The 72,089-nt window shown below is 40.3% G+C and overlaps 1 protein-coding gene across 1 annotated transcript; it reads right to left on the bottom strand.

The window, feature by feature from the left end:
• Positions 1–30,466: 30,466 nt before the first annotated feature.
• Positions 30,467–54,070, bottom strand: LOC145996567 (uncharacterized protein C05D11.1-like). Its single transcript, XM_083133067.1, is given in 7 exon segments — positions 30,467–30,713; positions 51,861–52,722; positions 52,983–53,026; positions 53,028–53,246; positions 53,248–53,744; positions 53,746–53,893; positions 53,895–54,070. Coding segments are annotated over 7 exon segments (2,193 nt in total).
• Positions 54,071–72,089: the final 18,019 nt, after the last annotated feature.

Here is a 72,089-nt window from a genome sequence, read left to right as displayed (position 1 = left end):
CATTCAACCCACTGGATATGTAAACTTTATTATACAATCCTCACAAACAGTCTGGAATATTGGGTATGAATTTACAATACCGGAAGTATCTCCAATTGCTTTCAAATTTGGCATACTCACTAATTTTGGCGGTCATGTATAGAAATTTCAAAATAACAAGCAGATATTACCGCTATTATTGTCCATACACTAATATGGTAACCATGTTTGATGATGTGAACAAGTGAAGTTCGCTATGTGTTGCTATACATGTGAGAATATGGCGTCTTGCATAAAGGTGGAAAACATTCCTTGCCCCACGAACCATTCACATTAAGGTTAGGTTAGGCAAGCATAGTTAAAATTCAGGGTCATCATAAACATAGTTTTGGAACGCTAATCATTGCAAAATAAGTAAACATAAGTGGGTTTCTGCAATTTCTAGACTCAACCGCCAAATTTTACGAGGCCAAAATTAGTGAGTATGCCAATTTTCAAAGCAATTGAAGATACTTCCGGTATTGTAAATTTGCTCAGAATGTTGTTATATTAGGCATTATGTGATAGGCATAGCCTTGGAATGTAACAACTTGTGGTATCTCTCTGTTTGCCAAACGTCCTTATGTTTTCCCCGACGTATGCCACTCTGTATCAACTATTGCCTAATATAACAATATTCCAAACTTTTTGTTACCTGATTTGCAGTGGAGTGCTTATTGAAATCAGTAGAGACGAATTTGGTTCATAAATTACACTCCGGGAGGAGAAATTCTTTTGATGTTCAAGCATTTTGTAATCAAATTAATTAGAAATTGTTGGTGAACTGATTTAGTGATTTCGTTTGCTCTCCCGTTGAGTAAATACACACGTGATTGAGCGAATTGACGCAAGAGGACTATAGCTTACAAACACCACTGGTTTCACAAGTTTGTTGTTCCAGATTTACACAATAGATGTTATTCCTTTAGTGAACATAAATAATATAAGAAATTTTCATTAAATTGAAAGTTGAAATTATCATATTCATTTATTAATTCTCAATTCTTTCGTAGGGGACTTGAAAGTAGTATAACTTTAGTTTTCTAAACAGCATGGATAATCTTTTATATAATAAGATGTAGTAATGGATATTTCAACTGATCCCCAAAGGTGTGTTCGAAAATCCATGTGTGCAGTGCATGGAAAAAGCATCCGTTTATCTATGCTTTATTGGGTTTATCTCACAATAATGTAATAATAGTTATAAATAACGTGCAGATAATGAATTCTTGACCCACACACATTTAAGATTGTATATTTACTTTGGACATTGTTCCCGAGTTGCGATGAGAGAGAAGAGTTTTGCAAGTGGTGGACGTTTGAACAGACACAGGGACGGAACAGGAAGATGGATGAGAGAATGGAAGTTTTTGGCTGATGTAACACCTTATGAAGTTTAATATATGGATCAGAACGAACGTGATGGAATTGGGTATATGTCAATAGCAGAACGACTCAAAAGGAAGAAAACAGTAAGATTTTCTCGACTGACTTAACCTCGTTGTATGGTGTTGCTGCAACAATATAAGTACGAACTATTTTGTACATATAGTGACTTCCAGAGGTGATCAGAGGCCTGCACAAGACCTAGAGCAGACCCGTTCGCGAGACATCGCTCCTGAAATGCCATGCAACCTGCACAACACCCTCGCTTGAGCAGCTTGTCTGGCCACCTGCCCAGATCGTTCCTGGCAGGCATTGTAGACCCGCCGGGTACCCGCAGTCTTACGATACCTAGTAGGTCTCAGTTCGTTCTTTCCATCAACTGCAGACCCCTCCCTCTGCATGACGTAGTTGCTTCGAGTAGAAACTGCACCGGGCCCACACCGTTCTGCAGTGTTGCCAACTGCAATAGATTTACACTACTTAAAAAAGGGAACTCGAAGCTTCGTAAGCCACATCACCAATGAAATGAGATTTACGAATGTTGCTACCCCCCCCCCCCCCCACACACACATTGAAATAGGTTTTCCGTGGCACAGGATCCATAAGTATATGTCGTAAATAACCAATATACGTATATATAGTGATATAGGGCAGGACTGAAACATGTCACGTTCGACGCTGAAGTCGCGAGTCAAACAACACATTGTTCTACTGCGAACACCAGCGCCATAGCCAGCCAGGGGCATTGCCGTTACCCTCGTTTGGGGGGGGGGGCAAGTACTTGGATAAACGTAACAACAATCGCAATAATAGTAATAAAGTAGCATGAAAGGCATTATTATCCTCATAAATCACGCAAAAAGGGGGTAGAAATCGGTTCTCACGCATTTGTGTTGAAACAGAGGATTAGAAATATTTTTTTTTCAACATGTCAATTTCACGTTAGCTAATAATGGAAAACAAGCACACAAACTATTTTTGAAAGAAAGAAAGTGCATGATAAATGCATTCCGAATGTACATACATATGGCATGTAAAATTTCCATGTACAATATTTTCTTTTCACATGGAGCGACGTATTACATAATTAATTCATCCAACTCGTAACAAACCAACATTAATAGCAAATAATATCACGGGCCGCCATAGCATTCTCTGTTTTAAAACTTTTCTCACTTAGATCGTTCGGCGCTCAGGGCCGACTCCCGCTACCCCTTTGCTACGGCATTGAACCTGATGAGACTTGTACTTTAATGTTTGACCCCCACCCTGACCCCTCCGCTAGACAATTTCCATCCAAGGTTGTGAGCAATTCACCCTGCCCCCTCTGGTTGCGCCACTGCGTGCCTGGTTAAGGCACCATGCAATGAAAAACAATTAGTTTTCAGTGAGGAGATTTTTGTTTGCTCGATCATTCATTTAGATAAATGAAACTGTAATATTGCGTGCCTTTCCTGGCAATAAGATAAAAACTGCTTACGCTGAACTGAAATCGCTAAGTATATAAATTCTCCTTGGAGAAGAAGCTCCTCCTAGGACTTAGTAGGATTTAGTAGCTACGTAAGTAGGCAACACTGGCTGCAGCCGTCCACGTGGTGATGAAACACCTGGAGCGACACGTTGCCGGAGGGCTGTTTCCTTCCAGCAGGTTTTGCAGGCGCCCGGGTCTTGATGAATGCCCAGGTACCTTGTAAGCGCAGAGCGCCTTGAAGACCAAGAACCCGGGTAGAGACGCAAGTCGACTCGTTGCCGTGGGCAGGCGAGCAGGTAAACCTGTTATCGCGTGCAAGCGGGCAGTGGGTAGGTAAAAGGCACACTATGCTGGCCTCTAGAGGTGATTTCACCTACATTTTCAGTTATACGTGAAAACTGTACCAATAGCTAGCTAACCAGTGCGATGTTACACACTGAAAGTAGTGAAATTTCTGCTACGTAAAAACTTGTTCGATAACAAAATGGCTGCGCAGCCATGAAACCCAATAATTCAAGGTAGTTTGTAAAACAAGCATGTCCTAAACTAATAATGCTATAGCAATACTCTCCAAAGGATTTCTGAGTAGTAACATCATTTCTAGTTGATTTACAATCCACGATACGTTATGTGCGAGTTGGGTCACGTGACATGCGACTCGCTGTATGTACACTGGCGAACTTTTAAAAAAGGTCTCCCTCCTTTTAGTTAGATTGGAAGCTACAAACTAAAACCGATATTGAATTGGAAACACTCCAGCGTCAATGCCGAGGCTCTATGCAAGATAAGGAAGAGCTGCACAGCTGTCTGTCATAAACACCACACAGAAGAGGAATGTTAACCATGAGTCATGAAGGAATTAGCACAGCGTTTCTTTCTGTGGTCATTCGGCCTCGGAAGAAATATTTGTCCATTTTAAGCTCTCAAGAAATCGGGTTCTGAGCTGGCGATTCATTTCCTTCATGAATGAAAATAGGTTGTTCATTTACTAGTTTCTTTTCTCCCTTTTGTCATTAGCTCTTAAACAAATATAAAAAGAAAACGAGCAAAGACGGTTGTTTCTTTTGGCACGTGACAGGCATGTGTGGTAACTTTGCTATTTTTAGGACCATATTATATACCTTTTGTTTACTTTCAACGATGAGGACGAATGTTGGAATGACCAGAAAAAATGAACGAACACAATAAGCTCTTAAATATTACCCACGCTTCGAAAATAGTTTCCGACCCCAGTGGCAGATGGTTATCATATCACATCACACTACAACACCAGGGGTCCCGCATTCGAATCCTGGCCGGGGCATGGATTTGTGAGTGTCCATTCATCAATTTCATCATATCGTCACTCATCCCCATATTTGATTGAGTTTGATTGATAGAGTTTGTGTTTGAAGTCCACTTTATGCACGGTAAGGCTAATCGGGACTGGACCTACAGTTTAAAGTGGGATCCAAACCACTATGTGCCTCCACCGGGTATCAAACCTGGGAACACTTGATCACAAGGTGACGATGCTACAACTGCGCCATCGAGGAGGCCTCCCCCATATTTGCAACTTAGCCGAAAGTAGCACAAGAAGTGCAATAAAATAAAGCAAATCAATTAATTAATCAATCAATCTAACATATGGTCTCCCGTTTCATAGAGCAGTATGCAAAACACTCGGTCATGAAGACCCTCAAAATTGAAATAATAAGTGGAACAAGAAACCTGATATTAGAGTATTTTAAGAGTTTAGGCAGATTAACAATTCATGTCAACCTACAACAATTTCACCTGTATTGTGTGATATATGGTTCTGCCCTAATATAATTGAACTTGCTCTTGCGATAACAGTTACACATTTCAGTCTTGCAACACACAACCTCGACTCGGCACGATATGTGCATTTGCTTGCCTTTTTTCTGTATTATTTTCTATTTAGGATATATTACGTTGCTTTTTGCCTCTTGTTTAATCCGTGGTGATGAGAATGATTGGCCAATTGATAACATGGATGTGATGGGGCAAACATGCCTTAATCATGGTTCGAACTTAAGACCTCTGTCTTCAAAGCACGTTACAATCTTCCATGTGTGTGTTTTCATTTCCAGTCACCATGAATTTCAAGAGGTAGAAAATAACGTTACTCAAACTAATTGTATAAATAATTTCCATGACCATAAACATTTGTTGCACTTGTTGAGAGAAATCCATACCCTCGTAATGTTATAAGTAAACATCGACCTAGTTGATGTCCCAGGAACCCTTCCTTTTCACGAAAATCACACTGTCCCCACAGGATTTACGACTGAACGCTTACTAAAGTAATAGAAATGTGCATCCCCATTTCCATTAATCGTTCACTCTTCATATATTTTGAGGTCAGCTAATTTGAACATACGACCCTAAGACAGCTACACACCTCCAAAAAAAAACTGCAGTGTCAACAAAGTAATTACTGTATATTTATATATTTTATTTTTTGTAATGGAATATTTTTCCCTTTAGCTTTTCATTTATGTTTGATTTGGTTTATTTTACTTCACTTTTCTGCCACTTTTGGCTAAACACGACGATGAGGATGAGCGATGAAATTGATGAAGGGACACTCACAATGAACACCGAACGAACACAATGCCAAGGCGGTGTTTAAGCAAGCTGTGTTAACCACCCTACCACGGAGGCCGGAATCCTTTTTAGTTAGGAGAAATCGTTCCTTGACAGCGAACTAAGAACAGTTAATATGCGTCATGTCAGAGTGATAATATTTTAAATTTCTAACAATCAATTGGGATTTACTCTTAACCATTTTTTTGCCTACATAAAAGCTTCCACACAGTTAAGATTATTTACACTAAGGACAACAGCGTTAAAGTCTATGCTATAAGGAATGATTAAGGACACTATGATGACGGAAAATAATAATTTACATGACTATAGTGATGCATTAATTTTCGTTCAGGAAGAAATATTGAAAAACGCAGGGACACAATGATCAATTGATTTTATTTATTTTACTTCCCTTTTCTTCCACTTTTGAGTAATCAAATAGATAAGGATGAAAGGTGTGTTAAGACGAAATTTGTGAAAGGCAATCACAAACGTAAGACACAGCCCAAACTTCACAGACCATTATAATACTGGCCTTGTGTCTAGACGCCAGATCCTCGGTAGTCTGCAAAATATACTCCATTGTCACAATGACGTAAACATTTGTAGAATAAATTTGTATATCATTCTCCCACCCTCCCTCCAAGAAACGTGAGCTAAACTAGTGCGCATTCTGTGATATGTTCATTACTTATCAGGAACCACTCAGGGCCTTCAACTAGTTTATCCTGAAAAAAAACTGCTGGTTAGGATGTTAACAGATACTTCAGGGACAATATCCAAAGAATAATGTCACATACGCAGAATGAAAAAAACATTTCTATTTTCTCATTTCTACTACAACCCTGGCGAAAAAAGTTGGCTGGAGCGTGGTGTTGATCGTATCACCTCCAAAATGGCTGAGCTCGAGAATATGCGGTGCCCTACTACCACATCCCTTAAATGTGCCTTCATGGCACGTTGCTATACGCACGAGGAACTTTACCTAACCTTTACTACTACTAACTACTCATGCCAGGAATTTTGGTATTTTTTATACTTTTTTATTTGCCCATTGCTAACCTGGTTCATTCCCAGCCATAACAGCAATTAGTCGATGCAATAAAAATACGCCAAACTTAAAAAGAAACGGGTGTCGGCGTGCGCGCAAAAATCTTCCACAAACTGCCCCGATCATGCCTGACAAGACTCCAACAGAGAGCTTTCCGGAAACAAGTTTACGTACCCATAAGGTAGTGATGGCCTTGTCTGCAACTGCCTTCCCCCACTTTTTTTTATCCAATACAGGAGTAATGAAATGTTTCCAACTACCTTCCAATCTAACTAAGAGGAGGGAGACCTTTTTTTAAAGTTCGCCAGTGTACATATACCAATGGAATGCTAGTCATTCTCTGACTATTATGTCAGGTAAATACGTTGCTCCAGTGTAAATTTGAAAGAGTCGGAAATATTTGAATTACACAATTTTCTTCTTATTTTTCCTTTGATTCCCTCAGTGATACGGAAATTTTGTGTTAAATAAGCAATGCCGTTCAGTAGCATATGTTGCAGTGACATTTTGTAACTTTGTTTCTGCCAGGCAATGTATTGCCTTTTTTTTTTTAACAAAGGCATTATAATTTCATGCTGGCAAATATGTACTGAGTAAACCTGTAATGTGAAATATGTGTTGTTCTATGCCATTCATAGGTCCAGTCCAATTATCCTGTCTGTGCATAATGTGGACTTAAAACAACAATTCAATGAGTTACGTAAGCATATATGTGCAGTTTTATACTTTAAAGGTAATGGTTCTGATTGTTTTTTGGTTTTTTGAAATTCTCCTAGCAGAAAGACTAATTTTCGTAGAATTTTAGCAATCATTGTCTCAAGAAATGATTACGAAAAAGTTATTTATGTTGAAAAAAGAAACCTTAAAAAATTACCTTACGTAAGCATGTGTGTTCCCCATGGACAAGGCATTCTCTGTTGATGGAAGCAACAGTCATTGTCTTAGACTAATAGGAATGAATGTAAAGAACCCTTTTTTTTAGAAAGCATTCAGGGATATTATTTTAATGATAAAAGAAATAAACCTGACCTGCGTAACCTAACTACAGAAGCATGTATTGAACTGAATCTTCAAACATTTTGGCTCCAAGAAGAAGATGCACATCATACTGCACAGTAAACGAACAGATTCCGTGAATTGATATTGGTAACCCCTTTGTACCTCACACATGTGACCTACATAGGAGGGGCAGTTTTTTTTAACGAAGAAGATAGTAAACGAATGGCTGGTGGCAAGTACAGAATTTTATGGAAGTGAAAAAGCAGTGTCAAGGAAACACAGAGTAAATAATCACAAAGACTTCGCAGTATATGTTAACATACAAGAATGGGCCCCCCTGGTGGCATAAAGTGATGCTGTCATCTTGTAATCAATTAAAATGGATATGTTCAGTACCTATGTGTATATGCAATCTGTCAAGGAGACAATATTAACATAGCTCACCCATGTAACAAATAGCACTTATAATACATAATAGATTTGTACTGAAAACAACTACTGTTAATGTTCAATGTTTTTAAGTTCTTGTGACCATTGAACTGACCACTATACATCAATACATTTCAAAGTTATGAAATATTTGGTACAGTCAATAAATAACTGGAATCAATGTTATACGGACTTACTTTTAATACTGGTCGGCATACTTCCGTGTGTTGTTGAAGCAGGCATCCCACTGTTTCACCAGATTTTTAATGCCCCTGTCCCAGAAGTCCTGTGGCTGCTGTGAGCACCAATGGGCGACCACCTCCGGTAGTTGTGCATCCGAGGCAAAGGGGATTCCACGTAGGGCACCTTTCAGTGGGCTAAATTCATGAAGTCACATGGGGATAGGTCAGGGTTGTAGGCGGGATGATCTTACCATTTCCAACCCATTTGTGCGATCATGTCCATAGTGTGTCCAGCAACGTGGGGATGTGCATTGTCTTGCAGTAGGATGACACCTCGTGACAAGAAGCCATGCCTGATTGCAGGTCTCACCTAGTTTCGCAAGATGTCAAGAGTACAGAGCAGCGTTCATTTTCTCACCCTGCCGGAGGAAGCGGCCGAGAAATGGAGCACAATGATCAAAGAAAAACACGAAGATAACCTTGCGAACAAAGTTGACTTGTCTGCTTTTCTTGGGTTGCAGGAACGAGGGGTGATTCCACTCCTTGCTGTCGCGTTTACTCCTAGGTGTATACCGGCTGAGCAAGATCTCGTCCATTGCCACAATGCGCTTCAGGAAACCCTTGCCCTCTGTTGAGTACCGCAGGAAATGCATGCGACTCGTCCCCATCCGCGTAGCCTTTTGCTCCTCTGTGAGCATCTTTTGCACCCAGGCTGCATACAGCTTCCGGTATTCATGAACAATAGTGTATGCTGTACCATGACTAATGCCAAGTTCGGTTGCAATCTGGTTCAGACTAATCCCCTGGCATTAATCCAGTTATTTATTGACCTTACCAAATATTTATGTTTAATGGTGTACAAAATCACATGAATACACTGTCCTATCGGTGTGAATTCCATATGTTTAATGGAAACTTACATGCTGTTAAATAACTGTGACAGATGATTGACAATGTTATTACTGACACAGTTATTGTACACTATCATGTGCAGACTCTTATACATTCAATAGACATTTAACACTGCAAAGACCACTTTTATATTGGCCTAGTCATTGTTAATATAATACATGATAGTGATCAGTATGACAAATATAACTCTGTTATTCTTTAGTACACTCTGAAATATTTATGTACGGTAGTGTACATTTACATGAACTTACATGTGATATTACCACATTTTTTGAAAAGAAACTCGAATTTTTCTCTCACAATGGTCTATTATATTGCACTTTACGTATGCACATCTTAGTAATATCACAGTATTTTCTTGTTGATCCGAAAGTAACCAAATCTGTTTAGGTTGAAATCAATAATGAATGAAACACTATAAATCTTTCTAGTAGTTTCTTCAATATACATGTCAAAAATGGAAACTGAGTAAGTGTACTTCCGTGGGAGATGTCATGTTTACGTTAGTTATACACATAAAAATTATTATACTTTCCTTACAAAACGTATGAGAAACAATCTTGAGAAACTTTCCTTGCAATGTTTGTGTCACTAGTTTACTAAATGTTCGCAATAATGGTTCAAAAACCAGTGTGCCCCTCTTATTTTCTAATGTGGTCATTATTGTATGATCCCGTATGCTATCCACAGGTAAATGGGACAAGAGTCCAGTTGAAGTCCCATACAACGATGTAACCTTTATTTACCGTGCGTTCATTTCGATCTTCGGCCGAGAGATCGGGAGAAGCGTGGCGGGCGGAGCTGATGGAGATGCCGACATTTGCGGCCTGTAATGCCCGTTTATTTTTATGGACATATGCAGACATTTATATAAATATTGCAAAACGAGCACTAACCTTTGTTATAAGAGTACGGTTTTAATTTGTGTACTTTAGTGGCTGTATGTGCTGATGATTTTGACACGCCCATCTCCTGTGAAACACGGCGTAGAGGTTTGTTTGGAGAACGTTCTAACGCTGCACCAATTTCATCGAGTTTTGCTTCGGTTAGAATCACTCGTTTTTGCTTAGGTGTTTTAAAATTTAACGATCCAGTTTATCGTAATTTAAGGACAAGATGTCTAACCGTATCTCTATGTGGAGGTGAAACGCTTGGGAATTTATGTACAAATTGCCTACACACTTCCCGACACGAGTCTGTTTTCACGTAAGTGTCATACATAAAAATTCTTTGTTCTAAAGTGAAACTTGAGCTGGCATTCCAATCGTCTCACTGACACAACACACACACACACTGCAATAACACAAGTAACCAAGAATAACACTCTTGCGCACAGTACGAAATTAACACGCTCTTGGTATACATCTGTTCGCCACTATATTCACAGCTCTGTCTTAATCTAGTCGTGAAGGAACAAAAAACTTGAGCTAGGAGATTTCGGATTGCAAGGAAGCTCACGAACACCATTAGCTTTTAACGGTTCGTCTGCAGCGTAATCTTGATACAGTGTTGCACATTCGAAACCTCCAAACGATCCCCATCGATACAAAACTTTTTCAAGGATATAAACTTAAGCAGGACGTTACTGGTCAAAACTATGATTAAAATGTTTTATTATCTGTGGCTCTTAACATCGTTTCTAAAGCGTATTTATTTGTGTGATGAATTACAGAAGAACTTTTGCGTGTTATAACACAGGTTAGTGCTCGTTTTGCAATATTTATATAAATGTCTGCATTAGTCCATAAAAATAAGCGGGCATTACAGGCCGCAAATGTCGGCATCTCCGTGAGCGCCGCCCGCCACGCTTCTCCTGATCTCTCGGCTGCAGATCGAAATGAACGCACGGTATAATCTCACATGTAATCTTGAGGAGCTACCTCATTGTGGAATTCTTATTTTCTTGACCTTGTCAACTTTTGTAACACATACTAGGTCATATTGTGGTCCAGAACACTATTTCTGACACTCATTATATGCACTTAGTATGTCACACTACACACTGTTCCCCACCAACTGCGATATGGTGTAATTTTTTTTCTTTTAATATGTATAGATGTAGTTGCCACATTATATCTATTGTTGGATCTGATAATAAGGTGGTTATGGAAGTTGGGGGTTAGTTCTTCATTTAAAGGATTTGCTGCTGCATGGGGTACACCCAGTTTTCAACCTCACTTTCACATAGTACACCCTGGACTGCATTTTGCAGAGTAACGAGTCTCTGGAATCTGGACGTACGGCCATTATCATCTGCGTAGAATTGTGTGTGTTGTCCTGTGTTTTGTCCTTGTTTGTGCTTAGTGCCTCTTTACAGCCTCAGTTTTTATCCCAAGTAAGGTTATTTTAGTCCTCTGGCATTACAGTTATGTTATGTTAGTAATGTTTTAGTTGTGGTAAGAGGCTGGACTCCGAATGTCATGGGTGCAAAATAACCAAAGTCCTGACGCACTCAGCCATTCAATCAATCAATCGAAGGCATTCCTGGTTTGAGGATGGGAATGACAATATGGTATTTCCCATTTTGTTGGAATATCACCAGTACGTAAGATATTATTACATAAATACAGGGTTATTCTAATAGATTTTCCCGATTTCAAAGTTTAATATCTCACGTTTATTTAGTCACAATGACATGCAAATTATTTTAAATAAAAGAAAAACTCAAAAAGTTTTTTTTTACATACATACGTGTTATGTTCATACGTGTTATGTTCCACGTCAAAGTGCTCAATATGAGTGCCTTTTGTAATTCGGCACACATCGAGCTGATAGTCAAATTCTTGCCACACTCTTCCCAACATTTCAGAGTCAATGGACGTAACTGCTTCTTGGAAGTTCAGGTATAAGTCTTTAGGTAGGGGAGGCTCATACACTTGGTTTTTAACATAATCCCACAAAAAAAAATTCACAAGGGGTGATATCTGGCGAATAGAGGGGGGGGGGGGTCAAGGAAGCAGAACCTGATCCTCATGACTAGCTCGTCCTATCCATTGATTTTGTAACCTTCTGTTGAGTTCCCTCCTGACATCCCGGTGCCAACGTGGGGGCAATGTTCAATTCTCTGCTTGCATGAACCGTTGCTTTTTTGGGGCTTCTGACGAAAGTTGCACACACCCGATGTGATGCTTCCATTAGTTGTGTTCTGTTGCCATTAGTTGTAACGGCCCATGTTCGCTACTTTATGATGGTCAGTAGGAATACGTCACACCCTTCAATAATTCGTCAACGATTATTGGGGGAGAAAAGAAACTTGCATCGACTGGAAACATCCACCTAAAAATAAAGAACAAGTCCCCCTCGAAATTGACCCTGTCACAACCTAACTTCACACCTATAAAGGAAAAAGGATCAAGGATGGGCAAATGCTCCGTAAATCTGGGTGGACAAACCAGTAATACCCAGTTTTGACTAAACATTAACAAAGTGCTATTGATGCGGTCCTTACTGCGTACAACGTTAATTCGTAGGAAGTTGAATCGGGCTCGTCTAGTCCCACTCCTGACAAAATAACATATATCTGACCCTGGAAATTGAATTTACAAATGTTGGCAGAAATATTACCCACTCCAAAATGTGTACACAAGAAAAGCAGGAAGGAACTAATTCTAATCCCTTGTCATAACTCTCCTCCAACACCTTTCAAATAGAATAAGGTAGTTCATCACTTCATTTTGACTTTCTTTATTACTTAACAAACTCTCTCGGTTTTTTGAAAATACATTCATCAGATTTGATCTTGGATTTTCTTTTCATAACATATACGAATTAAACAAATGCAAATTTGCATCAACAATAAACTTGCAAAAATTAAGTAACTAATGATTATCCTCACAGCACAAAACATTTACTTTCAAACTAATCCCATATTAAATAGGATGAACAGCATATATCATCACCAGGCAAACATTAACAATCTGACGACGATCAATGTCAATTGATTTCTTTACACTCTATTAAAATCCAATAAATATCACAAATGCCTGGCATAATAATTACTACACACTATATTCAGACTCAAACGTCTCTCTCATGTTATAAGGAATCAAGAACCGTTCCATCATTATTGTTACGTATTCGTGATCAATATTTCTAACCCGAGCAATTCAAATTCTAGTCTAACTACTTATATTTACCATGCCCACCTTTGATTATATGTTACTGGAAAGCACTGAGTGTGTTCCTGACAAATCCCAGGTGATCGGGGAAGTTACTCAAGTATCGCCCCATTCCCTCGGGCATCTATCTCGTCAAGGAAAATGCAATTGCACACTGGCAATCGTATGAGGCCAGAGCAGGAAGTCGACTCGCAGTCTTGCGGAACGAGGAAAAGATCTGCCCCGAAAATCCCACTAGGTGGCAGCGTCAACAAACCTGAACGAGCTTCTGGGAGCAGACGCAATATTACACGAAGGCAAACGGACTTAATCCCTTCTACAAATGCAAGTGAAGCGAGAATGTGGTGAAACGGGATGAGTTTAGTTCCGATTCACCACACCGATCAACTGTTTCATCACTAACCCCTGCCTGGCCTGTTGCTTTCCTCTTGCAGATACACCCACTTCCTTTAAATTGTCTATACCACTTTCGAATTGAGTGACCGCTTGGTGGATCTAACCCAAAGTTTGTTCTAAAACTTCATTGGACACAAATAACTGACTGTTCTACATGAAATTCCAGGACACAAAATGTTCTCCTGTCTTCGTTTCCAGCCATCTTGATTTACTGTCGCCCTAGCAGCAGAATGCGTAACTAAACATCAGCTTTGCCAGACACTAAAACTTTTTGAGTTTGCTTTCATTTCAAATAATTTGCATGTCATTGTGGCTAAATAAACTTTGAAATTGGGAAGATCATTCAGAATAGCCCCGTATATTAACATAGGGTGGCTACTCACTGGGAATTCCTTGAATTATTGGCTCCGGGAATTATGTGTGAATTCTGATTGAATTTTTCTCCGTAGACGTGAAAAATTGTAACTTTTATTAATCCAAATCCTATTGAATTTATACATATTGATAAATGCCCAGAGGTGAGATTTTCACAGTTGAGTTTTTATTTTTATCGAGGAAGGAAAATAATGTGTGAAAAATAAAATCTGTTTACTTTGTTACTGTCCTTTGTAGAGCAATCTGACAGACGGAAGATTATTGGAAGATAAGATTTCTTGGCGATGATTAGGTTGATTTGACTTGGAAATTCTTATACAATTAACAATTTTTCACAGGTTACAATATATACCATAACATTCGTTTGACTTGTGTTTGTAGATGTATTTTGTGACTACCACTACTAATACTAATAATAATAAGTCATAATATTTTTATTATTGGTACGTTTATCCTGGTACTTGCCCCCCCCCCCAGACAAAAGTTCATGGTTGCGTCTCTGGTGCATGGGTGTGGCTGTTGAGAGACGGTAATACGCAAGGTTGAAGTAGAGAAAACATCTGCTTGTGGCCTTGAATTTTTTGAAAACCGGGAATTATACTTGAATTTTATTTATCATGGTCCTAGAGTAGCCACCCTGTAATACTACATATGCCTATTTCTGGTCAATGTTGGGATGCATTATAAGCAATTCCATCAATCCCAGGTGCAGCATCGGAAGCTGTATGTAATGACTAGGTTCATTCATTTAGGTTCCTAAAATAGGTTCTAAAAATTGTAAAATTGGTTCTAAAAATCTTTTACTAGGCTAAAAAATGCCTGAAGTAGGTTCCAAAAAATGTAAAATGGTTCAAAATTCATGAAAAATACTGATTAGGTACAACTGTTTAAAATCAAAATTTAAATTTTTGGATACACAGATCTTTTATATTTTTAATATACAGAGTGAGCACAAAAACAGTCCCTGGTTTTGAAAGGGTATAACTTTAAAACCAAAAGTAATATTCTGCAGAAATGTTCACACTAGTTGCATAAACTCGTAAAGTTTTTGGTGGTGTTCACTGGAATTACAAGCACTCAATGTGCATGCCACCTGTTACGCGGAAAACACAGAGACGATAATCCAGCTCCAACCACACCTTCTCAAGCGTATCCGGTGTGATGAAGTTGACAGCTGCACTGATGCGTTCGTGAAGATCATTCAGGGTTGTGGAGGTACATAGACCTGGTCCTTCACGAACCCCCAAAGGAAAAAGTAACAAGCTGGCATGTCCGGTGATCGTGGAGGCCACATACATAGATTTTGATCTTCACATGCTACTTTCATCAGACATTTATTTTCATTTTGACTAAAGTAAACTACAGGAAAATAATTCTACAATGCAAGCAATGCGTACATACAAGAAAAACTACCAGGAGATTGTTTGCAAGTTCTTGCATGCCCAAGAAGATGGGTTTGATTTTCCAGTTCTTTCATTTCTATGAGGGCAGGCCACAATTTTGGTATGGTATTCAGAAGTGATTCATATTGCAACGCCAAAGGTCACTTGGGGTTTTAGCTCAGGGTGGTCTTAAAGTTCGGATATACAGTATAAGTTCAGGAATACACATATAACATAATGTCCAACTCTAAAGATACTATGTTCTAAGTTACTAAGTCCTAAGTTCTAGGTCTAACCTATAGGTAACTGACTGGAGATAATGTAAGGCACCATACTATACAAGAATATAGTTAAGTCCTTTTTACCTAAGATTGACAGAAGCGACACTGTCAGCCTTGGGCAGCAATTCTCCCAGTACATGATGCTGTTTCCTAAAAGGGACGGTTTTTATACCATATCAGTTAGCGTGTCTCGATATTTGCCCTAACCTCAAGCAACCTCTCTCTTTTCCAGTGGTCATTTTCACTTAAGTCCATTTCCTACTGTCTTTCCCTTCAGAGGACAAGTTATCAGGATGATCACTTTGGGTATCTGAGGACACTAGCGATTGCTATCTGACCCAGTCACCCTTGATGACAGATGAACTCACACTTGCCACATCCTGTTATTGAACTGTGATGTTTACCAAGAATAGGGAGAGATGGTATCTTTCCTTTTCACTACTTTTCCTAGAGGATGTATTGGACTTGCTATCTTGTGGCTTGTTTGGCAGAAAGCCTGCACGGTGTCAACTATTGCCAATGCAATAAAGAATTTTGCCCGTTACGTAACTCCCCACATTGTCTTAGATGGTCTCCATCTAATGTCAGTTACGTCCTAAAATTCAACTGCCTGTATATTGCAAAAAATAAAAAATAAAATAGAAATTGAAATTAAAATAAAAATTGAAATAATAATGAAACTAAAATAACAAAACAAAAGAAAATGATAATGTAAAACATAGTTCAATAAGTAATACACAAAATACCTGAAATAACTAAATGAATATTAATTCTAGTGAATCATATAGAGGGCATATAATTTAAATGGCTACATAACCCTAAACATATTGTTTTTTCCTTAGTTTTTTCTTCTAAAGCCCTAACTAGTTGTGTAATAGAAATTGAAATTGAATATTCTTATTGATCTAACTAAAATCCTTAGTGATTGAAAATGAAATTTCATTTAATCTATCAGAATCCTAAGATCCCAGTTACTTAACGTAGATAGTTGTGATTAATACATTCAATGTCTGTGTAGAGTTACAGTACACTTCTTGAATACATAGTAAACATTGTACATAAGTGTTTCGTCTTTTGTTACAAATGTTGAGTAGGTCTACATGACAGTAATAAGTTTCACATCTAAGTGTGTGTACTCTTTCTTCATTGCACATAGGAGTTAATAAGTGTTCATTTGATTCATTTCATTGATTACAAAATATCTTAGTTTTACTCGTTTCTTGAAGAGGGATGTAAGGGGTGACCTTCCACGTAGGTGCCCAAAAGTCAATCTCACTTCCACGCTGTACACCCTGGACTGCATTTTGAAGATGAATGAGGCTCTGGCGACTGGCATTATGGCCAGTATAATTTTCTGTGTGTTGTCCAGTTTTTGGTCCTAGTGTGTGCTGAGTGCCTTTTAGAGCGTCAGCTTTTAACAGAAGTCAGAATATTTTACGTTTTTTTTATGCAACGTTAGAGTTGTTATTTGCAATTGTAAAGGGCCGGTCCCCATATTATGTGATTGGTGCAAAATAGCCTAAGTGCTAATGCACCCAAAATTTTATTTCAAATCCAAAATTCAAATTCATTTCTTGAAGAAGTCCGTTCTTCCTTATTCTTATTCTTAATTGTATTCTGTGTAGCGTTGCATGGAAAGTTCCACCTGGAGAGTGCATTCTGCGGAATTGAAATATGTCCACGTCACACAACAGGTTGTCACTGGGGATTGAAGTATGCCTGGGTCCATCTGAGGTTGTCTACACAACTGAGGACATTTTGGGGAAAATCTCACTTCACTGAAGATAGTACCGAAGTTGGTGTTACTGGTCGAGTAAGTTTTTCTGGCCGGGATCATTGGCTGTCCGACTCTGGAATATGGCATCATCATCCACTCAAGAACAATGGGATGGATATGGAAGCTGTAACTGAAAAGAATCTAAGCAAGTTGGTTTTCTTTGGTTATTCCAAAATACCTTCATAGATAGGTGGGCCTTTTGGGGCCTCATAGCAGTTGCTCTCATGGCAACTGGAACAATAACATTTCTTTGTTTCCTAACATTTATGCGATATACAATCCAAAGAATAAGACTTAACAAGACACAAGTTATGAAGGAAAGCCATATATATATGGACAATGTGGAATCTGATTTGTTACTCTCTGGAGGTTCTACGACAGTCAAGATTTTACAAATAGGGGTGTCTTGTATATCTAAGGTACATTCGTAGCTTGTTTGATTAGTCTTGGTTCAGTCTACCCAATGAATAAGTAATTTTTGAAATTTGTGCTTTCGTAGGATTTGGAAGTACACATGGAAATTGAGCTTGATAACATGAATTAAAGATGCAAATATTGTGCTGACATCCTAGTTGGATCACCAGTGTTCCAAAAGGAGATTCTCGTTGAAAACTAAAAAGAATACTCTCACATTTTACATTAATTTCAACATTAGAAGGGATTAATAAGAGACAAGTGGAAACATTAAACAGAATTGGGGAAATAATCCAGGGATTTTCAATGCATTTCAAAGGACAGTATTTTACTTGATTAGGCACGTCATTTTGAATATTTGAAAGTATGCATCGATTCTCTGGGGTGTACATATATCTAAAGGGAGTTATAAAACAGAGGGTGCCTTGAGAAAAATCACAAAGAAGTTTGTATAATGTTTTACCTTTGGTGTCATATATATAATGTTAGATAGAGGTGTAATGCAAGTCTTGTCGTAGTATTGGAAAGGTAGTGGTCTAAAGTTATATGCAATATAATTTGCAGACTTGTGTACAAGTGGTACCTTAGCATCTATCAAAGTAGTTGTGGAACTGATACAATTTGTCCAAAGAAATATCCTCACTTGCAATATTTGTTTATTCATATTTTTCAAATTAAATCTGTTTCAATGTCACAGGAACGCTAATATTATTTATTTGAGAAAAAAATATCAATTAACTGGTGACTGTAGGTAAGAATGCCTATTATGGACATCCTTTCACACGGATAAACAACGTGAATTACATCACACATACACAAGAATTGAATTGTATTTTATTACATATATGTTCGATGGCAATGTTGTAGATGGTTGTGATTCTTTTTATCCCCCTCCATGTAGGACTGCCTTGACGGGGCGAGGGGGCTTAGTAGGGAGGTCAATTTCATCTCATCATTTCACCCATTCTTCATATCCATATCTCACGTTTTTCACCATTCCATCACGTCATTCATCTCCATATCTTTGACCTCCCTCTAAGAAACTTATGTAGGGAGGTCATTTTCATCTCATCATTTCACTCATTCTTCACATCCATATCTCACGTTTTCACCATTCCATCACGTCATTCATCTCCATATCTTTGACCTCCCTATAACTAAGGGTCCTGCTAGAGGAGACAACCTCGATAAAAAAACCCTATCCCAAGGTGTGAGTTGCACGTGCCGATGGGACAGTGTTGGCTGCAGGGGTAGGTGCAGTTGCGAACGTGGCCTCAGGGATTTCGGTTTGGTCCTCGAGTAGCCTCCATTTTTGTGGGTAGGCCTTCCTCGGCATAGAGGGCATGTCGAGGCGACAATTTATGGACCCTCCACAATAAATCTTTTTGTATATGGGTACAAAAAACAACTCAAATGGGGGAAACCCCCAAAACGAGCGCGGCCTTCGAGCCCGCTTCAATTATTGGAAAAGACAAGTAACGTGCCACGTTATCTTGTGATTAGTATTGTGCAGAAGACCGAGAGTAACGATGAATCTGCAACAACAAAGAAACATGGAGCTGCTACATTAAAGGACTTGTCACCGTTTCTGATCAAGAAACAGCTAGACTACGCCGCTGGTTCAGACGTACCAGAAATAAAAAAGCTGCGAAACGGGAGTCTACTTATCCAGACCAGCACAGATCGCCAGACCAACAACCTTTTAAAGTTAAGATCTTTGGGCGACTTCCCTGTTAATGTTGAACCTCACCGTCAACTTAACAGTAGTAGAGGTGTGATTCGCCACTGGGATCTGTTAAATGCTGAGGAGGAAGAGATTCTTGAAGCACTCTCAGACCAACATGTGACCGCAGTACAGCGAATAAAGACTCGTAAGTCCGGAGAACTAGTACCAACTGCTTCACTCATAGTGACCTTTCAAACGACCACTCTCCCAGATATTGTACGGGCTGGATATTTGAGACTCAAAGTCCGTCCGTACATACCAAACCCGATGCGGTGTTTCAAATGCCAGCACTTTGGGCACACTCAGCCTTCCTGCAAGGCCACTACCGCCCTTTGTGGTAAGTGTAGTCTGCCTGATCATGGGACCGAACCTTGTTCTTCAGGTCCCAAATGCATTAACTGCCAAGGCGAGCACCCAGTCTGGCATCGTGACTGCCCCTCTTTCCAACAAGAGAAAAAAATCAGAGAGTTGGTCGTCACAGAGAAAATCTCTGCTGGTGAAGCCAAACAACGTCTCCGTGACAGTATACGCACCACTTTACCTGTGCCATTCGCTACAGTTGCTGCAGCTGCTCTTACCCGTCGCAGTATAGGGGTACAAACCAGCGACGTGTCCACGCAAACAACAACGCTTCCTGTAGTAGCTCGTCCTGCTTCGAGGAAACCAGCAACCACTCCTCGCTCCACAGAGAACAAGTTGAAGCAGGTTCACACAAAAGAATACTTCCTGAAGACCAGTAGCTCTCCAGTCAGGGTAGCAGCCACCACCCTGAAACTTAAGGCGCAGCTGAAAGCTGCCCGGCGGGCGCTCAAAGCACCCGCCCACACTCCTCCTCGCTCATCCCCTTCGCCCTCTGTGTCCTTACCCGAGGACATGATACAGGACGAAGCCGCGGATGAAGAATTTATCAAGGTGACAGGGCCTAGAAATAGAGTACGCCTTAAAAGGTAACAATCACACCTACAGCTATGGCTTATTGTCTCCAATGGAACCTTAACGGTTTCCGTACACATCTCGAGGAACTGCAAATTCTAATATCTGAATTTGACCCTGCCATTATATGTCTCCAAGAGACACATTTTCGTCCAAATGAGTCAGTGATTCTGAACGGATACACGCTTTACCGCACCGACAAGCTTCCTGAGGGTCGTCGTGCACACGGTGGTGTTGCAATCGGTGTTCGAGATAACATCCACTCAACGCCAATCTTTCTCACCACCCCCCTCCAAGCTGTCGCCGTGCGGGTCCATCTACCACAGCCAATATCTGTGTGCTGTGTCTACATCACAAGGGAGGAGCGATTCTCTCTTGAGGACCTCCTTGCTATATTCGAACAACTTCCGTCTCCTGTAGTTCTTTTGGGCGATTTTAATTCCTACCATTGTTTGTGGGGCTCCGTTCGTACAGAACCCCGGGGTCAAATTGTAGATCAATTCCGTGAGGCATCAGATTTAACGTTGCTGAATGATGGGACTCCCACATATTTCAGCCCTTCCTCTGGCACATATTCTGCGTTGGACTTGTCCTTTTGCAGTCCCAGCCTTGCTCCTACCACATCTTGGAGCGTTCATCCTGATCTCTGTGGGAGTGATCACTTCCCTCTCATTCTTACCTTCGAACATCTTCAGCAATCACGTGAACAACACCCTCACTGGAATCTCAGTCGGGCCGACTGGGAAGCCTTCGAGCGTGCAGTGGACCTTGAAGTCGATCTAGCGTGGACTTTACCACCAATCGACGCCTTAGATGTCTTTGTGTCAGGAGTGCATGATGCTGCACGCACCTCCATTCCACATCCCAGTGGACCTGCGAGGCGACGCCCAGTCCCCTGGTGGACTGCGGAGATCGGTGCAGCCATCAAGGACCGCAATCATGCTCTCGATCGATTTAATAGGAACCACACTGCCGCAAACCTCGAGCAGTTCCGCATTAAACGTGCCCGTGCCCGTCAGCTCATTCGAGCCAGTAAGAAGGCGTGCTGGGTCCAATACGTGTCTTCTCTGACGAAGCAGGCTTCGTCGAAAGCCGTTTGGACCAAAGTACGTCGCATCCAGGGGGTGCATCTACTCCACTGAGCGCTCTGGAGCACGATGGGACGTTGTACACAGATTCCGGAGACATAGCTAATATCTTGGCCACGCAGTTTTCTGGTGCGTCTAGCTCTGTAAATTATGAACCACGTTTCCGCCGTGAGAAGCAACGTCAGGAACGACGCCCTCTAGTTTTTCGAAGTCATAACACCGAGCCCTACAACTCTCCATTCACTGAAGGGGAGTTCGATCAGGCACTTCGAGATTCTAAGAACACAGCTCCTGGAGTGGACAAGATCCACTATGAGATGCTTCGTCATCTGCCCATTGGAGCAAGAAATTTCCTTCTGGCGGTATTCAACAGGCTTTGGTTGGAGGACTCTTTCCCCACTTCCTGGAAAGAAGCTATTATTGTTCCCATCCTGAAACCAGGTAAACAACGCACCGCAGCCTCGAGTTACAGGCCTATTGCCTTAACTAGCTGTGTGTGCAAGTTGATGGAACGCATGATCAACAAGCGTCTCACCTGGTTTTTGGAGGAAAACTGCTTGATAAGTAATTTTCAATGTGGTTTTCGCTCCAACCGTTCCACACTGGACCATCTGGTTCAGCTGGAAACACACATTCAGGATGCATTCCTCAACAAGGAACATTTAGTTGCAGTTTTCTTTGACCTCCAAAAAGCATATGACACAACGTGGCGTTTTGGCATCCTAAAGCAGCTCCATTCTTGGGGCGTCCGTGGCCATATGGCGTACTTTATTAAAAACTTTTTATCTGATAGTTTTTTCCGCGTACGTGTTGGGAACTCCTTTTCGGATCTTCAAGAACAAGAGAACGGTGTCCCGCAGGGCAGCGTATTAAGTGTGACTCTGTTTGCCATAGCAGTGAACAGTGTTATGGCGAGCATTGTTGCCCCTGTACATGGTCTTCTGTATGTAGACGACCTCACGATCTTTTGTCGCTCACGGAATCTCGCGTCAGCTTCTCGTCAACTCCAACTGACGATAAACCGTTTGGTTGAGTGGTCCTCCCAAACAGGTTTCACCTTCTCATCCGAGAAATCCGTGTGTGTTCACTTTTGTCGTCAACGTACATGTCATTTCGATCCTGACCTGTACTTGGGGAAATCTCCCCTGTGCTTCGTGAATGAGGTCCGCTTCCTGGGCCTCATTTTCGATAAGAAATTAACATGGCTACCTCACCTTCGCCAGTTAAAGTTCTCTTGTCTTCGAGTTCTCAACTTTTACGTGTTTTATCCCATACTTCCTGGGGTGCTGATAGGACGGTACTGCTTCGATTGTATCGTGCACTCATCAGGTCGAAGCTTGATTATGGATGTGTTGTGTATTCTTCTGCCCGCCCATCTAGACTTCGCATCCTAGACACCGTCCACCATGCTGGTATACGTGTGTGCTCTGGTGCTTTTCGGACCAGCCCTATCACCAGTTTGTACGTAGAGGCATCTGAGCCGTCGCTGTCTCTGCGAAGACAGCGGCTCGTAGTGAACTACTTCCTCCATCTTCGCTCGATGCCTTCACATCCCTCATTTCACACCATCTCAGACATGAATAGGCTGGAAAGGTATCGGCTCCATCCTAGTGCCACTAGACCATTTGGTGTTCGTGCAGACGAGATCCTGTCAGCACTTGGTGTTGACAGTGATCTTCCTGGCGTCTCTCCACTCATTCCGCCTCTCCCTACCTGGGAGTTTCCTGCACCTTCCATCGATTTTTCTCTAACTGCTCTTCCAAAAGCAGAAACACCAATGGTTGTATACCAGCAACGGTTTTTAGAACTTCGTGCGCAGCATCCCAATTTTAATGTGTTTTACACGGATGGGTCCAAGACAGTGGAATCAGTTGGTTGCGCCTTCGTCCTAGACTCTCAAAGTTCCAGTTACTCGCTTCATCCTGCGTGTTCCATCTTTACGGCAGAGTTATACGCCATTCTAAAGGCACTGGACTTTGCAGACATCAATGGTCTGAAGAAAGTCCTTGTGTGCAGTGATTCGACCAGCGTGTTGCAGACCCTGGATTCGCCGTATTCCCGGCATCCGGTAGCGCAACGCATATTCAGACGGCTTGTGTCCTTATCAGCCAGTGCGGATGTACACTTCTGTTGGGTCCCTAGCCACGTGGGCATTCAGGGGAACGAAGCAGCTGATGCTGCCGCCAAGTCTGCTGATGCAGATGGCGATGTTCTCGTCCACCTTTTGCCTGCTAGCGACCTGCAGAACGTGTTCCGTTGTCGCCTTCTTGACACTTGGCAGGCCGAGTGGGATACGGAAACGGGGAACAAGCTTCACGCTATTAAGCCCACCATAGGTGCTTGGCGTTCCTCATCCCGTCCCTCTCGGCGAGAAGAAGTTATTCTTACCCGCATGCGTATAGGACACAGCCGTCTAACGCATGGTCACCTGCTCCAAGGGCTGGACCCTCCGTTGTGTCGTGCTCGTAATGTTATTTTAAGCATCCGACACATTCTCGTTGAATGTGTCGATCTTGCTTACCTCCGGCAGACTTTTAACCTTTCCGGCTGTTTGTCATCCCTCTTGGGTGATGACAGCAGTATTTTATCCCATGTTTTTAGGTTTTTGCGAAGAGCTGGACTCTTCCACCGTCTGTAAGGAGGTTTTTAGTTCGTTTTTTCTGACTTTTTAATGTGTCGTGTTTGTCTCGTGCAGGTCTCTTTACAACCTTGCACTTTTAGTTTTTCCAAGGGGCTATCTACACCCCTTTTTTAAATTTTAAGTCAGAATTTTAGATAAGGGGACATTTCCCCGTATACATAGAAGGGTGCGAAATGGCCTTAAGTGCCGACGCACCCACAAATTTTAATTCAATTTCAATTTCAATGATTCTTTTTATTTCTGCAAAACAATTTTATTTCACACCCCAGAGTAATTTTCTTGCATGTGTACATGCATCTGGACAAGTACTGACTTAACCAATTAACGCATGAGAGTGGAAGCAAGGGCATGGAGGGGAAAATGTGGCTGCAGCTACCATCCGTTTGCATCAGCGCACACTGCTTTGCTCTGCCCACTTGCTTTCTCCCCTTCACTACCAAATAGTCTTGCTCCACGGATTCCCAAGACAAAATATAGGTAGTTCTCTACTAGTAAACTTCACAAAATTATTGGTTAAATTAGTTTAGTTTTCATTCTCATGTGCTTTCAATAAAACCTTTGGGTGGGGATATTTTTTTGGACCAAACTGTAGTACACTCTACAATGGGAATTTTATAATATTGTCCTAATTTACTCACAGGAAAAGCTAGAGCATAGTTATAGTTACTTGTTCTTTGGATTACAACCTTTAAGTGATCTTGCAATAATTGAAAACAGATTAATGAAGAATGTGAAATGTACTTTGACAAGAGGTGGTGAGAACATGAAATAACTCGAGTACGTCGTTCAGGGGTAAATTCTCATTAGTGACCCAATTTTGAGCTGGGAAGTATTGAATGAATTGTATATCTCATTAATATCTGTGTCTTTTAAGAATAAAGTCCTTATATGTGTTTTAGTGGCTCTAAAACTCCAATCTTTGTACTGCTGGGTCGGTTATAATGGAAGTATTTCCTAGTGAAGCAGGTAAATTTTCCCAATCTAGATAGATTGAAGTGACAGGAGTATACTGCAATCGATATATCAAGGGTAGAAGATATAAAAGTTCTCATGGTCAGTGCATTAGTAGTTGTGGCGAGAGACATCTTAATAAGGAGGAAACGTATGGTCAGTCATGCTGTCATGGTTAAATGTGCTGGAGCATGTCCAGGATTGTGTCTACGCGGAGTAGGTTTACGTATTGGTCTATTCCTAGTTGGAATATGGAGTATAGAAATTCCGTCGTTCATGAAAAAGATATGATTAGGATGAGAGTGATTAATTCGTCTAAAAATTGGAGTTGCCTTGCATCAACATTTCATGTACTATTTCCCTATCCAATAAAGGATTATCCCAAAAAATAAAGAATTAGTGAGATTATTATATAGATAAGAATATCATCTAATGTGTCTATACCAAAACTTAAGGCTTCAACATAGTTAATTTGATTAAGAGCAACCATTTGAGTGGTTAACAGTCGAAATTTATATATAGTCGATGCAATCAAAATAGTGAGACCTATATTCCATATTACTAAAAGTGAAGTTTTAATATGACTGCTTCCTGAGTAAGGAAGATTTGGCAAGTCTTCTGAGTTGTCTAAATTATTTAATGTCATTTGTCATGGGTTCAGTTTGAGTTGTAATCTTTAGGAAAGGAATCTTTTCTGGCCACGCTGTATCTAAACAATTGTTAAAGTGATTAAATTCAGCAACTTTAGTTCCAGCAAATAATACATCGATCTTCAAGGTTGGAACTTTTGCCCATGAGGCAGGTAATATGTGATAGAATTTAATATCGTCGCTGGTCTTACTTGAACAAGGAAAAGTTTGGGGGATGAATGTTTCTTTAGTTATAGTGAGAGAGCAGTGGCAAGGCAATGTTATTTCTAGTGCTCCGGGTTCGTTAGCATATGTATGGAGATTAAACGTCTCGTTATGACACTCGCCTGTTATCACTAAAGGCGGATTTGTTATGACATAATGGTCTGGAGCTATTTCCGTCATAGCACTGAAACATGCAGTGTCTTCCTAGATCTTTTATTGTGGCACCTTGTCGTATCTTTGTGCACAAGAGTTTCCTAAAGTTGCATCGTGACCGTAACGTGGGATATAACACATAGGTGAATTGTGGGAATCACATGTGGATAGAAAGGTTCCTGATAGAAGTTGAATAGATTGAGAACTTGTTGCTGAAAATAGAGGTGGGTGTATTATATTGCAAGTATTATTTTCCCATGAAAAGGGGACTGCTAGGAATTCTTCTAATATTACATTTTCACCAATTCTCGTAATATGGATTTTTTTCAGAATAATTGACACTTGTTTTTCTTGTATGTACGCATTGCTTGCATTATAGAATTATTTTCCTGTAGTTTCCGGTTATTACAAGCATAAGAAAACAGTTTTTTCTCCTGACGTTTCAGGAGAACACAATTACAATTACTTTATATTTGATGGCAAAATCTATCAGCAAAGTAATGGTCTATCAATGGGAAACCCAGTATCCGGAATCATCTCCAGCATTTTCCTTCATTACATAGAATCTCCAATTGTTAATACGATAGGTGCGGATATCAAACTCTACATCAGATATGTAGATGATGTGCTAATTATTGCTAAAAATGAGAACACCATCATGGACGTATTTAAATTGTTAAATGAATCACATCGTTGCATAAAATTCACTTGCGAACCCATGAATAACAATGTAATTTCTTTCCTTGATCTGCAAATTAAGACAACTGACTCAACAATTCAAACATCAGTCCATAGGAAAAAATTAGCAGGGGAAAAATACATCCATGCCATTCACGTATAACAATGGATAACATATTTTTAATTTTTTTCCTGAGAGCACAAAGATTTGATTTGATTTGATTTTAAAATTTTGGGTGCGTCAGCACTTAGGCTATTTTGCACCCGTCACATTATACGGGGTCCAGCCCCTTAGCTTTACAAAGAACAACTCTAACGTTGCATAAGTAAAATCTTAAAAGCTTAAAATGTTCTGACTTTCCTTAAAAGCTGAGGCTGTAAAGGGGCACTCAGCACACACAAGGACAAAAAACAGGACAACACACAAAAATTATACTGGCCAGAGTGCCAGTCGCCAGAGCCTCGTTTGTCTGCAAAACGCAGTCCAGGGTGTTCTAATGTGGAAGTGATGTTGACATTTGGGTGTACTACGTGGAAAATTACCCCTTACACCCCCGAGAGCACAAAGACTATGTTCTAATAATGAGGATATCAAAAATGAAGAAGAAAGGCTTTTTAATATAGCAAAAGAAAATGGCTTTCACACTAACAGAATAAACCAAATCAAAAAACAAGTCGCAAGAAAACTAAAGGAAAAGAGAAATACAGACAAAGATGAAAAATCTGTTGAAAAGAAATTTGTGTGCATTCCATTCCACAAGGGATTCTCACATAAAATTGCAAAAATTTTTAGAAGTTTTAATTTCAAAATTGTTTTTAAATCACCAAGAAGTTTGGAATGTACATTTAATGAATTCAAAATGAGAAACTCTCTACCAGATGTGGAAACCACAGGAATGAATATATAATATAAGTTGTTCATGTTCAAAGGATTATGTGGGACAAACAGCAAAGTAAATGGCAATAAGATGGCATGAACACGATTTGGACATTATAAACCTAAACCCAAGAACAGGTTTGTCAACTCATATAATCGAAGAGAAGCAATTGATTAAAAAGAGAAGGGTTTTAAAAAGATTAACGGGAAACACAGAGTTGAATGTCTGGGAAGCTTCATTCATTGCAGAAGAACACTGGAATAAATTAAATAATGAAAATGGTAACATAGATTCAGTATGGAGTTTTCTTTTTCACAAATGGAGTAAGCCACCATCTTTAAAATTTAATGTAACAGAAAACATCAAGAGACTTTGTGAAAACAATGATGAATTTGAATTACCTGATTATATTTGGGATTCATAATTTAAAAATAAAACAGACTGCTTTTTTCACAGTTAAGTTGCTATATTACAACAATGTAACATTGACAACATCCATTATATAACGGATTCTTTTTGTTTAAAAAATTACTAACCATTGTTATAACTGTATCTTTAGTCAAAATGAAAATAAATGTCTGATGAAAGGAGTGTGTGTTCTCCTTAGACGTCACAAAGAAGAACTGTTTTCTTATGCTTGTAATAACCGTAAACTACAGGAAAATAATTGCCACTTATGTTGTGAATAAACAGTGGGCCAAGGGCATAGTGTAATACTTAATTAACTGAGAAATTGGAACTGGGGTGTAAGGAGTGACCTTCCACGTAGTACACCCAAATGTCAACCTCGCTTCCACATTAGTACACCCTGGACCGAAGACTAACGAGGCTCTGGCGACTGGCCCCATGGACAGTATCATTTTGTTTGTATTGTTCTGTTGTCCTTATGTGTGCTGAGTGCCCCTTTACAGCCTCAGCTTTTAACAGAAGTCAGAACATTTTAAGATTTTTAATTATGCAACGTTAGATTTGATTTGATTTTGAATTTAAAATTTTGGGAGCGTCAGCACTTAGGCTATTTTGCTCCCGTCACATTATACGGGGGCCAGCCCCTTATCATTACAAATAACAACTCTAGCGTTGCATGACTAAAAATGTTAAAATGTTCTGACTTCTGTTAAAAGCTGAGGCCGTAAACGGTCACTCAGCACACACAAGGACAACAAACAGGACAACACACACAAAATTATACTGGCCATAGTGCCAGTCGCCAGAGCCTCGTTAGTATTTTGTCCAGGGTGCACTACGTGGAAGTGAGGTTGACTTTTGGGCGCCTACGTGGAAGGTCACCCCTTACACCCCATGCAACGTTAGAGTTGTTCTTTGTAATGATAAGGGGCTGGCCCCCGTATAATGTGACGGGAGCAAAATAGCCTAAGTGCTGACGCTCCCACAATTTTAAAAGAAAGAAAGAAAGAAAGAGGAATTGGAACTGCTAACTGGTAATCCTTTTCCCCTAAGGTAAAATGTAAACGTTCTAAATCTCTTCTCGAAACTTGAGGTGTGATTAAAATTAAGGGAATTTTATTAGCAAAACATGATGTTCTTATTTCTCTTAATTCTGAATTTCTGGAGTTACTTATAATGAGTTGGTGTAAAATAACACTGTAAGGCAATTTTACTTACGTATTTGTGAGTCTACTCCTTGAGTTAGCTACGTTTCGTGGAAGCGACTGCCCGCTTCTTTAGGCATTCTTTAAGTATGCAATACTGCCATGCTGCGTCTTTATATCATACAAGAAAAGGTTGGACGGGTAGGATTGGGGAAAAATTAGTAGGAAAACTATGTCCCTTTTACCCTGCATTTCCTTAAAACTTGTCATGTTCCCTATAAATTCCCTTAAAATTCATTAAAAGCAGTAAAAACAAGTTAAAAATCCAACAACTGTGCTCACTCCCATCTGCATGTTAATCAGCTAATGTTCCATGTGGAATGCAGGAAGCGCAGGCTATATTCCTGCAGCATGTCTCCACCTCGGTTATAACTAGGTTATTTCCGGGTCAAATTCACGCACTTCCTGTATGGCACAAATCACTTCCGGGGTAACCTGAAATCCAATTTCTTCCTCCTTTTGGCCTTTTTCCCATTTTTTAAATAGGTTTATCCAGATTTCCTCAAGATTTCCGGTTTCCCGATTGAGTTTATTGTCCCTATCATTACATATGAAGGGTACAGGGGAAAAAATATGAATGTCACAAGAAACTGGAATGGAGTTACAAATGAATTTTAATGTTTATAATGCTCTTACATCTAAAATATGGCTTAGTACTGTATGAAACTTTTACATAATCTGAAGCATTATATTGTTTGAGTAATGATATAACAGTGTGTCTAATAATGTAAAGACAAATAACACATTTTTGGCAAAATTCGTTCTTAATGCACATTTTGCAGGTGAAAAATGATGAATGTCCATTATTCGCACAGAAAAAAAAGCAAAGAAAGATTAATGTCCATTTGAATACCTTAATAAAGAATATGAATGCTTTGTGAAATACACGAACAAAATGCAAATGCATAAAGTCACTCATTTGTCACTATGAGGAAGTTCTTCGTAGAACCTTCTTGCATACTGTCCACAAAATTTCTTCAAGTCTTTATATTTTTCTAGAGAAATTGGAAGTGTCATATTATATTTTCTTGATGGATACACAAATTCACCTTCTTCTAATTAAGGCTGGATGTTTCCCTTGCATTTTTTAAGTGGTATCACACTTGAAGACCAAGCGCCGTTATATGTGTTCCTGTGTAATACAAGTTGAGTATGTACAATATGAAGCTCACAGATTGGTCTTGTAAGGAACGGGCACTTTGGTTTGAAGGTACCACGAACTTCTAAATAAACTTTGGTCACAATCTTCCACAATGAAAGGACTTGGTTTCTGTCTTGCAGCTCTAATGTTGTCACTCCAATATGCAGGAACTTCAGCTCTAATTCTCTGATTTATTAGAGCCATGTTTCGATCACACTCCATGTAGGAATGGCCCCTGATTGGGTAGGTCACTGTAACAGTTTTTAAATGCTTTCTGATATGGATAAGATAATACAAGAACCTGATTACTGTATAGTTTTTATTTTGCCCACAGCACGAGTCACAGAACAATGTTAAATGTTGAACATCATCTCCAAGGATATTAAATACAAAATCAGAAAGCATAGATGCGATATCGTCTGCATCTTTCTTCCTAATAGTCTCATCGTAAGTGTAAAACACTGAACTGTCAGTGGAAAGAACATGAACATTAAATACAGGGTCCGGCAGAGGAGTTGGACGGTTTTGAAATGTGAATAACACACTTAATTTTCAAAGGTACAGAAACGTATTACTACAGAATTACAGGTTATTGTATGCCATTTTTATTTACCACGACAGTTCGTGGGAAAAAAAATGATGCCTTAAATTTATTTATATACACATTCCAAGGCCTTTTTCTTTTCCTTTTAAATGACCTGGAGCCCTGGAATGTGCAACATCGAGCGTTTGTTGAGGAGGGATTCTTCAAGACTGGAGAATCTGTATTGAAAACGCAGCATCTTTTTCAACGTCATTTTCATGTGGCACGTCATGGGTTCGAACCCGGCCAGGTGGTGACCTATTCATAGCTGATGCTGTCAATCTGAAATTCTGCACACACGAGAGGATAGTGTTGCGGCTTGGTACACGCCCATGGTGTGCCACATGAAAATGACGTTGAAAAAGACACTGCGTTTTCAATACAGATTCTTCAGTCTTCAAGAATCCCTCGACAACAAACGCTCGATGTTGCACATTCCAGGGCTTCATGCTTACTGGGCTGACAAACAGTTAAGCAGGCCACCAACTTCTCACCGGATTGCCGATTGTTGATTTGAATTTCTTTCAATTGTTCAAATGGACAAAGCGCTGACTCAAGATCGTACGTAGGCCATTTAAAAGGAAAGGAAAAAGGCCTTCGAATGTGTATAGAAGTAAATTGAAGGCATCGTTTTTTTTTCTTTTACACGAACTGTCGTACTAAACAAAAATGGCATACAATAACCTGTATTTCTGTAGTAATACATTTCTGTAACTTTGAAAATTAAGTGTGTTATTCACATTTCAAAACCATCTAACTCCTCTGCCAGACCCTGTATAAAAAATGACAACTGTCTCTTGTAATATACATCATTGGTACTAATATTGGGCAACTTCAAATTATTTTGAAAGTCAAAACATGCTGCCTCATGTGAAGTCATCTTCTGACTTGAGAGACATGCTTGACGTTTCCTTGTAAAGAAAGAATCTGCCCTTCGCAAATGGAGCTCTTGTTGAGTGTTGAGGTCATTCAACTGTGCGTGTAATTGAAGATTCTCTTCATGAACTGATGAGTTACACAGTTTGTTCTCAAGAGTTAGCTTATTGACTTTGAATTCATCGCATGTGCTACACGTATCTGTCCGAGGATAACCAAATGCAATGTTGAATTTTGTGTTGAAGAGATGATGATACGTTTCATTTGATACAGGGTTCGTGTTTTTTTTTCCCCTTATGTTTATGCCATCGAACAATGGAATGATGCTGTGCAGGTTCCTGTCCATATTGTTGTCTGAATTTTCTCTGTACAATAACAGGAGGCTTGAATTCAGCAAACCAAAAACAATACTCACCTTTCTGACGCACTGTAAATGAAGCAAGCCATTTACTCACTTGTAAACAAACACTAAGCGAATGCACTGTAACAATGTTGCCACCTTCCATCTCTTGGTGTTAAAACTTGTTGAGATTCTCTTTCAGACAAACTAAACCGGACGATCCTAACACTATTGGTTGCCAACATAATTTAATTTCTTATTGGTAGATATTTATCTGGACACACTGTACATTAATCACCTGACATCCTTGCGCTCCAGTCTAATTCCTGGTTTTTGAAACCACCCTATATCTTTATCATGGTCAACAAAAATTCATCCCCGAGTGTATGGGGATGCACCCAATTATCAACCTCACTACCACGCAGTGCACCCTGGACTGCATTTTGCAGACTGACGAAGCTCTGGCTTCTGGACCTATAGCAAGTATAAATCTATAGGACTGTGTGCTGAGTGTCCCTATACAGTCTCAGCTTTTAACCAAAGTCAGAATACTTTAATATTGTAGTTATATGACATTCCAATTATGTTAGTTTGGTTATGGTAAGGGGTTGACAGGTGGCAAATAGCCTAACTACTGATGCATCGAATATTTTAAATTCAAATTCAAAAATACATCCCCAGGAGATAAAGTACAACAAATGTTTGAAACTTCACTATATGTTGTCACCATAAGATTCCGAAGAGTTAAAAATGTCTTACTATTAGGCAACCCTTTATAAAATTTATCTTTTTCATAGTCATTTTTATAATCATATACAGCGTCAGCACAAAAAAACTCCCTGGTTTTGAAAGGGTATAACTTTAATACCAAAAGTAGTATTCTACAGAAATGTTCACAGTAGTTGTAAAAACTCATAAAGTTTTTGTGGTGTTCATTGGAATTACAAATGCTCAATGTGCGCACCACCTGTTACGCGGGAAACATCGAGATGATAATCCAGCTCCAACCACACCTTCTCAAGCATATCCAGTGTGATGAAGTTGACAGCTGTACTGATGCGTTCCTGAAGATGATTCAAGGTTGTGGGTAGTGGAGGTACATAGACCTGGTCCTTCACGAACTCCCAAAGGAAAAAGTCACAAACTGTCATGTCTGGTGATCGTGGGGGCCACTTGAATAGATTTTGATCATTGGGTCCAGCTCGTCCTATCCAACGGTGTGGGAGGTTGTCATTCAGAAAGCTGCATACAGATTGATGCCAGTGTGGGGGCGCTCCATCCTGTTGCAGAATGTAGTCACCTCTCTCTGCAGAGAGAGGTGACTACATTCTGCAACAAGTTGAGGAAGTAACCAGTCACGTAGCATTGTTAAGTAGCTTTCACCTGTGCTTGTTGGCCCCTCAAAGAAGAACGGACTGTACACTCGACGCTCTGACACTGCACAAAAAACATTCAGTTTGGGTGAGTCACGTTCCACATCAAGACTGGCATGCGGATGCTCGCTTCCCCAGATCCTAACATTATGATGATGAGTTAAAATTTCTGGGTGCGTCGGCACTTAAGGCCATTTCGCACCCTTCTATGTATACGGGAAAATATCCCTTATCTAAAATTCTGAGAACGTAAAAAAGGGGTGTAAAGAGCCCCTTGGGAAAAACTAAAAGTGCAAGGTTGTAAAAAGACCTGCACGAGACAAACACAACACATTAAAAAGTCAGAATAAACTAAAAACCTCCTTACAGACGGTGGAAGAGACCAGCTCTTCGCAAAAAACTAAAAACATGTAATAAAATACTGCTGTCATCACCCAAGAGGGATGACAAACAGCCGGAAAGGTTAAAAGTCTGCCGGAGGTAAGCAAGATCGACACATTCAACGAGAATGTGTCGGATGCTTAAAATAACATTACAAGCACGACACAACGGAGGGTCCAGCCCTTGCAGTATGTGACCATGCGTGAGACGGCTGTGTCCTATACGCATGCGGGTAAAAATAACGTCTTCTCGCCGAGAGGGACGACACGAGGAACGCCAAACACCTATGGTGGGCTTAACAGCGTGAAGCTTGTTCCCCGTTTCCACATCCCACTCGGTCTGCCAAGTGTCAAGAAGGCGACAACGGAACACATTCTGCAGGTCGCTAGCTGGCAAAAGGTGGACGAGAACGTCGCCATCTGCATCAGCAGACTTGGCGGCAGCATCAGCTGCTTCGTTTCCCTGGATGCCCACGTGGCTAGGGACCCAACAGAAGTGTACATCCGTGCTGGCAGATAAGGACACAAGCCGTCTGAATATGCGTTGCGTTACCGGATGCCGGGAATACGGCGAATCCAGAGACTGCAACACGCTGGTCGAATCACAGCACACAAGGACTTTCTTCAGACCGTTGACATCTGCAAAATCCAGTGCCTTTAGAATGGCGTACAACTCTGCCGTAAAGATGGAACAGGTAGGATGTAGCGAGAAACTGGAACTTTGAGAGTCTAGGACGAAGGCGCAACCAACTGATTCCACTGTCTTGGACCCATCCGTGTAAAACACATTAAAATTGGGGTGCTTCGCACGAAGTTCTAAAAACCGTTGCTGGTATACAACCATTGGTGTCTCTGCCTTTGGAAGGGCAGTCAGAGAAAAATCGATAGAAGGTGCAGGAAACTCCCAGGTAGGGAGGGGCGGAATGAGTGGAGAGACGCCAGGAAGATCACTGTCAACACCAAGTGCTGACAGGATCTCGTCTCCACGAACACCAAATGGTCTAGTGGCACTAGGGCGGAGCCGATACCTTGCCAGTCTACTCTCGTCGGAGATGGTGTCAAATGAAGGATGTGAAGGCATCGAGCGTAGATGGAGGAAGTAGTTCACTACCAGCCGCTGTCTTCGCAGAGACAGCGACGGCTCAGATGCCTCTACGTACAAACTGGCGACTGGACTCGTACGAAACGCACCAGAGCACAAACGTATACCAGCATGGTGGACGGTGTCAAGGATGCGAAGTCTAGATGGGCGGGCAGAAGAATACACAATACATCCATAATCAAACTTCGACCTGATGAGTGCACGGTACAGGCGAAGCAGTACCGTCCTGCCAGCACCCCAGGAAGTATGAATTGAATTGAGTTAAAATTTCTGGGTGCGTCGGCACTTAAGGCCATTTCGCACCCTTCTATGTATACGGGGAAATGTCCCCTTATCTAAAATTCTGACTTAATTTTAAAAAAGGGGTGTAGATAGCCCCTTGGGAAAAACTAAAAGTGCAAGGTTGTAAAAAGACCTGCACGAGACAAACACAACACATTAAAAAGTCAGAATAAACTAAAAACCTCCTTACAGACGGTGGAAGAGTCCAGCTCTTCGCAAAAAACTAAAAACACGTGATAAAATACTGCTGTCATCACCAAAGAGGGATGACAAACAGCCGGAAAGGTTAAAAGTCTGCCGGAGGTAGGCAAGATCGACACATTCAACGAGAATGTGTCGGATGCTTAAAATAACATTACAAGTACGACACAACGGAGGGTCCAGCCCTTGCAGTAGGTGACCATGCGTGAGACGGCTGTGTCCTATACGCAGGCGGGTAAGAATAACGTCTTCTCGTTGAGAGGGACGAGACGAGGAACGCCAAACACCTATGGTGGGCTCAACAGCGTGAAGCTTGTTCCCCGTTTCCACATCCCACTCGGTCTGCCAAGTGTCAAGAAGGCGAGAACGGAACACATTCTGCAGTTCGCTAGCTGGCAAAAGGTGGACGAGAACGTCGCCATCTGCATCAGCAGACTTGGCGGCAGCATCAGCTGCTTCGTTCCCCTGGATGCCCACGTGGCTAGGGACCCAACAGAAGTGTACATCTGTGCTGGCAGATAAGGACACAAGCCGTCTGAATATGCGTTGCGCTACTGGATGCCGGGAATACGGCGAATCCAAAGACTGCAACACGCTGGTCGAATCACAGCACACAAGGACTTTCTTCAGACCATTGACGTCTGCAAAGTCCAGTGCCTTTAGAATGGCGTACAACTCTGCCGTATAGATGGAACAGGCAGGATGTAGCAAGTAACTGGAACTTTGAGTGTCTAGGACGAAAGCACAACGAACTGATTCGAATGTCTTGGACCCATCCGTGTAAAACATTAAAATTGGGGTGCTTCGCACGAAGTTCTAAAAACCGTTGCTGGTATACAACCATTGGTGTGTCTGACTTTGGAAGGGCAGTCAGGCAAGAATCGATAGAAGGTGCAGGAAACTCCCAGGTAGGGAGAGGCGAAATGAGTGAAGAGACGCCAGGAAGATCACTGTCAACACCAAGTGCTGACAGGATCTCGTCTGCACGAACACCAAATGGTCTAGTGACACTAGGGTGGAGCCGATACCTTGCCAGCCTACCCTCGTCTGAGATGGTGTGGAATGAAGGATGTGAAGGTATCGAGCGAAGATGGAGGAAGTAGTTAACTACCAGCCGCTGTCTTCGCAGAGACAGCGACGGCTCAGATGCCTCTACATACAAACTGGCGACTGGACTGGTCCGAAAGGCACCAGTGGACACACGTATACCAGCATGGTGGACAGTGTCTAGGATGCGAAGTCTAGATGGGCGAGCAGAAGAATACACAACACATCCATAATCTAGCTTCGACCTGATGAGTGCACAGTATAGGCGAAGCAATGCCGTCCTATCAGCACCCCAAGAAGTATGAGATAAGACGTTTATATAGGAACAATGGTGGAAAATATCAGAATCAGATTATCTGGATTCTCTGAGTATGACCTGTTTGCAGTTTGCAATGAAACAGAGATGCAGTGGGTGCTTAACAGTGAATTGCCTTTTCACTACTTATGCCTTAAATATATAAGCAAGTTTGAAAAAATTGTGTACAATAATTATGGCAGAATTGCTGGATATTTTGTGAATTTTTACACAGATGATTACGGGTATTATTTCATGCTCAAAATGTTTAGGAATCACTGGTGGGGAAATTGCTACAATTTGTTTTCAGAGCATAGGATGAAGATTGATTCATACCCAAGCTTGAATTGGATGCATTACAAATTTAGAATATCTACAATTTATAATGATATTGAATTTGTCACAACAGATGCTGGCCATTTGTATAGTGGGGATGATTTTGATCCTGATTGTGTGTGGTACTCTAAACATATATACCTGAATGAGATTATAATGTATTTTATAAGACAAAAATTCAAACATTGTGATTCTGATTGTATTGCAAAAATTCTAGGTGGGAATAATCTTAGCAGAAGATGCAATTGTGGGAAACAATTATTTAAATTAAAAATATTTTCAGACACAGCAGAAACAACAGACACAGGAGGGACAGCAGGGAGTGCAGAAATAGAGGAGAAACAGGATTGAAGGTATAGAATGAATTTTTTGTTCCCAACATATTGACTGTACAGAATAGTGAAAGCCTAGATATAAATATAACCCATAGATATCCTGTTGCACCCACTTGCAAGATGTCTGAAGATTATATTGTAAAATATATAAACAATCAGTATCTTGTCTACAGTATATATGAAACAAATGCAAGAGATTTTTCAGATAATTTTAATCACAGAACTGTTTGTTTGGAAGAGAACCCATATGTCCCCACACAAATTATGCAAGTGAGCATCATAGATGCATTGAATACAAATCAACAACTTGTCAGCATCCTGGGGAATTATGTCACAGAGATAAGCCTTGTAGATTTCAAAATTGTTGTTAAAATTTCAAATAAAGGCACAAAATGTTATGTCAACAAGATTTTCAGACCTGAGCTAAGCACATCCCTGAGCAGTGATGGGATCCTCAGGTTCTGTGACAACATTGTGAGCCCCCCTGAAAATAAGATCAATCTGTTCAAGCTCAATACCCACAAATACAATCAGTTGCTCAGGTATGTATACTCTGAGGTTGGGTACTATGATGATTTTTATGATATGACCCTTGTAGGAACAACAAAAATATATTTTGTAGAATTTCAGGACAAAGCACCTGATAATATCATCACATATGAATACATAGAGAATATAGGATATGCATTCATCAAAAATTCCAAGACCTCAGCAGAAAAATATAATTATATGAGCTCTATCAACTATGTTGATTGTTTCTCTACAAAAATTATATACAATTCAGAATCTGTAAATGCCATTGTTTCATGCTACCTTCTTTTCAGAACAGCAAAAAATAACACCGAGAGGGTTCTTGCAGTTGAGTGCTTCATGCAACTTGACAGATTGGAATATATTAAATTGAAAAAATTACCCCATCTCATATACAATATTGTTTTGGATGAAACAAGTGACACTGTAATTGTTCACTGTGTAATATCTTTGATGGGCCTTGAATCACATAAAAACAGTTTCATCTCAAAATTTGCAACAATCATAAACAATGAGGCTGTATCGGAATGCATTGAGTAATGGGTTTTCATGATTCTGTTCCTTGCATATTCATGCCAGTGTGTAATTATTAAATATGCAGAATTTTTTTGACAGAAGAGCAATTTCAAAATACATCAAATCACAATCACTTATTGGGGATTTCAGGCTTAGGTTCTTGAATCTGTCCGAGCATGACCTGTTCTCTGTTGGGAATGAAACTGAAATGCAATAGGTGCTTTCAAGTGATTTTGCCTTTCACTACCTATCCCTGAAATCCCTAATGAGATTTGAAATATCCATGTTCAATACATGCAAAATAATTGTTGGATTTTTTGTGCATTATTCTGTAGAGTATTATTATTGGCATTTTGGATTTGCAATGTTTGATGATTACTGGTACAACAATTGCAATGAGAATTGTTTTGTGTACAGAATGGACATAATTATGCCACAGACTCTAAACTGGATCCACTATAATATCACCAACAGAATTTCTGTACCTCTACCCCTGAATCATATTGAATATGTCACCACAGATGAGGGCAATTTGTATCGACTTGAAGATTTTAAGATTTTTTGAACAGAATAATTTCCAATCCCAATCTGTTTAATAGGAATATTGAATTTGTGACCACAGATGATGGGCACTTGTTCAGTGCAGATGATTTCCACCCGGATCTTGTTGGGTATATAAAGCACAAATGCCTGAATAAGCTTGTTCTGTATTTTCTGAGGCAAAAATTCAGAAATTGCAGCAGTAAGTGCCTTGCACTGTGCCTAGACAAAACCTCTTGGAATGAAACATGCAGGTGTGGGGAACAATTATCTAAGCTCCCAATAATACATACATAGTTGCTACAGTTCCAATTTTGCAATATTGTTCAGCAAACATGTATCCCGGGCAGTGTGATTTGGAAATAAATCGTGATTATCAGCAACAAAGGAACAATATTATTAAGCATAGTGTTGGGCATGCTCTTAAAAAATTACAGCATTGCATTTTTGAATGTGTCATTGTTTTAGAAGGATAACACACAGCACTTGTTGCAATGTTTTTTGAGAGAAGGAATTTGTCACAATATATACAATCGGAATCACTGTTGGAAAGGTTCAAGCTTGCATTTTCCGATTTATGTGAATATGATGTGTTTGCAGTTAGAAATGAGACAGAATTTAGGTGGGTGCTTGACAGTGACCATGAATTTGGATGCATACATCTGGGATTGTTGGGCAAGAAGGAAAAATACATATATCTGTTGCACAGGAGAATTGTTGGGCTGTTTGTAGGTTTTTATGATTGTTACAGAAAAAAATATTGGTTCACAACAAAATATTTTGAATCAATGTATTGTTTTCATATCCCATTTGACATATCTGAGAACTGGAAACATTTAAATTATGATACTTATTTGAAATCCTATGATGATTTTGAATTTGTAACCACAGATACAGGCTTGGTGTTTTCTGGTGCGGATTTTGTTAGAAGGGAAAAATATATCTCAGGGGTCATAAATGCAAATGAGATTATTCTGTATTTGCTGAGTTTGAAGATAAAATTTCATGATTTGAGATATTTTGAACCTTTAAACTGCAATTTTTTGCAATCTTCAAATCTCAACCTCAAATTCTGATCGGGAGGTACACAGAGCCATGTACAATTTCTGTTTATATCTACATGATTGCTCTCCACAATTGTGTAGGTGCACAATAGGATCAATGCTCATGTCATTTTTTGACAGAAGAGATGTTGCAAAAAAATATATTAGATCTGAATCTCTTCTTCCTGATTTCAAAATTAGATTCTCAACACTCTCAGAGTATGATTTATTTTCAATCAATAATGAAACAGAGTTCCGCTGGGCCCTGAACAGCACACAAAAATTCAATTATCTAAACTTGAAATACATCACTGATTTTGAGTGCCACAAGTATAATTCTTGCAGGAGAATTGTGGGACAGTTTGTTGTTTTTTATTATTATATTGATTTTTCCTATTATGGCGGATGGTTTTCAAATCATGCAAGTGTGGGGAGATTCTATGATTTTGAGATCCTTCCCAATCAGAGCTCAAACTGGAAACATTTCAGATTTTTGCTGATGCATCTGGACAGGTTCCAGGGGGCAGAATTTGTCACAACAGATAGTGGAATGTTGTACAGTGGTGCAGATTTCAATCATCACCTGCAATATTTTGATGCATACAATTCTCAGATGTTGAACATGACTGAGATAATCATGTATCTTCTTCAGCAAAAATTTAAAAATTGCAGCATTGGGTGCTTTAATAGGATAATAAAATCGGGGTGTAAGGGGTGACCTTCCACGTAGTACACCCAAATGTCAACCTCACTTCCACGTTAGTACACCCTGGACTGAAGGCTAACGAGACTCTGGCGACTGGCACTATGGCCAGTATAATTTTGTGTGTGTTGTCCTGTTTCTTGTCCTTGTGTGTGCTGAGTGCCCATTTCCAACCTCAGCTTTTAACAGAAGTCAGAACATTTTAAGATTTTATGATTTTAGTTATGCAACGCTAGAGTTGTTAATTGTAATGATATGGGGCTGGCCCCCGTATAATGTGACGGGTGCAAATTAGCCTTAAGTGCTTACGCACCCAAAATTTTAAATTCAAATTCAAATTCAAGATAATAAAATCATGGAATGTATTTACAGAGTGTGAGTGCGGGAAACCACTAAGCTGCATGCCTCTGCTGTTGAGATAGCCCAGCCTAACATGTAATATTGTTTGCAGGTTGATTCAAGATGCAAACATTTTTTGAAAAAAGGGATATTTCCAGATACATCAAATCCAAATCTCTTGTTCCTGAATTTAAATTGAGATTCTCAAAATTGTAAAATGTGTGCTCCATGATGCTCACATAATTTGTGGAGACGCATTTTATGACCTGTTTCTGGTGCACAGGGTCTAGCTCCTGGTCTAGAAAATTACAAAATATGGCCTTGCAATCTAAGTTATACAGGGCAATCACACAAATATTTCCAATCAATTTTGTTTGGAAATGTTGATGACTGTGCAGAACAAGCATAAGAGAAATATTTCATGTTATATTTTCTATGGCATTTTGGGCATATATTTGTGAGAATTCTGCTTTTATCTGGATTACAATTCTTTTGGTGCTTAACCCAATTGGGCTGGATATATTCTCATTGCATTGATTACAACATTTTTGATTCGGCATTTTTGTTGTTGGTTTATTATATAAAATTTCCTGGGATTCAATTCAAAATTCTATGCTTAATAAAAAATATCAGTTGGGTTCAGCAGTGTGTTTTGTATATTTAGTGTGTGTGTGTGTGTGTGTGTATGTGTGTGAATATTTTTGGCTTTGGTATTTATATAAAATTTCTTGGGGTTCAAATCAAAACTCTATACTTAATAAAAAATATCAGTTGGGTTCAGCAATGTGCTTTGTGTGTGTGTGTGTGTGTGTGTGTGTGTGTGGGCGCGTGTGGGTGTGTAGGTGTGTGTGTGTGTGTGTATCTTGGCTTAGTTTTAAGTGTAGCCAAAAAAAAATATCAAGAGGGCATATTTTTGACAAGTTTATGGACAACAAACTGAGAGATGTAGCTTTTACACATATGGGTAAATCTGTCTGAAGGGGATTCTTCTTTTCTACACTAGAATTCAAAATTCTTTAGATTTAAATATGAACACACATGGCCGATTGGGCTATATGCCCCCTCTTGACATAGTTTTAAGTGTAGGCAAATCGGGGCATATGAACTCTTCTTTTCTACACTGGGATTCAAAATTCTTGGGGGTTAAGAGCATATCACACTTGAAGAATTGAGGAATAAGAGCATCTTGCCATAATTTTAAGTGTAGGCAAATCGGGATGTTTAATCATATGAGCTCTTCTTTTCTACACCTATAAGTGGTCCCAAAAATACCACAAATGATACTACTTGCAACTAAATGTTCCTTGTTGAGGAATGCGGAATATGTGTTTCCAGCTGAACCAGATGGTCCAGTGTGGAACGGTTGGAGCGAAAACCACATTGAAAATTTGTTACCAATGAGTTTTCCTCCAAAAACCAAGTGAGACGCTTGTTGATCATGCGTTCCATCAACTTACACACACAGCTAGTTAAGGCAATAGGCCTATAACTCGAGGTTGCGGTGCGTTGGTTACCTGCTTTCAGGATGGGAACAATAATAGCTTCTTTCCAGGAAGTGGGGAAAGAGTCCTCCAACCAAAGCCTGTTGAATACCGCAGATGACGAAGCATCTCATAGTGGTTCTTGTCCACTCCAGGAACTGTATTCTTAGAATCTCGAAGCGCCTGATCGAACTCCCGTTCGGTTGATTGATTAATTGATTGATTTAGTTTATTTTACTTCGCGTTTTGTGCCTCTTAGCTAATTTGCGAAGATGGGGATGAGTGACGAAATGATGAAATTGATGAATGGACATTCACAAACAACCAAGCCCGACCGGGATTCGAACCCGGGACCCTTGGCGTCGCAGCGCGATGTGCTAACCACTCGGCCACAGGGTCGGGCTCCCGTTCGGTGAATGGAGATTTGTATGGCTCGATGTTATGACTTCGAACAACTAGACGGCGTCGTTCCTGACGGGCCTTCTCACGGCGCAAACGTCGTTCATAATTTTCCGAGCGAGACGCATCAGAAAACTCCGTGGTCAAGATATTAGCTATGTCTCCGGAATCTGTGTATAACGCACCATCGTGCTCAGAGGAGTAGATGCACCCCCCCCTGGATGCGACTTACTTTGGTCCAAACGGCTTTCGACGAAGCCTGCTTCGTCAGAGAAGACACGTATTGAACCCAGGACGCCTTCTTACTGGCTCGAATAAGCCGACGGGCACGGGCACGTATAATGCGGAACTGTTCGAGATTTGCGGCAGTGGGGTTCCTATTGAATTGATCTAGGGCATGATTGCAGTCCTTGATGGCTGCACTAATCTCCGCAGTCCACCAGGGGACTGGGCGTCGCCTCGCAAATCCACTGGGATGTGGAATGGAGGTGCGTGCACCATCATGCACTCGTGACACAAATATATCTAAGCCGTCGATGGCTGGCAAAGTCGACGCTAGATCGACTTCAAGGTCCACTGCACGCTCGAAGGCAAACCAGTCGGCCCGACTGAGATGCCAGTGAGGTTCTTGTTCACGTGAGTGCTGAAGAGGTTCGAAAGTAAGAGAGAGTGGGTAGTGATCAATCCCACAGAGATCAGGGTGAAGACTCCAAGATGTGGTAGGAGCAAGGCTGGGACTGCAGAAGGAAAAGTCCAATGCAGAGTGTGTGCCTGAGGAAGGACTGAAATATGTGGGAGTCCCATCATTCAGCAACGTTAAACCTGATGCCTCACGGAATTGATCTACAATTTGACCCCTGGGCTCTGTACGAACGGAGCCCCACAAACGATGGTAGGAATTAAAATCGCCCAAAAGAACTAAAGGATTGATTGATTGATTGAATTAAAATTTCTGGGTGCGTCGGCACTTAAGGCCATTTCGCACCCTTCTATGTATACGGGGAAATGTCCCCTTATCTAAAATTCTGACTTAATTTTAAAAAAGGGGTGTAGATAGCCCCTTGGGAAAAACTAAAAGTGCAAGGTTGTAAAGAGACCTGCACGAGACAAACACGACACATTAAAAAGTCAGAACAAACAAACTAAAAACCTCCTTACAGACGGTGGAAGAGTCCAGCTCTTCGCAAAAAACTAAAAACATTTCTTAAAATACTGCTGTCATCACCCAAGAGGGAAGACAAACAGCCAGAAAGATTAAAAGTCTGCCGGAGGTAAGCAAGATCGACACATTCAACGAGAATGTGTCGAATGCTTAATAAAACATTGCAAACACGACACAACGGTGGGTCCAGCCCTTGGAGCAGGTGACCGTGCGTTAGACAGCTGTGTCCTAGACGCATGCGGGTAAGAATAATTTCTTCTCGCCGAGAGGGACGGGACGAGGAACGCCAAGCACCTATGGTGGGCTTAACAGCGTGAAGCTTGTTCCCCGTTTCCGCATCCCATTCGGCCTGCCAAGTGTTAAGAAGTGTACAACGGAACACATTCTGCAGTTCGCTAGCTGGCAAAAGGTGGACGAGAACGTCGCCATCTGCATCAGCAGACTTGGCGGCAGCATCAGCTGCTTCGTTCCCCTGAATGCCCACGTGGCTAGGGACCCAACAGAAGTGTACATCCGTGCTGGCAGATAAGGACACAAGCCGTCTAAATATGCTTTGCACTACCGGATGCCGGGAATACGGCGAATCCAGAGACTGCAACACGCTGGTCGAATCACAGCACACAAGGACTTTCTTCAGCCCATGCACGTCTGCAAAGTCCAGTGCCTTTAGAATGGCGTATAACTCTGCCGTAAAAATGGAACAGGCAGGATGTAGTGAGAAACTGGAACTTTGAGAGTCTAGGACGAAGGCGCAACCGACTGATTCGATTGTCTTGGACCCATCCGTGTAAAACACATTAAAATTGGGGTGCTTCGCACGAAGTTCTAAAAACCGTTGCTGTTAAACAACCATTGGTGTTTCTGCCTTTGGAAGGGCAGTCAGAGAGAAATCGATGGAAGGTGCAGGAAACTCCCAGGTTGGGAGAGGCGGAATGAGTGGAGAGACGCCAGGAAGATCACTGTCAAGACCAAGTTCTGACAGGATCTCGTCTGCACGAACACCAAATGGTCTAGTGACACTAGGGTGGAGCCGATACCTTGCCAGCCTACTCCGCTCTGAGATGGTGTGAAATGAAGGATGTGAAGGCATCGAGCGTAGATGGAGGTAGTAATTCACTACCAACCGCTGTCTTCGCAGATACAGCGACGGCTCAGATGTCTGAACGTACAAACTGGTGATAGGGCCTGTCCGAAAAGCACCAGAGCACACACGTATACCAGCATGGTGGACAGTGTCTAGGATGCGTAGTCTAGATGGGCGGGCAGAAGAATACACAACACATCCATAATCAAGCTTCGCCCTGATGAGTGCACGGTATAGGCGAAGCAGTACCGTCCTATCAGCACCCCAGGAAGTATGGGATAAAACGCGTAAAATGTTGAGAACTCGAAGACAAGAGAACTTTAACTGGAGAAGGTGAGGCAGCCATGTTAATTTCTTATCGAAAATGAGGCCCAGGAAGCGGACCTCATTCACGAAGCACAGGGGAGATTTCCCCATGTACAGGTCAGGATCTAAATGACATGTACGTTGACGACAAAAGTGCACACACACGGATTTCTCGGATGAGAAGGTGAAACCTGTTTGGGAGGACCACTCGACCAAACGTTTTATCGTCAGTTGGAGTTGACGAGAAGCTGACGCGAGATTCCGTGAGCGGCAAAAGATCGTGAGGTCGTCTACATAGAGGAGGCCATGTACTGGGGAAAGAATGTTTGCCATAACACTGTTCACTGCTATCTTTTGAATTTGACTAGAATTTGAATTTAAAAGTTTGGGAGCGTCAGCACTTAGGCTATTTTGCTCCCGTCACTGTATACGGGGGCCAGCCCCTTACCATTACAAATAACAACTCTATCGTTGCATAACTAAAAAATTTAAAATGTTCTGACTTCTGTTAAAAGCTGAGGCTGTAAAGGGGCACTCAGCACACATAAGGACAAAAGAACAGGACAATACAAACAAAATTATACTGGCCATGGGGCCAGTCGCCAGAGCCTCGTTAGTCTTAAGTCCAGGGTGCACTAACGTGGAAGTGAGGTTGACATTTGGGTGTACTACGTGGAAGGTCACCCCTTACACCCCTGTTCACTGCTATCGCAAACAGAGTCACACTTAATACGCTGCCCTGCGGAACGCCGTTTTCTAGTTCGTGACGATCTGAAAAGGAGTTCCCAACACGTACGCGGAAAAAGCGATCTGATAAAAAGTTTTGAATAAAATACGCCATATGGCCACGGACGCCCCAAGAATGGAGCTGCTTTAGGATGCCAAAGCGCCACGTTGTGTCATATGCCTTTTGGAGATCCAAGAAAACTGCAACTAAATGTTCCTTGTTGAAGAATGCATCCTGAATATGTGCTTCCAGCTGAACCAGATGGTCCAGTGTGGAACGGTTGGAGCGAAAACCACATTGAAAATTACTTATCAATGAGTTTTCCTCCAAAAACCAGGTGAGACGCTTGTTGATCATACGTTCCATCAACTTGCACACACAGCTAGTTAAGGCAATAGGCCTATAACTCGAGGCTGTGGTGCGTTGTTTACCTGGTTTCAGGATGGGAAAAATAATAGCTTCTTTCCAGGAAGTGGGGAAAGAGTCCTCCAACCAAAGCCTGTTGAATACCGCCAGAAGGAAATGTCTTGCTCCAATGGGCAGATGACGAAGCATCTCATAGTGGATCTTGTCCACTCCAGGAGCTGTATTCTTAGAATCTCGAAGTGCCTGATCGAACTCACGTTCAGTGAATGGAGAGTTGTATGGCTCGGTGTTATGACTTCGAAAAACTAGAGGGCGTCGTTCCTGACTGTCCCTCTCACGGCGGAAACGTGGTTCATAATTTTCAGAGCGAGACGCATCAGAAAACTGAGTGGCCAAGATATTAGCTATGTCTCCAGAATCGGTTTGCAACGTCCCGTCGTGCTCCAGAGCGCTCAGAGGAGTAGATGCACCCCCCTGGATGCGACGAACTTTGGTCCAAACGGCTTTCGACGAAGCCTGCTTCATCAGGGAAGACACGTATTGGACCCAGCACGCCTTCTTACTGGCTCGAATGAGCCGACGGGCACGGGCACGCTTAATGCGGATCTGCTCGAGGTTTGCGTCAGTGTGGTTGCTATTAAATCGATCGAGAGCATGATTGCGGTCCTTGATGGCTGCACTGATCTCCGCAGTCCACCAGGGGACTTGTCGTCGCCTCGCAGGTCCACTGGGATGTGGAATGGAGGCGCGTGCAGCATCATGCACTCGTGAAACAAAGACATCTAAGGCGTCGATTGGTGGTAGAGTCGACGCAAGCTCGACTTCAAGGTCCACTGCACGCTCGAAGGCATCCCAGTCGGCCCGACTGAGATGCCAGTGAGGGTGTTGTTCACGTGATTGCTGAAGATGTTGGAAGGTAAGAATGAGTGGGAAGTGATCACTCCCACAGAGATCAGGGTGAACGCTCCAAGATGTGGTAGGAGCAAGGCTGAGACTGCAGAAGGACAAGTCCAACGCAGAGTGTGTGCCTGAGGAAGGACTGAAATATGTGAGAGTCCCATCATTCAGCAACGTTAAACCTGATGCCTCACGGAATTGATCTACAATTTGACCCCTGGGTCTGTACGAACGGAGCCCCACAAACGATGGTAGGAATTAAAATCGCCCAAAACAACTACAGGAGACGGAAGTTGTTCGAAAATAGAAAGGAGGTCATCAAGGGAGAATTGCTCCTCCCTTGTGATGTAGATACAGCACACAGATATTGGCTGTGGTAGATGGACCCGCACAGCGACAGCTTGGAGGGGGGTGGTGAGAAAGATTGGCGTTGAGTGGATGGTATCTCAAACACCGATTGCAACACCACCGTGTGCACGACGACCCTCAGGAAGCTTGTCGGTGCGGTAAAGCGTGTATCCGTTCAAAATCGCTGATTCTTTTGGACGAAAATGTGTCTCTTGGAGACATATGATGGCAGGGTCAAATTCAGATATAAGAATTTGCAGTTCCTCGAGATGCGTTCGGAAACCGTTAAGGTTCCATTGGAGACAAGCCATATCTGTAGGTATGATTGTTATCTTTTAAGGCGTACTTTATTTCTAGGCCCTGTCACCTTTATAAATTCTTCATCCGCGGCTTCGTCCTGTATCATGTCCTCGGGTAAGGACACAGAGGGCGAAGGGGATGAAGAAGGGGGAGTGGTGGCGGGTGCTTTGAGCGCCCGCCGGGCAGCTTTGAGCAGCGCCTTAAGTTTCAGGGTGGTGGCTGCCACCCTGACTGGAGAGCTACTGGTCTTGAGGAAGTATTCTTTACTATGTACCTGCTTGAACTTTTTCTCCGTGGAGCGAGGAGTGGTTGCTGATTTCCTCGAAGCAGGACAAGCTACTACAGGAAGCGTTGTTGTTTGAGTGGACACGTCGCTGGTTTGTACACCTACACTGCGACGGGTAAGAGCAGCTGCAGCAAATGTAGCGAATGTTACAGGTAAACTAGTGCGTATGCTGTCACGGAGACGTTGTTTTGCTTCACCAGCAGAGATTTTCTCTGTGACGACAAACTCTCTGATTTTCTTCTCTTGTTGGAAAGAGGGGCAGTCACGATGCCAGACTGGGTGCTCGCCTTGGCAGTTAGTGCATTTGGGACCTGAAGAACAAGCTTCGGTCCCATGATCAGGCTTACTACACTTACCACAAAGGGCGTTAGTGGCCTTGCAGGAAGGCAGAGTGTGCCCAAAGTGCTGGCATTTGAAACACCGCATCGGGTTAGGGATGTACGGACGGACTTTGAGTCTCAAATAACCTGCCCGTACAATATCTTGGAGAGTGGTCGTTTGAAACGTCACTATGAGTGAAGCAGTTGGTACTAGTTCTCCGGACTTGCGCGTCTTTATTCGCTGCACTGCGGTCACATGTTGGTCTGAGAGTGCTTCAAGAATCTCTTCCTCCTCAGCATTTAGCAGATCCCAGTGGCGAATCACACCTCTACTACTGTTAAGTTGACGGTGAGGTTCAACATTTACAGGGAAGTCGCCCAAAGATCTTAGCTTTAAAAGGTTGTTTGTCTGGCGATCTGTGCTGGTCTGGATCAGTAGACTCCCGTTTCGCAACTTTTTTATTTCTGGTACATCTGAACCAGCGGCGTAGTCTAGCTGTTTCTTGATCAGAAATGGTGACAGGTCCTTTAATGTAGCAGCTCTATGTTTCTTGGTTGTTGCAGATTCATCGTTACTCTCGGTCTTCTGCACTATACTAATCACAAGATAACGTGGCACGTTGCTTGTCTTTTCCATTACCTGAAGCGGGCTCGAAGGCCGCGCTCGTTTTGGGGGTTTCCCCCCGTTTGAGTTGTTTTTTGTACCCATATACAAAAAATATTTTAAGTGGAGGGTCCATAAATTGTCGCCTCGACATGCCCTCTATGCCGAGGAAGGCCTACCCCCAAAAATGGAGGCTACTCGAGGACCAAACCGAAATCCCCGAGGCCACGTTCGCGACTGCACCTACCCCTGCAGCCAACACTGTCCCATCGGCACGTGCAACTCACACCTTGGGATAGGGTTTTTTTTATCGAGGTTGTCTCCTCTAGCAGGACCCTTAGTTATAGGAAGGTCAACGTAATGGAGATGAATGATAAGATGGAATTGTGAAAATATGAGAGATGGATATGAAGTATGGATGAAATGATACGATGAAAATGGCCTCCCTACTAAGCCCCCTCGCCCCGTCAAGGCAGTCCTACATGGAGGGGGGGGGGACACATTACATGTTGTGGTATTCATATAAATTTTGGCTTCACTAATTAGACTGAAATTTAAAAATGAGTCGAACTACATGCATGAAGGTATGAGCCTCTCCGATGGCATAATGGTAAAAACGTCACCCTATAATCAAGTGATCCCGGGTTTCGATACCCTGTTGAGGTACACATTGGATCGGATCCCACTTGAAACTGTAGGTCCAGTCGTAATTCAACTCACGGGGCATAACAGTGAGCTTGCAAACTTTCTATGAGTGTATTTTGACTTTTGATTTCAAGTTTACTTTCTCCGTCGGGTATCGATCCCGGTACCTCTTGATTACAGGTGACAACGTTACCGCTACGTCATCGGGGAACCCACACACATTTTTGGATCCAAAGAACTGATTGAGCAAGGGACTCGGGAAAGGTATTGAAAGAACTAATATCCCCAACTTAAATTCTAGGCACCTACCATATTTGCCGGCGTATAAAATGCACTATTTCTCTTAAACAATATTTTAGATTAAAGTGTTAACTAAGTATATTGCTGTAAAGTACAAATTATGAACTATCATAATAGGTACTATCACTTGGAAGATGCAGTAAGTAATGCAATGTTCGATTACGTGGAACACAATCACGAGGTTTAGCTTTCTCGCTTCTTTGTCCTCAAATTACTGTTTTATTGGGGCAGTCAACAGGTTCAATCACGTCATTCTGGCAGTCTAAATGACATATCTTAAATCGTCTACTTTACCATATTGATACAGCACTTACTTCGGGAGAAATGAGATAAGGTCAGATGGAGTTTTACAGTTTACTCATCTAAACAAATGAGAGTAGGAGGAGAAGGGTAGGTGGCTGAGGGATGCGCCAGCACTTACCTCTGCTTCCTGGTGGCGTTACTGGCTGCTACTATCAATCATCCACAAAGTGATTACAACTGAAATGAGGCTTGGTGACAGGGCACCCTTCGCTTAAATAGTAGCCAGTTCCGCTGTACTTTGCAAGCTCCGTTTCTCCGTTCTCCTTTGGAAGTCGGATTATTCCAGGATACGGAGGAAACTGGACGTGAAGCACACCAGGGAGCAAACGTTCTGCACCCGCATCCCTAGCCATCTACACTCCCCCGCCTTGAGGAACCTTGATATGGAGGGAAACCATAGCAAGGTTCATTTGCATATACAGAATAGTAAATGAAAGAAAATAATAAAATACATCTACACCTATACATAATGAATAGCAGAACATAAAACTTTGATCAATGATGGGTGTAAGGGGTGACCTTCCACGTAGTACACCCAAATGTCAACCTCACTTCCATCTTAGTACACCCTGGACTGAAGACTAACGAGGCTCTGGCGACTGGCAACATGGCCAGTATAATTTTGTGTGTATTGTCCTGTTCTTTTGTCCTTATGCGTGCTGAGTGCTCCTTTACAGCCTCAGTTTTTAACAGAAGTCACAACATTTAAATTTTTTTAGTTATGCAACGTTAGAGCTGTTATTTGTAATGGTAAGGTGCTGCCCCTCGTATAATGTGACGGGAGCAAAATACCCTAAGTGCTGACGCTCCCAAAATGTTATATATAAAAAAAATGAAGCGTCGTTGCAAGTAGGGGGCTGAGGTGCTGGGTTCGAGGGAACGGCGGTGGACACCGTAGGTACTGGGGGCAGTGGTGGAAGTGCTCTGGGTCTAGAAATATGAGTGCGGCGGGTACGTCGCTTAGTGGGTGGCCTGTTTTTAGAGCAATGACACCAAAGTAAAAGTCATGGGCATTTCAGGACAGTGTACAATAGAAAAATGACACATAAGATAAGAATAAGAAGGACCAACGCGGAAGCAGAAACAAGGTGTGTTGGAGATTCCAAATCAAAGGCTTGAGCTCGCTGTATGAAGCATAAAGCGATTAGTTTCTTGTTGTAACTATGGTCACCAGTTTTGAAGTACGAGAGTAGCGACTGTCTTGCAGCAAGATATGGACTCCTCTCCTCTTCTATCATTTCATATAGTAAAGGCATTCTGGCAGATTCCAGAAGATAGGGTTCCCAATTTTTCCCATTCAACAGATGTTCCATCACCGACCCAACTGCCTCGAATGCTGTCTCAACATTAATGCAACGGTCTAATGTGAAGTGGAGGAGCTCTTCACTGGGTTCAGTAAGCAAACTAAAAGAGTAAGCCAAGCCTTGTCCTCTAACTCGGCGCCATATTGGACCTTCAAGTTGGCTTGTGTACTGCAGGAACAGCAAAAGAGCCGGTAAATCAGGCTTATTGAAGTCTGTTACAGATGGTATTGTCCAAATTAAAAATGCAGATTCAATGTTGTCCGAGCTGAAGACACAGCTAGTTTTTCCGTCTTCGGGCCTATTCAAGTACATTGAGTCAGAAATCACGGAAAATTTGTTTCTCACTGCCTGTTGATCTTCTGGCAGGAAATTTTGCCTTGGCACTGTTGGATCTCCGGTATGACTCAACTTTTCCATGCTTGCAGACATGTGAATGCCCAAATTTTTCGTGGATGTTATTATACCACGTATTACCTCCAGATCTTTTGTTACTTCTGATTGCTCCTTTTCTAATGCCTGATTTACGCTTTTCAGGAATTTGTGCTGCTGAACAATACCCGATGCACATATGTTGCTTCCCTTGTTAAATCTGATATCTTTCATTAATCCCCTTACTACTTTCTCGCCTTCTGTGGAAAATTTTGATATTACACTTTGTAATCTATGGGTGATTATCTTCAATCTACCAGAGCAAGAAACTGTTTTCCAAAGGATTTCCGGGCCTCCCCCATGGCGCAGGGGTAGCGTCTTTGCCTTGTAATCAAGGGGTCCCGGGTTCAATACCCGGTGGAGGCACAATTGGTTCGGATCCCACTTTAAACTGTCGGTCCAGTCCCGATTAGCCTTACTGTGCATAAATTGGACTTAAAACAGCAACTCAAACTCAAACTCCAAAGGATTTCCTTCAAATATAGGACTCCCTCAAAATTCTGGTTCAACCTGAAGGTCGAGGACTGCAGTTTGGGCAAAGTGTCCACAACTGAATTTAGCTTGAGAATTCAGGCTTAATCCAAAACTTCTGCTTGTAATATTAGATTATCTTTCATCTGCAACATCCTTGTACGGTACAACTACTTCCCGTCGTTTGACCGGTGACTCTAATAATGCCTCCAATAAAATAGGTATATATGATCTTAATTTTAGCATAACAGACTACGGCAACATAAACAAAATTTGTTTTAATATCATTAAACTGACAGAAAACTGGGACCTTGGATAAATCAAAGAGATCATGCGTTCTCTCCGAGTTTCATATAAAGGTCTGAACTGGGTGGGAATTGGCCATGACCACGAATTCCTTGCTGACAGCCTTCTCATTTTCGAGAATTGCTTCCTTCAGTTCTTCCGCCTTCCTCTGCAAGCCAGTTTGTCCCAGTTTTTGTCTCTGTTCTGCTATACGGGCTTGTTCAACATCGGATACTTTCTTCCGTAACTCAAGGCTTGGCAACCCTCGTATTGTAACCGATGGTGAATCAACTATATACTTTTGCAATAACTCTTGCCAAAAGTCTTTCTCTTGAGTTTGCATCTCCTCCAATAGTTGTATGGAACTCACTCTCTTATTGAAGTCATCACTTGAGTTTCCATATAGCATGTCAACTATAACAACATCTGCAATTGCCTTATAGGGATTATTTTCTAGCTTGTTTTCCATTTTCCAAAATCAACTGATGGAGAACTCTTCTTATCTGTGGCATGTCTATATCATGAGACTTTATGAAGTTTACAAAATTTGGTTTTACGAGAGCCAGCTTCTGGACAGGGACATTCGAGAACTTTAGTTTCAACAATGACTCTGAATTGAAAAATGGAAGACTCTACCTCAGTGCAAAATGGGTCCTTGATCTCCACGAACACCTTACGAAGAGGGCTTCCTAATTACTCCGTCAAATATTTTAAAATAACTTTGCAAACCAAAATTTTATCTGCGAAACTGTTTTGTCTTTTTGTTCTACTAAGTGTAGTGGCCACTGCCATCCTCCTCATCGGAACTTGCTGTACTGTTGCTTGGCTTGGTGTCAGGGCACCCTTCGCTTAAATAGTAGCCATTTCCGCTGTACTTTGCAACCTCCGTTTCCTGTGGAACTCTCCTCTGCAAGTCTGAGCATTCCAGGATACGGAGGAAACTGGACGTGAAGTACACCAGGGAGCAAATGTTCTGCACCCACATCCCTAGCCATCTACAATATTGACGTCATTTGTTCAAATTAACCATGTAACTACTTGGAAACAGCAAATGGGCCATATTGGGTACTAGAACATGATATGTTCAGGTACCTTATTTTAAATACTGTACATTAATTATAACATTAAGTGATTAAGTTTTTCCTTAAGAATGTGTCCAAAAAAGGGATGCGTTTTATAGGCTGGCAGATACGATAGGACATGCTCATTGGGGTGTAAGGGGTGTTCCTTCCACGTAGTGCACCCAATAGTCAACCTCACTTCCACGTAGTACACCCTGGACTGCAGACTACGAGGCTCTGGCGACTGGTCCCATGGCCAGTTTAATTTTGTTTGTGTTGTCCTGTGTTTTGTCCTTATTCGTGCTGAGTGCTCCTTTATAGCCTCAGCTTTTAACGAAAGTCAGACGATTTTAATATTTTATGATTTTAGTTCTGCAACGTTAGAGTTGTTATGTGTAAGGTTGGACCCCGTATAATGTCACGAGTGCAAAATAGCCTTAATGCTGACGCACCCATAATTTTAAATTAAAATTCAAAGAACATGATTCTTGAAATTGTGGTTTGCTGGAATTTATTAGAGAAGAATTGACATTTATAGATACATGATTCCGTTGGCTTACTTTACTTCGCTTTTCTGTCACTCTTAGGTAATCGCGAAGATGAGGATGGGTGATGCAATTGTCAAATTGATAAACGGACACTCAAAAAGAACATTAATTCATGTCCAGGCCGGGATTCGAACCAGAGAAACCTGGCGTCGTAGAGATTAGATACGTGGAACCGGGAGAAAGGTAAATGTGAATATTTCAATTGTATTGCCCCATTGAAAAATCCTCCTGAACTAACATTGACTGAACACCAGCAATAATTGTGAGGAGGGAAAGTTGACACATGGGCACAGGCAAAAAATGTCACGTAATAAGTTCGTTGTGTCCTGCAGATACTGTCAGATTAAACATTACGGAGACTCAAGTTTGGGATTAGTTAATTAATTAAACACATATCCATTACATGGCTTTTTACTCACTTGTCACTTTCTACGCATGTCAGTTGTTTTTAGGCATACACGTTCATGAATTCACGAGCGCGGTGCGGTTCTGCGCATGCGCAAGTATCGTTCCCTGTGATTGCACTGTATCCGACCCCCGTGGCGGAATGGTTAGCACAGTGAATTCCGGCCTAGGCATGGGTGTTCTTTGTGAGTGTCCCTTCATCAGTTGCATCATGTCATCACTCATCCTCGTCTTCGCGATCAGCCAAGTGTGGAAGAAAAGCAATGCCACATAACAAAAATTAAAACAAATCGAGTCATATGATACAAGGAACATTCGAGGCAAGTCGAGGGTTACAGCTCCTCGTTATAGTCGACGCGCTAGCTACGTTAACGACCGGCTGGCTTTGAAGTCCACGGAGCGCGCCCACCAGCTGCAACAATCACATTCAACGTACAGTGTTGCCACACATCTACCCTACGCCACCTTGTCATGTGACAGACTCCACGTGGAGTAGACGAGCAGAATGACAGTTGCGCCCTTTGGCTGAAGGTTTAGTGTGATTGGACGAAAACAACTCGCCCGCTATTTTTCCCCCACACACGTTCGTGGCGCAGCATTCTTCAGTTCTTCGACGTTAACGAACTAAACACGTGGACTATACCTCCGTTGCTAGAGCAATTTACCACAGTGCACTGTTGTAGGATTAAAAATTATAGATTCTCGAGTTTGGACTCCAATTAAAAATTAACCAGTAGACCTACATAAAACGAGTTTCATCGGGGTGTAAGGGGTGACCTTCCACCTAGTACACCCAAATGTCAACCTCACTTCCACGTTAGTACACCCTGGACTGAAGACTAACGAGGCTCTGGCGACTGGCCCCATGGCCAGTATAATTTTGTTTGTATTGTCCTGTTGTTTTGTCCTTATGCCCCTTTACAGCCTCAGCTTTTAACGAAAGTCAGAAGATTTTAATATTTTATGATTTTAGTTGTTCAACGTTAGAGTTGTTATTTGTAACGATAAGGAGCTGGACCCCGTATAATGTGACGGGTGCAAAATAGTCTTAGTTCTGACGCTCCCAAAATTTTAAATTCAAATTCATCATCATAAAACATCTGAAACAAATCTACAGGTGTGAAATCTCTGTCAAGAAATGGTGGGTGTTGGAATTCGCTTTGGGACCTATCTGGAATATCACCTTAGTGATAGACATTTAAAGGACAAAGGAATAATAAAATAAAATAAGCTGTCTCATACAATGAGAATTATGAAATCTTATTAATTTGCATTCCTTCTGTAATTAAATATAACAAATAGACATGAATGAGTTACGAAGTAAAATAGGCCTCATTAAGTTCAAATCTTACTTTTATTCTTTTATTACTCCAAGAGAGGTATTTCTCAGTGGATAATACGGCCAAACCGCACATCTGCTTCAGTTGATCTTTAGAAGTATGAATTCTTTTGGCCGAAGGTTCTTTCCCTTGTGGTCGATCTACAGTGAGTGTAAAAAGCGTTTGGACACCATTGATGGTACGTAAACAGAGAATCCGCTCATGGTTGTGGGTGCAGGTAGGCGAGGGGAATGAAAATCACATTATTCCACCTCATATACTTGTTTATCTAATACAACAGGAAAATACAAAATATAAAAAAGAAACCATCCATAAACAATAATAACGAAAATATCACACATTCTGAAAACAAGAAGTCTTTGGACACTTGCTTTGTGGATATTTTCTGTAAAAACAAAAGCATTTAATATTTTGTTGAATTTCCTTTGGCACGAATCACCACTGCCTGGAGCCTGTCTGGTACAGATTTAACCAGATCTGCAGTAATCTGAGGTCAAATGGCGTTCCATTCTTCCTGCAATACTAATTTTAGGTCGGATTTGCTGGATATGTTTCTTTTTATCTGTTTCTCTAATGCACTCCTTAAATTTTCTATGGGGTTATGATCTGGGGATTGAAGTTGTTTTGGGGTGTTATATAACAGCCACAATTTTGTATTAAAGGCGGTATGCTTAGGATCGTTGTCCTGTTGAAACAAGTAATCATTACCCAAGTTCATTTGAGCCGCACTAGCGCTCAAATTACTCTTCAATATATCAATGTACATGTACTGGTCGATGGTCACCTCTATGAAATGCAACTTGCCGACCCCGGCAGCACTCATAACACCCCATACTAAGAGTGAATTTGAATTTAAAATTTTGGGTGCGTCAGCACTTAGGCTATTTTACACCCTTCACATTATACGGGGCCAGCCCCATATCATTACAAATAACAGGGGTGTAAGGGGTGCTCCCTCCACGTAGTGCACCCAATAGTCAACCTCACTTCCACGTAGTACACCCTGAACTGCAGACTAATGAGGTTCTGGCGACTGGCCCCATAGCCATTATAATTTTGTTTGTGTTGTCCTGTTCTTTTGTCCTTATGTGTGCTGAGTGCCCCTGTACAGCCTCAGCTTTTAACGAAAGTCAGAACATTTTAATATTTTATGATTTTAGTTCTGCAACGATAGAGTTGCTATTTGTAACGATAAGGGGCTGGACCCGTATAATGTGACGGGTGCAAAATAGCCTTAGTGCTGACGCACCCAAAATTTTAAATTCAAATTCATATTCGCATAACTAAAAATCGTAAAATCTTCTGACTTGTTAAAATCTGAGACTGTAAACGGGCACTCAGCACACACAAGGACAACACAAAATATTATAATGGCCATTCTGCCAGTCGCCAGAGCCTCGTTAGTCTTCAGTCGGTTGTACTACCTGGAAGTGAGGTTGGCTTTGGGCACCTACGTATAAGGTACCCCTTACACCCCCATACTAAGAATGAACCGCCACCGTGTTTGACAGTTCGGATTAAGTTTCGCGGCTACAACTCTGTATTGCTTTGTCGCCATACCATGTGCCTACCTTCTGACCCAAATAAGTTGACTTTGCTTTCGTTCGAAAAATGACCTTGTCCCAGAAGTATGCATCGTAAATGCGGTGGTATAGGGCAAATTTGAGGTGCTTCTTTCTGTTTATTGCACTAACCAACCCATGTTAGTCATTTCGTCGGCATACGTTACGAACTGTACTGGAGGGAACTTGCTCACCTCGGTCCTGAAGGCTTGCAGCCAACTTCGGAATAAAGGAACTAATTTATAAAGTCCGAGGGGGACTTTAAAAAATTTGGATAAGATAAATCATGGTTACAAATATATGCTTACAGTTATTGATACTTTTAGCAAATATGCATGGGCTGTTCCCCTAAAATCCAAGACTGGTACTTGTGTTACCGAGGCTTTTAAGTCTATATTCAGTGAGGGAAAAATACCAAAATATTTACAGACAGATAGAGGGAAGGAATTTTACAATTCTACATTTGCTAAGTTAATGCAACAACATAATATTTAACATTATTCTACATACAGTGATCTGAAAGCTAGTATAGTGGAACGATTCAACAGGACATTAAAAAATCGCATGTGGAGACAATTCACTCTACAAGGCAATTATAAGTGGGTTCAAATTTTACCCAAGGTAGTTCATGATTACAACAATACAGTACACAGTACTATTCGCATGAAACCTGCTGAGGTAACCAAATCTGATGAGCAACGATTGATTTCTACTGTGTATTGTAAAAAATATACATACACTACGAAGAAGCCAAAGTTTAAAATAGGGGATCAGGTAAGGGTCAGTAAATATAAACAGTTATTCGAGAAAGGTTTTACTAAAAATTGGAGTACGGAGTTATTCTCAGTGTTTCAAGTTTTACCAGGGAATAGAAATACATATATCATAAAAGATAAACATAACAAAATATTGAAAGTGAGATTCTATGAAGAGGAACTTAGTAAAACAAAATATCGAGATACATATCTAATCGAGAAAATATTGAAGAAGAAAAATAATAAATTGTATGTGAAATGGTTAGGTCTGCAAGACAAAAGTTGGATAGAAGCAAACCAGGTGATTCTTTGACACCAACATGGAATGTGGTACAGCGTTTACCTGATGAGTGGAAACTAATAAGAAAAATGGAGAGTTGTTACCTGATAACATAAGATATCTCATTGCAGGCCCATCAGGTTGTGGAAAAACCACTTTGCTGGTTGATAATTTCTTGCTTGCCCCAATTGGCTAGATTGGAAAAATAGACACTTGTATGTATTTTCTAAAAGTTTAGAACAACCGAAATACCAACAACTCATGAAGCTGTACGAGGGACTGGACATAGCTACATTTGCATCAACAATAAAACCTCTTGACCAATGTTTGAAAAATTCTGTTGTGGTATTCGATGATGTTATTCTGGAAAATCAGAATGAAATTAGAATTTTTTTTACACAGGATCGTCACAAAGAAATAACTGCTTTTATTTAGCTCAAAATTATTCCAAAATTCCCAAACAATTACTACGAGATAATACAAACTTAATCTGTTTGTTTCGTTAAGATCATACTAATTTGAAACATGTATACGATGATTATGTGGGAGGAGACTTATATTACAACCAATTTTCAAAATTCTGTTCATCTTGTTGGAACAGCGACGATTTTGGATTTGTCACTATCGACATGACTCGGAAACCTAACAATGGTAAATTTAGAAATAAAATCAACGACTTTTTAAACGTTGAAACGATATAAAATAACCATTAATCAAAAAAACAAAAATATGACAAAACATAAAATAGAAGATAATTCGAAATTACGAGAGTACTTGTCCAAACGTTTCAAAGGTTGGAAATCAGAGAACCGTGGATTCTACGAACAACACAAGCGTTAAGAACAACCTATTATCGATGCAATCAATGGTCTCGGTAAAGAGATTAAGAGTGTGACAGAACAAAATAAAAACCTCATCAATGAATTGGTACCTCTTACTGCTAAAAATTATGCAGATTTCCCTCCTACGCCATTATCTAGTATCCACACACCCCTGGTGCTAAAGCAGCTATAGAAGAATCAGAAAAAATCGAGTTGGGTCCCCTGGCAAGGGATTATTTGAGTACTGGAAAATTCGAAAAAGATGAAGTATTTGGATTGTATCCAACTATGGAGGGTAATGAAGGTGTAGTATGGAATATTGGCAAGTCTAAAGTTACATTCGAAGGGGACAACATAAAAATTAATTTGGGTGGGAGAAACAGCTGGTCCAGATATCCTGGTACCGTAGGGCTATGGGAGTTCATTACCAAAAAACAACAAAAATTTTTTACAGAAGATAATTATCAAAGTTACTCTGAAATTTTGACACTCTCTGATGCTTTGTATCAAAATAACGATGCCAGTCAAAACGTGTGAAATCGAGCAGCGGGGATAAATACAAAAATCTGATTAAACCTATCTGGAATCAACTCAAAGCCGGTAGTGGTATAAAACAATACAATACTCTACCTAAGGAATTTGTGTGGGTAAACGATGTGAGAAAACTTATAGATAGGTTGCTGGTTATAGCAGGGGAGGAAAATGCTGGGAACAATAATTTCCATAATGAGAAAATGGGTATTGTAAACATGATTAGTGACAAATTAGCTAATTTTATTGTAAACGATCCTAAAGGTATAGGATACTTAATTAAAATTATCAATACTCTACCTCCTAAATTCTGGAATATATCAGAGGTCGAGGTTTAGTGAAGGATATTATTAATGAACTTCCGTTCGAGTTACACGTACCCGGTTACCAATATTGTGGTCCTGGTACAAAACTTGAGAAACGAATAGAGAAAGGAGACAGGGGTATTAATCCTCTGGATGCAGCTTGCAAAGAACATGATATTGCATATAACACACACAAAGATCTGAATGATCGTCATGTGGCTGATCAAAAACTGGAAGAGGCAGCTTTTGGAAGATTAATAAGCAGAGATGCATCATTGGGTGAAAAAATAACAGCATTGGGTACAACTATTGCTATGAATACAAAACAAAAATTAGGGTGGGGTTTGTAATATAAATACAGTGAAAAATAATAATAATAACAAGAACATGAAACCAAAAGGAGTTGTGTAACAATTACCATATCATGATCTTAAAAATTTAAAACTTAATTCGATTTTAACTGAAAAACAACAAGAAAAAAAGAGGCAGTGTATAGCCAAAGGGAACGGAATGAAATAATTACTCAGTACGCCACAATTAAAATGATTGCAAAATACAAGAAAGAAAACACACAGTGGTGGATTCATATTCAGCATTCCAGCTATCCTGGCTGCATTGGGGGCAGTTAGGAGCTTGGCGGGGGGTAGTGCTGCTATTGCCAAAACTGTCATTGATTCGAAAAAAAATAAAGCAGAACTAGAAGAGCAAAAGCATCATAATCTTGCCATGGGGAAAAAATAGGGAAAGGTGTGAAGTCTAAAGCACTCAGAAAATTAAAAAAAAGAAGAAGCTCTTACCAACCAAGACATTGAATCTTTAATTAAAATATTTAAAATTAAACACTTCAGGGGGGTTTTCATGTCTGATTCTCTCCCTAAAGGTAGTCCTCACTCTCGAGAATGTGGTGTGGTGAATTTGGACAAGTCCGAAAACGTTGGTACTCACTGGATATGCTATTATAAACAAAATGACAATGCTTTTATTTTCGATTCTTTCGGAGGAGTACCCCCTACAGAATTAATTCGTTACTTGAAACATGTTATAATTTATTACAACGACGATCGTATTCAAGATTTTGATCAAATTATATGTGGCCATGTTTGCATTACGATGCTCAGAGTTTTAAATAAAATACCAAACATCAAATTAAAAAAAATTAAAAAAGCTTGAATTTGAATTTGAATTTAAAATTTTGGGAGCGTCAGCACTTAGGCTATTTTGCTCCCGTCACATTATACGGGGGCCAGCCCCTTATCATTACAAATAACAACTCTAGCGTTGCATAACTAAAAAGCTTAAAATGTTCTGACTTACGTTAAAAGCTGAGGCTGTAAACAGGCACTCAGCACACACAAGGACAAAAAACAGGACAACACACACAAAATTATACTGGCCATAGTGCCAGTCGCCAGAGCCTCGTTAGTCTTTAGTCCAGGGTGCACTACGTGGAAGTGAGGTTGACTTTTGGGCGCCTACGTGGAAGGTACCCCTTATACCCCAATTAAAAAAGCTGTATTATATATTAAATATGGGAATTTTCCATCTCTCCAGCGAGACTTCGGTTTGGAAACTACATCTTCACAATTATATTATCTATCCACAATCCATAGCTCTGAGAGCATTCTACAGTATGTATCTGATTCCGAATGTAACTACCTACAACAATACTATACTAGTAGATAATTAAAAAATAATTAAGTATAACTTATCTACTTTACAATTTGAACTTTCAACCACTGTCTTGCTTTCTCAAAATCCTGTAACACACAGAGTAGAGATTGTAACTACCAATGAAACAGTGGACTTATCTACCATGGGGGAACTTTTAGGATTTGAAAAAAATAGCAAATTAGAGCAAGGTGTTAGGCATGTAGGTAAATTTTTACCAAAATTCTTAGCTATTGAGACATTGAATATTCACTGCAACATTGCCAAAGGTATGATTATCAAAGCAGAAGAAAATTCGATTGGCAGTCACAAGGAGACAGGTATCATTGCTACATTTAAACCGAATTCGGAATTTATGGAACCTATCTTCTATTCCCCAATCCCACCAGTCTATTTCCCTGTTTCTATTGATAAAGTTCATTACATAGAGATAACAATTACGAATGAGAAAAATGAGATCATCGATTTTGCCGGTGCTAATAGCACTGCGATAATATATATTAATATTTAAAATATATAAATAAATACCAAGATGGAAAATATCGAAAGTTATGAATTACAGTCCTTCCCTCCAAACAGGAGGACATTTGCAAATTTGATTGATTTTAATTTGATTTTAATTTGAATTTAAAATTTTGGGAGCGTCAGCACTTAGGCTATTTTGCTCCCTTCATATTATACGGGGGCCAGCCCCTTACCAGTACATATAACAACTCTAACGTTGCATTAAAAACCTTAAAATGTTCTGAATTCTGTTAAAAGCTGAGGCTGTAAACGGGCACTCAGCACACATAAGGACCAAACACAGGACAACACAAACAAAATTATACTGGCCATGGGGCCAGTCGCCAGAGCCTCGTTAGTTTTCAGTCCAGGGTGCACTAACGTGGAAGTGAGGTTGACATTTGGGTGTACTACGTGGAAGGTCACCCTTACACCCCATTTGCAAATTTGAATCAGCCCAATAAAGAGATACAGTATGACATCACGGTGGGGGACGGGTTCATTCATCCACATAGATCTGATCTGTATATAAAATTTAATATTGTAAAACAAAGTAATGGTGAAGAATATCCCCTCCCTGGAGCTAATATAAAACTTATAGATAATTTTGTTCCATTCTTATTCTCTCAAATTGAAGTCAGAAAGCATGGTACAGTGATTGACAGGATTGATTGCCCTGGAATTACATCCACTACAGTGGGGACATTGAAACTGTCCAAATCAGAGAGTGCATATTATAAAGTTGGTGGGTTCGAAGCTGGAACAAAAATTCAAGCAACAAGTCACATAGTACTGTTCCCCATGAGATTGCTATTTGGATTTTTCTCTGATTATAAAGATGTGGAAAGGTGGTTTGAGTGTCATATTTCGCAGAGCACCCAATGGTCATAATGTCATCATGAGATACAAAACTTTGAATGCAGATGGAACAGCTAATAAGGCTAGTTTACCCGAAGCTGCAAAATGTGTGATCCAGTCTATGGAGTTGCGAATGTCTATAGTTGAATATGAATTGAATTATGCTCTCAAATACAAAGCAAACATTTTGAAAAACCCCAAATTCCGATACAATTTTATACTTATCAATGCATTCAGAAGCCTGTGGAGGGTAAATTGTTTGAATTTGATCTTACCAATCTTTGCAATATGACATGCCAGAGTTTGTAGCTGTGCTGTTTCAGACAGAGGGAGATGACAATCAGGAAAAAGATAGCAACCAGTTTGATAATTGTAAAGTTAAAAATGTGTATCTGAAGAATGGCAGAAATGAAGTATTTCCTCGTGAAAATTACAATTTAAACATTACAGAACAAGATTATTTAAAATTATAGGAAGCTTATAGTGCATTTAAATGAGTAATTGAAGGTAACATAGAAATGTATTATAATCCAGATGAGTTCATAATTCACAGAACACGATTCCGATAACCTCCATCAGTTGCATTTCGCGGCCTTTCATTCCATTCTCTCACATAGCTGAGATTTCTTCAGCTGGGGTTATCTTTACGAGCATGAACAGCCCACGATTGCACAGTACTGATGTCTACACATTCATCCCCATAAAGTGCCCTCAGTCTCAGACGAATGTCAATTTCTAGCACATTTTCTGCGTTTAGAAACTCTTATCACTGCACGCTACTTCAGGTACTTCACCGACATTGCATGGTTACATGCTGCCATTTTGCTCGCAATAGTTCAGCATCCCCTGGCGATAGAAGTTTGAAACCTTCAATTGAGAAGCGGGAAAGTCTTATAAGTGCAATGTATGGTTGCTGGGGTGTAAGGGGTACCTTCCACGTAAGCGCCCAAAAGTCAACCTCACTTCCACGTAGTGCACCCTGGACTAAAGACTAACGAGGCTCTGGCGACTGGCAACATGGCCAGTATAATTTTGTGTGTGTTGTCCTGTTTTTTGTCCTTTGTGTGCTGAGTGCCTGTTTACAGCCTCAGCTTTTAACATAAGTCAGAACATTTTAAGCTTTTTAGTTATGCAACGCTAGAGTTGTTATTTGTAATGATAAGGGGCTGGCCCCCGTATAATGTGACGGGAGCAAAATAGCCTAAGTGCTGACGCTCCCAAAATTTTAAATTCAAATTCAAATTCACGTATGGTTGCTCAAAATCCAAAATGCGTTTACAAGGTAACAAAGAAAATTAAAACATAGGGAGCGTTACTTTTCAGCACGCCCTCGTATATATACACTTTATTGTAGATCCATTTCAGGATTGTAATGTTGTTCATTGACATTCCAAATTACAGTTTGCAGAATTTCAACACAAAATGTTAATAAGAAATGAAATTAGGCATGCCATATTTAATGCAAAATGTTGAATTTTTCACGAGTTTTGTATCTCCTAAACCAATTAAATCTCAAACTCAAAATGTTTACTGAAGTTACTTATCCTGAAGTACTGTATTGTGTACAAATTTCAGATTTTTAAACAACTGCCCACCAGAGATATTTAACCCTGAACTTGGACTTTTTTAACAAAAAGTACATGTTTATGACCCTGTAGAAAAACAAATATTAAAGTCTCAAGCTTCAAATAATTTTGACGTACTCTATTGGTACACAGGTACTTGCGCAAAAAAATTCAAGTGTCAAGTAAACTGCCTTCCCCCTCAAAAAAATGTCCGAAAATGTCATTTTGAGCGATTAAAATACACAATTTTAACCTTAAAATTTATTATGAAGGAATAATATTTAGAAAATTACACAGAAATATAATTGTAGCCTATAATGTGCTTAACATCACAGATTTTGTCTCATTGTCGTAGGACTTACCAGAGCTGAGAACAAAAAAATGCCGCTGATGCTTACGAATGGAGAAAATTACGCGCGCCATGATAAAAAATGCCCGCCATCTTCAAATCGGTGATAGTAAAAATAAAATAAGAGTGGTTCTGAACTGTCAATATATGAGGCTCACACCACTCAAAAAATAAACTTTTTTAAAAATGGTCAAGCAACCAGCTGGTATGATTTCATATGGATTGACCCTATATAAAAAATTAAACTACGTGTAGGATTTTTTTTGTTATTTTCAAAATTTTCGTTTGATGTTAGGTTTATTTTTTTTATATGTGTTGACTGCAATTATTATTAACTTCTAAACTAATGTGCCCCCAAGGCAAAGTATGAATTCCACACTCGCGAATACACCTCTTGTCGTCGTGTGGATCCAGGGCTACTTTTTTATTTTATTCGTTGCAATCTCATTGGAATTTGAATTTGAATTTAAAATTTTGGGAGCGTCAGCACTTAGGCTATTTTGATCCCGTCACATTATACGGGGGCCAGCCCCTTATCATTACAAATAACAACTCTAGCGTTGCATAACTAAAAATGTTAAAATGTTCTGACTTCTGTTAAAAGCTGAGGCCGTAAACGGGCACTCAGCACACACAAGGACAACAGGACAACACACACAAAATTATACTGGCCATAGTGCCAGTCGCCAGAGCCTCGTTAGTCTTTAGTCCAGGGTGCACTACGTGGAAGTGAGGTTGACTTTTGAGCGCCTTAGAAGAAGGCCGCCCCTTACACCCCGTTGCAATCTCATGGTTTGAGCTTTGTATTCTATTATCCTCTCGAAGTATCCTCGACTGTGAAGAAAGACAACAAATATAATCCTGGAATGTTAGTTTGTTTCCCACAGTATCTTTGCACGTTCCTTTTGCTTTCTTCGTGACGCTGCTCTCTGTTCTGAATGTATACATCTTCGAACGCAAACCAACGAACTCAACAATAATATCACCGTTACATTCATCTTTGAACTTACCGCGAACCTTCTTGTTGTGGGAAGGAATTCGAAATCTGTTGGGTTGAGGATAGGAAGAAGTGTCGAAATACCCAAGCATGGAAGGATGTTTCAGATGTTCGAAGAGGTTAGATGTTTCTATGTCAAAAATAAAACTATCAGTGTCCATGTACAAAATTGACAGCTTATCATTATAGAAAGGTTTCATAATATTATAGTGAAATTCGAACATGTACAATTTCGACAAGTCGAGAACAGTTGCACCAACGTAAATAGGTTTTCTGAATTTTATCAATTTTATATCTAGATTAAAAAGTGCCAAATTCTTGTAAATTTTTCGCGATTTGAATCTAGTTCAGATACTACTTTTCTACATTTATTGTTAACTGAAACCAATTTTATGTCTACATGCTTTGACGTTCTCCATCGTTTTTCCATAAACGGCATTATTCATTAATTTATAAAAATCTTTATCTAATTCTGAAATAGCAGTTGTTCTGTCTCGTGTTGGTCTCAATATAAGATTTTAACCATGGAGAGTGTTTGAACTTGAGAATTCTTCTCACATTTACTACCCAATCAAAAACTGGAGATTCTTGTAGTGGACGATACATCTTTCTTTTCTCTCTAGAGTTAACATAAGCTTGCTTTGATTAGAATCAGGCGGACATTTAATTTCTGGAGCCGGTGGTAAATCGGAAAAAATAGCATGCAAAGTATTTGGAAATTCAATGTCCACCTCAATGAACAGACCAAATTCACGATCGTCGAAACGGTTAATATCAATTGAAATAGGATCCAGCCACTCGAATCCTCCGTATGGAAGTTTTTGTATCACTGCGAACCCGTAGAGATTATTTACGTCAGCGTAAAATATGTAATTCGATGGTCGATTTGCATCGTATTGATTCTCAGACATGTGAATATTGTTTGCCTTTGCGTATCTCTGCGAACATTGCACCATCCCTCCACGTATACCCCTTTCTATAAAAAGTAACATGTCCACATCCGATAACAATTCCAACTTGATCCTGGTCTGGAGCAACATAGCAGACCACGCCAAACCAGGAAGACTGTAGAAGTATGCTGGATCTAATTTATAAATATTTATTGCTGTTTTTCTAAACACTTGGAAAACATCAGCAATTATTTTTTACGTCTAATTTGAGATACGCATCGTGATAATCGCCAAGAGTATTGCATCTCAATTCCTTCCATATTAATTTCGGATGTTCGTATTCTTCGTTCGTGATTCCGGTTTTTTTCAGTTGACTGAATAATTCTTTTTGAGATGGGAGAGTGTCATCGTCAAATTTAGATTCTTCAGTTACATATTCGTAAGGATAAATGCCTTTACGTTTAATCAGCTCTAGGTGTATGTTTGGAAAACTAGCTTTTGTAATTTTAAATTGTTCGTCAGTAAGTTTACTCGCTAAAGCATCGAGACTTGCCGATAGGAATCTAAAAGAATCTAGAAACCTCATCTTTATGATTTCATTCGTTGCTGGAATTTTAACTTTTTTACTTATAGAAATATAACGCTCTTCGTTTTGAGCAAGGATATCTATTTTTTGCGTATCGTATCCAAGATTTCTAATTAAGAAATGGAAGTCGTAATTGGATCCATTGTGAAAAAATATTGGTACGATTTTAGGCTTCTGGATCTTGAGGTTGCAGATGTTACAAATTCCGCTAATGTAGTTTCCGGTGAAGTGATTGTGGTAAAATACTTTCCGATTCTCATCCGTGAAATGTTGATCACACACCGGACACGTTTCAATGTTATTGTAAAATTGAAGTTCATCGCTTGATAGTGGAAGCATTGATTTCGATTGACATAAAAAGCTGCCAATGTTCTCAACGTCCTCCACCATCTTTTTGAAAAAGTGTTCAATAACATTCGGTCCGCAATATATATATGGCTTATCTATCCTATCTTGCCAAACAACAACATATCCAAAACTATTTGGATCATGAACCTGGTACGGTGTTTGGGAAGACAATTCGGGATCCGGATCGCAATAAGACAATGGTTTGAGAAAAGCCTCAAAGTCCGCAATAATAATAGTCGGATGTTCCAACAAGGCCTTGTGCATTTTAAATTCTTCGAATTCATTTGCTTTTGGCATTAACATGCGAGCCGGTCTGTTAACTCCACAGTAGACTTTATCTTCAGCAAGTTTTTGTTTGGCAATTTCTTGATTTTGGAAATCTTGGTAATTACGTCGGTCACGATCCTCGAATACGGTTAAACACCTTGGACAAACTTCGATTGATTTCCATGGCTTCGTCATCAACAATATTAGTTATTCTAACAGTATGCACAAAATACTTAACTGAAGTATACGAATATACATTTATAGCTAATCGTTTTCCATCTCTATTTCGTACCCTGTTTTCAAACTTTGTTATGTTGGAAATAGCAACAGGGTATTCGATGCCTGTCATAGCATATTCAATCTCATCAATATATTGTGTGTACTGACTAACTTGTTCCGGATGATTTGAACGATGAACCGGGTGAAGCGCTGCTAAAATGCACCTCATAAAACACTTATTGTCGGTGTTATAAATGTTCAGCACACCGGAAGTGGAACATAGCTCGAAGCAGAAAAAGGTGTAAATTTGTTTACATAAGCGATTAACCTGTGAGGACTTCCACATAGAGACCAACCTGATCCCTTAGCCTCGAATTCATCGTGTTTCCTAATCAATTCACTAGTAAGATTAGAATAAAAAACGTTCAAATTATCAATGTCTGCCAAATAAAGAACTTAGTTTTTCGTTTTGTGAAAGAAAATATTTCTTGTACTATTGGTTTTCTCATATTCACAAATTAGACCAACATATACTTTTATGCAGTTGTTTTCCAGTTTATTTTTCAGAATATTTATGATAGATGTTTTAATTTCACTCAAGAAACTAGAAATATCACAGCGTGGGTTCGAAGTAAAACAGAAATCCAAGAGTTGGTTTGCAGATCTAATCGGTTTTTGGTCATTAGACATCCTAATTTTTTGCAAGTATTTGAATTTGAATTTGAATTTAAAATTGTGGGTGCGTCAGCACTAAGGCTATTTTGCACCCGTCACATTATACGGGTCCAGCCCCTTATCGTTACAAATAGCAACTCTATCGTTGCAGAACTAAAATCATAAAATATTAAAATGTTCTGACTTTCATTAAAAGTTGAGGCTGTAAAGTGGCACTCAGCACACATAAGGACAAAAGATCAGGACAATACAAACAAAATTATACTGGCCATGGGGCCAGTCGCCAGAGCCTCGTTAGTCTTCAGTCCAGGGTGCACTAACGTGGAAGTGAGGTTGACATTTGGGTGTACTACGTGGAAGGAGCACCCCTTACACCCCTTGTTTGCAAGTAGAAGCTTCAATTCCAGGATGATCAATTTTTCTTTTGAATATTCCATGTCCGGTTGATGCTTTGCAAATTTTCATGTGTTTACTTAAATTAGCAAAGCTAATTATTTCTTCGCATTGAGTACAAGGCTTAGTAGGTAACGAACGATTTATTTTCGAACTTGTTTCGCTACATCTTGCCCTATGCTTGCTAATAGTAGTTTTGGAGATTAATTTTCCAGAAATGACACATTCGATGAAATTGGTAGAAGACATTTTTTCAAATATGCTTTAAGTAAATAACAATAAGACGCACAATCAAGTCAAAATTCAATAAGATTCTTTTAAACTTACGATAATTGATAGAATGTAACTTAAAAAAGACAATAGTTACAATTATAATATTTTTGTCAGCTCTGGTATTTATATACAAATTTTCTCGGCAAAATTACAAAATTCAATACAAATATAAATTCATACAAATTCAATCTGTGTGAAAAACAACTTGAACCACTTTCAAAATAAAATAATTGTAACTATTACGATAAAATGTTCAGCTATGTTATTTATAGAGAATTTTTGGAGACAACATGCAACAACTGATCACATCAAAACTCAAGCTGATCGAAATTACTATGCGCTATGTAGCTTTTAAAATAAATTGAATACTTAACTTTTAACGAAAAAAATTATGAGCAGCACTGCAACAACGCGTCCGCACTCTTCAAACACTCTCACGATACTGACTGACCTGTAATGCTTTCGCATTTAAATAACCTCAGCGCGGACCTCGTTGAAAACATCAGAAACAGTGAGCCAATCAGAAAACAACACTTCATCGCATTACGTCATAATCCAGCCAATCAGAAAACACCCATTACGTCATAACCAACCAATCAGAAAACAACACGTCAGGTACAGGGTCATCATAATATTCTGTAACATGATGCAATAGAAGTAGACCGGAAGTAGACCAAAAATAAATGTGCTTGGGTGTGCACTTAAAAAAAAACCTCACAAGTGTCTGTCAAGTGGACCGGAAGTGGATAGGTGTAGATGGGTGTGGGTGAGTGTAGGTGGGCGTAGGTGTGCGTTACGTACTTTAACTCGTAAGAAATTAAGTAGTAGGAAAATGGCGGAGCTGACTCACCCGGGCGAAAAACGCTGAAATTTTTTCAAACGCGAACAGCCCAAAAGGTAAAAAAGGCTGAAATTTTTCCAAACGTGAACAAGAAACAATAATGGGGGAACCCCCGAATGTATCCTAACCTCCACCCGCATACATTCGAGGGTATGCGCATGTCCCAGTGCCTCTGATATAAACTGGGACGGCAGTTGCTCGTATTACGGTTCACCCATTATTGTTGCACACACTACCTTTATTTTAATTATCCTTTACTACAGTACACACACATATATATATATAAAACAAATATAAGAAGAGAAAGATAAAAAAAATATATATATATAAGACACATACATATACATGGTTCCCAATACAGTGATTTGATTATTATATGTAAATTACAAGTCACAAATTACACATTACAGTATTGTTAGTGGTCTTCACAGATACCAGCACATAGTTATATTTTAGTATAATTGTGTCATTTTTATTTAGTTATGTTTATTTTATTTCTTTTCACATTCTTTTTCTTGTTTTATGTATGCACTGTGATCCGGATTCCGGACTCCCGGAATCTATAGTATGTTTAATCCATGCCGCAAGACGAACCGCCAAGGACAGATCGCAATAGGTTGAGGACCTTTAGTTATTTGAATTTATTGTTTGGGAGATTGCTCACCCCAGAGGCTAGGTGTTCTTATCCCTGTCGGTTCGTCCTACTCCTCCTATTTCAGTCCATGACTTATGTAGCTTGAGTTGCGTTTGAAATATTTTAAAGTTAATAT

The sequence above is a fragment of the Lepisma saccharinum genome, chromosome 12 (assembly GCF_977018435.1).
Source record: "Lepisma saccharinum chromosome 12, izLepSacc3.1, whole genome shotgun sequence".
NCBI lineage: Eukaryota > Metazoa > Arthropoda > Insecta > Zygentoma > Lepismatidae > Lepisma > Lepisma saccharinum.
This window is presented reverse-complemented; position numbering and strand designations above follow the sequence as displayed.